Source organism: Maniola jurtina, chromosome 22 (assembly GCF_905333055.1).
Source record: "Maniola jurtina chromosome 22, ilManJurt1.1, whole genome shotgun sequence".
In the NCBI taxonomy this organism is placed as follows: Eukaryota; Metazoa; Arthropoda; class Insecta; order Lepidoptera; family Nymphalidae; genus Maniola; species Maniola jurtina.
In genome coordinates, this window is record NC_060050.1 from 3,687,615 (window position 1) to 3,759,703 (window position 72,089).

Genomic DNA, 72,089 nt, shown 5'->3' on the forward strand with positions numbered 1-72,089 from the left:
GTGAGCTGCACACATTTTTCCCATCATGAGTTAGTTACATGATAGAATCCTAATAAAGACTGCCACGATTTTTTTGAAGGATGTCATTCAGTATCAGAGATGTAGTGGTTTTTCGCAACATTGCATTTACACCATAATATATTCTAAATGAGGTGCAAAGCGCGTCGAATGGCGACCATGGTGGCCGGTCCGAGCCATTTTAAGGCGTCACTTGGCACGATTTGGACTGCATTCATTTTAATTAAACTCTCATTGTCTTTTCGTCGAGGTGAAGGAATGCCTATTGACAATGAATTCTCTGTGTACAAGTGTTGTGCGGAAACGAAAATGCTTTACAATGTGAACTTTACAGAGATAATTGGCCTGTTTTTCCTTTCAACCAGTTCAATTCATGATTAAATATGGTCAAATAATCATACAGCTGAATTGAAATACCTACGAATTGAAATTGGACGGAAATTTTCCACAAATCCATCGATATTTTAGTGTGAAGTATGTCAAATCTTGTAAATTATTGTTGACCGAGGATAGAACTGATGCGTTTTTTTAGCAAATATCTTCCCATTTAAAACAAATGCAATCGTAGCGAGCACAACTTTACTTGTTAATATTAAACTGAATAGGTATGCGCAAAGTACATACTTTTACCTACAAGCGAAGCAAGTGCTTTTTCTCACCAGATTCCCCCATTTATAATCCGTACAAAATGACTTTTCACGCGCTATTTTAACTCAATGGGTCAATTTTTTAAACTAGACCCTTTCAGGTAAAGATTTTTATATAAAGCTGTGTGAATGATACACATGTAGTGATCACGCAGCTCAGACCCTGGGGCGGGAGTCCTGGCTTTATTCGCATTGACCACTCATGTCACTGGCCACAGCTGTCACTCAGGGTGAAATCTATATCACACTTTGACTTTGCTTAAACTTAAGACGCTGTTAAAACGAGACAGCGCTATACTGCTGACATAAAACCGTCTTATTTTAACTGAAGCTTAAGTCTGAGCAAAGTCAAAGTGCGCTCTATACAACTCAGGTTGAAATCTATAGAGTGCACTTAGACTTTGCTTAGACTTAAGTTTCAGTTAAAATGAGACAGGTTCATGCCAGCGGTATAACGCTGTCTCGTTTTAACAGTGACTTAAGTCTGAGCAAAGTCAAAGTGCACTCTATAGATCTCAGTCTCAGCCTCAGACAGCGCGTCACTGTTGTATTTTACACTCACCGGTAGTAGGGGAAGGGCTGCGGCACGTGCAAGTCCATGGGCACGGGCGCGGCGTGCGCGTAGTCGTGCGGCATCATACCGTGCATGCCGTGCATCATGGCCGCCCAGGGCGATGACGCAAACCCGCCTCCGTGCTCCATCGCACTGACCGCTTATGTCACTGACCTATCTTGTCACTGACCACAGCTGTCACTCAACCATCTCGTCACTTTTGGTTTATTTTGTCACTTTTGTTTTGTTACGTTTTACTCTAATAACTTCACATACCTACTCGTATTGTTTTTTGTTTTAACAACTTAACTTTTATCAGTTTGTGTACTTAAACGTATGTTGTTCTGTAGTATAAAAAGTTGTTTGTGATTAATACTTATTACCTACTAGGTACCTATTATTATAGTTACCAGTAGGTACTAACTGCTAACATATGCTTTGACTGGACCGCATAAAATCTGAAATGAGATCCTTGGATAGGAACTTTGCGCACTAGACTAGCTTTGTACACCTTTTCCATATAGGTATAACTAACCAACCAACCTACATACTGCTTTCATTAATTAAAAAAAGTTATAGCATGATCAGTAAACATTAACCAAGTAATTGTAATAATGCCTCTCTTACATACTATAAGTAGGCAAGTAGTTACCACTATGAAAATTTTCCTATCCTTATTTTACTTTTCAAAAAACTTAAGATAGGTCTGGCTGTGGCTATTCACCTACCTCATTCGTTCAAAAGATAGGAATTAGGAAGTATTATGCTGATTTATTCTGATCATATGCCTATGTTGAAATTAGCATATTTCTATTGGGTAAACATATACAAATGCCTAGATAAAGAAAAAAAATTAAGACATCTATGGAATGATGATTATGACCTTATATAACCACTAGACTATCACCGATATCTACATAATATACTTATTTATAACTATATATAGAAAATATTTGTTTAGTCTTTTTAACTTTCAGCGTGTCCTCTCGATATTCAAAAATTCTATATAACTAGCTGATGCCCGCGGCTTCGCCCGCGTGGATTTTGTTTTTTTTTTAAATCCTGTAGGAACTCTTTGATTTTCCGGGATTAAAAGTAGCCTATGTCCTGCCCCGGGATGTATCCCAAGGCTGTACCAAATTTCATTGAAATCGGTTTAGCGGTTGGGTCGTGAAAACGTAGCAGACAGACAGACAGACAGACAGACAGACAGACACACTTTCGCATTTATAATATTAGTATGGATGAATAAAATTCTAGATAAATATTTAGACTACCAGCAATAAAGGCCTAATAATAATAATAATAGAAGATATACTTAGTGGTATATCTACATATTAAGGTCTACGTTCTAATGATATTGGTACTTCGAAGCCCACATTTGATATATTTACTCAGCGGTTTACGTAAGGCGATTGTTTTAGTCTTATTTATCGGCACCTATTAGTAAAGCCGATGTGGTGTTTGCTCGAAGCTAAAGTATTTATTGCGTTAATGTTTTGTTAACCTCATGCGATTACGGGTTTTTGTATTTGTTGAGCAATAACATCTGTTTGAGTTTGCTCCAAAGCGCGGGAGGCGGCCGTTTGTAAGACTCACTAAAATGACTAAAACGGTGTTTGCACACTTCAATTCTTTGATGGACCTACTTGCGGTAATATTTTGCTAGACCCTTAAAATGCCTAAACAAAAAAAAACCGGTCAAGTGCGAGTCAGACTCGTGCACCGAGGGTTCCGTACTCGGATAATTTTTCCGACATTTTGCACGATAAATAAAAAACTATTATGCGTAAAAATAAATAAAAACCTGTTTTAGAATGTATAGGTAAAGCCCTTTTATATGATACTCCACTTGGTATATTAATCTTACTTTGAAAGCTGAAAATACTAACTATTTGTTCATGAACACATTTTTTTTTTCAGGGCACGGGACCCTAAAATTAAATCAAAAAAGGCCTTTAAAATAAAAGCTTAGTTCTTCTTTATCTGCCTCTGAGTTACTGAAGCTAAGCAGTCAATTTTCTAACCAGTTTGCAGTTTCTGTCCTTGGCTAGGCGGAATAGTTCTCGGACTGTTTTTATTCCAGTCCCTTATGCTTCGTTGCCTGTAGTCATGGCATAATATGGCATCTTTCTTCTTGCCATCCCTCTTTTGCCCATCTTTATTATATGCAGCTGGTGGTATCAATCGTCTCTTTCATGTCGCAAGATTAATTATTTTGATGTAGTACAAAGTTAGCCTTTTTCAGGGTTTCGTACCTCGAAAGGAAAAACGGAATAACCTGCTTTGACTGTAAAGAAAATCATCGAGAGGAAACCTGCATACATGAGAGCACCTACTGCATGATGTTCTCAAACGTGAAAGGTGAAAGGAATCTGCCAACCCGCGCTTGCCCAATTTGGTGGATTATGGTCTAAAAACCTTTTCATTATAAGAAGAGACACATACTCGAAGACGGTTAGAAATGGGCTACTAAACAGATTGATACTAATTTGATTTCTACCATCGATACCTTAGTAGGTATACCTAAATAGGCCTATTCCATTTTGAAGGCATCGACGAAAATGCACGTAAATATTGAGATAAATCCGTCTTTTGTGAAATGTAAGTAAGTATAATATAATGTATATTAGGTATACAATTTAAACTGTGTAATCTAGTTAATCTATATAGTATTTTTTATTATTCACATACAAGTTAGCCCTTGACTGCAATCTCAACTGGTGGTAAGTGATGATGCAGTCTAAGACGGAATTGTGCTCACCTGGAAGGGTATGACAGTTTTTATTAAACCCATACCCCTTTGCACTTTGATTCGCACTTGGCCGGTTTTATTTATATGTTTTGTATGTCTTTGTTTAGGTACCATACTAAACGTAATGTTTTTCGCAGATCTGCTGCTTTTTACCTTTTCTAGGGTTCCGTACCTCAAAAAAAAAACGGAACCCTTATCGGATCACTTTGTTGTCTGTCTGTCTGTCTGTCTGTCTGTCAAGAAACCTATAGGGTACTTCCCATTGTCCTAGAATCATGAAATTTGGCAGGTAGGTAAAGGTCTTATAGCACAGATACAGGAATAAATCTGAAAACCGCGAATTTGTGGTTAGGTACATCAATAAAAATAAAAATAAAATGTGTTTCAATTTTCAAAGTAAGATAACTATACCAAGTGCGGTATCATATGAAAGGGCTTTACTTGTACTTCATTTTTATGTAGGTATAATAGTTTTTGATTTATCGTGCAAAATTTTGGAAAAAATACCCGAGTACGGAACCCTCAGTGCGTGAGTCTGACTCGCACTTGGCCGGTTTTTGCTAATTTTTTGGTATGAAACTTAAAAAAAAAAAAGATTAAAAGTGGACTATTGCATGTGCAATTATAGTCCACACTTTTCAGCAAGTTTTGTAGGTTACGCGCTGTCCTATTTCTTTTTTATTTCTTAATTATTTTTATTAACATGAACAATTGAATGAGTACCCAATTTAAATAGATAGAAACCATTTAAATGTCTACCACTATTAGCAGGAAGTTTCTAAGCAAGTTTTAAAATGCATGAAAAGTAGATAGGAAACTGTAGAACCGGCGGTATTTGAACCGGCATTATTCTTCTTGTGTCTGTAGGTTTAGGGAAAGATGCATATTTCACATTTGAAAATAAGAAATTAAATTAAATTTAATGAAATTAAATGATGTAAACCGATTGTGGTTGTATAATTTAATAAATGTCTGCTAATCCGCACTTAACCAGCGTGGTGGACGACGGGCAAACCCTTCTCATTCTGAGAGGAGACCTGTGCTCAGTAGTGAGCCGGCAATGGGTTCATCATGATGATGATGATGAATTTAATAAAGTCTACTTACTTAATCGACTACCATTAAACTTTTAAATAGTAGAGCCTATTACTACAAGACATTCCTCATTGAAACTACGCTCGCTACATCTTAGCACTATCGGGCTGCCATTATAAGATCACTTTCTTTAGTGATAAGGCTGCCTTTGTACCCTAGCGGCTAGCACAATACTACCTTATTGTTTTTCTTCTTGTTTCTATGTAGGTATAATAATATGGTAAGTACTATGTATAATAAGCTTTATACTACTACTTTATATAAATTATTATAAAACATAAGTAGGTAAGTACATAGTAATTTATCAAATAAGAATCTTTTTGTAAATCTTGAAGAATATTTTATTTTATTTTAGTGCGCAACTTTAGCATAAGAATAATCAGTTTCATACAACATACGAGTAGGTAGAGCTGTCAAAGCTATAACCACTACTATTATTTACATCACTTGAAAATCACACAAAATATCTTTAATAAAATACACTTGCTCCGATCGCGACACAATAAGAACCTAACCCGAATTTTAAAGGAAAATTCACAGTTTATCCCGACCGCTACACGAAAATAACTTGGGTAATCCAGTAAATTCACAATCGCGACACAATAAGAACCTAATCCGAATTTGGAAAAATTCACAATTCGTCCCGATCGCGACACAAACAAGAACCTATTGCGATTTAGAAAAAATGAAAACGTCAAACGTGTTTGGCATTTCGGAGGTTTTCCCGCGCGCGCTGCGATACGTTCTGAAACGCGCGCGCGTGCATGTGTTCACAGTATTTACATGCATTTTGGTCGGCAGCGGCGAACACGTGTGCCGAGTCTGTCGGTCCAGCGGTCATTGAGAGGATCTGGTATCAAAACTATACGGCGTGCGGTGGATGTGTGCGCCGAACCGGCCGGGCGTGCGGCAGGCATACCAAACCAGCCCCGAGCACAGAGCACGTTACGGCGCGGCTCTAGAGCGTGCTGGCGAATTTCTGCGACAGGAGCTAGTGGCAAGTTTTGGCAGGGAACTTGATTAAAATTGAACGCTTTTTATATCATTTGTATTTCATATTAAGGTTTTTGAATGGTTGCTAATTACGGGCCTCATAATAAAACTCTAGGGTCACTCAGCGGGCGATGGAGAGAACTATGCTTAGAGTTTCTATACGTATCAGAAATCCGTAAGAGAATCATAGTAACCGATATAGCTCAACGGGTTGAGAAGCTGAGGTGGCTATGCGCAGGGCACATAGTAAGCGTATTAGAATAAACTAAGGACAGTTATTGGACTATAAATTAAATTTAGAAATTATTCATAAGTAGAAGTTTAAGCTAGAATAATATTACCTACTTAGTAGCCTTACGTAGTAGGCTAGATGGTAGTAGCAATAAAGCTGCCATGGTATAATGGAGCTTTATGGTAAGGAAAAAAAAATGTTTCACACAAGTTTTGTAAAAATAATATTAAAACATTATAGTACTTTTTTAAGCAACTGTATTTTTGTGGATATATAAGGGAACCATATTGTAAACTGTCAGTTCATAATATGGATACCTTTAAAAGGCGCGCGGGAGTGGAACGGTGTTGCACCCTCACGCGACATCAGGGGTGTGTTCTAATTAATACTTTCGCTAATCTTTGTGAAGTTATGGTGGATTTAGCTCTTTTTCATTTTATCAAGCACCTCCACAATATATGCCGTCAGCTCCCCGTGTACCCTGAGCGTCACGTCTGCTGTAATTGGGTTACCTTTACGTGACGCGCGGGAGTGGCACGTCGCACGCTCACGCGACGTCGGGGGTGTGTTCTAATTATGACTTTCGCTAATCTTTTTCGTGTCTGCGAAAATATGTGGGATTCGTTTGAGTGTGTTTGGGCCTTTTTGCGAAATTTAACTTAAAAATAAGTATTTTTTGGTTTTAATGTAGCTACCTACCTTTCTCTATCATTTTGTATTCATAATACATTTTTGAAAAACAATAAATATCGAAGACCCCATACCTGAATGATAGTAAATAAGGTACTCAGGTAAGTACCTGATAAAAAAAGTTGAAAATAAATTAATGACCTACAAGCAATTAATTTACAAAATACAAAGTAGGTACAGCATTGTAAAGAACTTAAGTATTTTACAAATATTTTTTTTTCAGGATTTTTTCAAGTTAATAATAAAATGTAGATTCGTGCTAAATTTTGAGATATTATTTGTTAATAAAAAATCTAATTTTGTTAATTTCCTAGAAATTAACTAAGCAGGTAGGTGAGTAGGCACATACCTAAGTATACCTACCCAACTCAACTCTACCACTAAATAGGTAAGTACTTTATTTATATTCATAATCTCACACAATAATGAAGTCTTTTAGGAAGCAAAGATCTCGAGATTTCACGATTCAATTTAAAATTAGTTCTACGTGACAATCCAAGAATACCGTACCTACCTCGTACCTACTGATAAAGAACCTAATTTACGAATACGACAAACTTAAAATACGCAATTACATTTAAAATGCCTTGGCAATAAATGTGATAAGAACTTTTCTCACGACATTACACCTATGACCTAACCTCCCTAACCTCGAATACGCATTTGTTCCTAACTGTCAAAGCAATTTCGAAGTGAACGAACCACCAATATTTCTTGACCCATTTCCCCCTTGGCCTATCATACAAGAAACGACCAAATAGGGGATTATATTCCTCAAGGGATAGGTCTAGTTATACTGGACACGTCGTCAGTAATTGCTTGTAGAAATGATACAGTATGACGAACAGCTAACGGTGTTTGGATTATATGCGAATAAAGTATGTGAAAAAGGCAATTAGGTGTGGTGGTAATTCAAAATAATTATTAAGATTACAATCACTTCCGGGGTTTTACCGCATGAACGAATACTTCTTCTTGGTAATTATCAGCTTCTTTTTGGTAATTATCATAAGATACCCGACATCCTAGGAAAGTCATCGGGATATGTAGGATTTTTACCTACTAAAACCCCCTCAGTGGCCACCCTCAGCGCATATTGGGAGGCTCCGAGATCTCTAAAGGTCAAATCGGTATCCCCCTTTGGGCTAGTTCCAAAGAAACCCAAAGGCCCCTGTCTGCATGCAGCTCGGTATGGGAGCTTGTGTCACAGCAAGTTGCTATCTTCCCAAGGTCGCTTATGAGATGGTAGCGTGAACGCCTTTAGCTCCCACTCCAGCCACTAGCGACCCTGAGGTCCCTTCCTCCGAGACTATAGAATGGACGGATCGAACGAATGGACCCTGTGTGTGTGGATGGATGCTGCGGGCCGTGCTGCCCCAGCATCTCCATATACTTACCTATACCTGCTGTACGAAGATTTTCTAACATCGCCGCTGGAAGGGCTGGCATGGCAATCTATGGTGACTTCCATAGTGTCTTAGCATTTGTTATGTCAATAGATTTTGTGAATAAAAGTAAAAAAAAAAAGTTTAAGTAGTTTTGTCTGGTGAGAGGCTTTGGCCGTGGCTAGATACCACCCTACCGGCAAAGCCGTGCCGCCAAGCGATTTAGCGTTCGGTACGATGCCGTGTAAAAACCAAAGGGATATGGGTTTAATAAAAAAAAAACTTCCAGGTAAGTCCGCTTGCATATATTTAGACTGCATCATAACTTACCCCTGACTCTTCGGAGTTGTGTGCATTTAAAATATCACTTTCTTGAACGCAGACATTAACTCCGAAGAGTTAGAAGTGTATCCAGGAATCAGGATAAAACACGAGGCCTAAGACCTATTTAACCACAAGCCTATGACCTTATACCTACTCTTTTAAATTGCTAGGTCTAGACCTACCAAATAAGTATATAAAATAGATATCTATCTGTCTATATAGGTAAATTACTATCAAGTTCATTGTCCGTTTGTTTAACCAGCTGAAGCGTTTGTTATTTAAACCACTACTTCTATCCAACAACTATTTAAGGCTTTTACGCCGTTAGTTCATCGGGGATGTAGCTCAGTGGTAGAGCGTTCGCTTTGCATGTGAAAGGCCCCGGGTTCGATCCCCGGCATCTCCAGTTTTTTTTGTCTTTATTTTTTACTTAAATAAAATGAAAAAAAACCGGCCAAGTGCGAGTCAGACTCGCGCACTGAGGGTTACGTTCTCGGGTATTTTTCCAAAATTTTGCACGATAAATCAAAAACTATCACACTAATATTATAAAGGAGAAAGTTTGTATGTGTGTGTGTGTGTGTGTATGTGTGTGTGTATGTTTGTTACTCCTTCACGCAAAAACCACTGGACGGATTGGGCTGAAATTTAGAATGGAGATAGATTATACCCTGGATTAGCACATAGGCTACTTTTTATCCCGGAAAATCAAAGAGTTCCCACGGGAATTTTAAAAAACTACATCCACGCGAACGAAGTCGCGGGCATCAGCTAGTTATGCATAAAAATAAATAAAAATCTGTTTTGGATGTACTTACGGGTAAAGCCCTTTCATAACAGGTTTCTTGACAGACACGACGGACAGACAGACAGACAGACACACAGACAAAAAGACAGACAACAAAGTGATCCTATAAGGGTTCCGTTTTTCCTTTTGAGGTACGGAAGCATTTTTCACCCCAAAATGGTCCTACTGCATTATGACTCTGCATAAGTTTTGCGACTTAAGTTAACTTATCATGGTAAAACTGCGTTAAATTAAACTGTTTTGTAGAAAAAACTTTTGATTCATTTTCCTATTCTTCAAAGCTGCTCTTTAAAGGATTGTGCCCAAATTTTTTTTATTTAATCTTTTTTTTTACAACTCCTCCCCCCCCCCATCCTCTTATCCATTGAGGAGTTCATGTGACATTTTTTGGAGTCGGTGCCAATGAGCTGCCAATGTGGAGTCACAAACAAGACCTATGAAGAGTGAACGGTTTGGTTGTTTTTTTTTTGTACAACCCACGTCCCAAAGTGGCGACCTCGCAGCGAAAAGCGCAGCGAGCGTTGGCAGACAACCACTAGGGGGACAGACGATCAAACAAGTCACAGGAAGCTGCTAAATTCTGATTTCAAGTGTCGTCGCAAGATTGCGGTGTTACCTAGTTAGGAAGTCCCTACAAGAGCCCAATGTCCAACATTGGACGTTTATTGTTTGATGATGATGATTCAATGTCCAGTAGGTTCTTATAAGACGTTTTATTGCTTGATGAAGATGATTTATTATTTTTAAAATCAACGCTACTTCATTGTCACTCTACTTCCAAAAAATCAGGGGGCACGGTGGTGCTAGTCCACTCTGCAAGTGCCTCCGCCAAGATTGTCTAGCTTTAAGGCTTCATTTACACGAGAGCTTTTTTAATGTCCGTTAAAAAAACGTCCAAATAGAACAAATGTACCTATTCCCAAGCAGATATAGTAAGTACCTAAGTAGGTATCTCAACGCTTTTTATACACGTCAACTTTGTTTAGGGTTCCGTACCTCAAAAGGAAAAACGGAACCCTTATAGGATCACTTTGTTGTCCGTCTGTCTGTCTGTCAAGAAACCTATAGGGTACTTCCCGTTGATCTACAATCATGTTTGGCAGGTAGGTAGGTCTTATAGCACAAGTACAGGAATAAATCTGAAAACCCCAAATGTGGTTACATCATTTAAAAAAAAAGTGTTTTAATTTTCAAAGTTGGTAAGATAACTAAGTACCTACTACTATACCAAGTGGGATATCATATGAATAGGGCTTTACCTGTACATTCTAAAACACATTTTTATTTATTTTTGTAAAAGTATACCCAATAGTTTTAAATTTATCGCGCAAAATGTTGGAAAAAATACCCGAGTACGGATCCCTCAGTGCGCGAGTCTGACTCGCACTTGGCCGGTTTTTTACATCTGAAGTCTGAACTGTGAACTTGGGAATACATATCTAAGTACCTATTTTGTTCTATTTGGACGCTTTTAAGCAGACGTTAAAAAGCTGTCGTGTAAATGATGCCTTATGGTTTCAGATTTATTGACATTCTATTTTAGCCTAATAACTGCACAGAAATAGCACGAAATAGCGCCTCACGTTAAAATCAACGCTATTCTGTCAACCGATCGCAACGGAACGAGCGAAACGGCTATATCGAACGAGCGTCGATTTGAAATTCAAATGTCGGGCGCTCATTGGCGGCGGAACGCGTCGGGAAGGCGTGGGGATGCTGCGAGTTGGGCGTGGTGTTCACGTGCGAATTCTGGCGCGCGATAATAAATTGGTTTACAGAATAAGCCCGTTATAATATGAGCTACGCTACGGTGCTACGGCGTAGTTTTTTTTTAATATGCATTTTTCTTCTTTTTTTTGGTGGTGGTGTTTTTTTGGTTGGTTGTTTGTTTCGAATTAAGGGCGGAAAGTGTAAGACCCTAGACCCTAGCTAGGTACGACTTGACACCTAAATTAAGAAAAAATGTCATAAAGTCTGTGTAACCTAGCTGTAGCTAACTAGCTAGGTACTTAAAAACGTAGGTATCATTTTATTTACACGGTCTAGCTTTGCTCCGTATGGAATTGCATTGCATTTGCATGGAATTTTTAAAATCTTCAATAATAACGAAGTCTGTCTAACCTCTTAGCTGTAGGTAAGTAGGTACCTACTTACTATAATAGGTATTACGTATGTACTTAGGTTATATATTTATATTTAACTTATATATTTATAATTATTATTATCTATACTAATAAATAAAATTGAAGTGTTTGAATGTTTGAACGGGTTAACTTCGGAATGGCTAAACCCATTTTAACGGGACTTTCACAGACGAGTAGAGGATTAACCAAGGAGTAACATAGGCTACTTTTTTAACCAACTTTGAAAAATGGAGGAGTTGTGTTTTACTACCTAACACTGATATCTCCGAGATTTCTGAACCGTTTGTGTATTTTTTTAATCGATTAATGAACTGCTACATTGTTCCATAAAATGCTGCCCTGATGCTGCAAGGGATCTGACCAATCCACGCGGGCGAAGCTGCGGGCATCATCTAGTAAGTAGTAAGTAGGTAAGTAAGTATACCTACATACCTAATAGGACTTAGATTAGGTAACTTGTATTAAAAAGTACCTACTTATTGTGATTGAATTCAAGACTTTCCACAGCCAACATTCCTGAAGCACTATAGGCTGACCTTCTACAAAACCAATCATCTTCAAATAAACATACAAATCTAATCTTTATATCTTACATCATAGAGTCCACATCAACCGCAAGTGTAAGTATGCAAGGTCTCACATTAGGTATTCGAGGAGCGTAGGCGGGCAATCGATAAGGCTCAGAAGCTCCGCCGAAATTCAGCCGCCTTGGCTGAAAATTTTTCAAATAAACTAGCCTTTTTTTAAAATCATAAATCATGAGAGGGTAAAAAAGCGGTAAGAAAGTACCTATAGACTATAGAGCCTAGTGGTTAAGACATCGGGGTCCTATCCGAAGGGTCCGAGGTTGGATCCCGTAGGTACTTACTGTACCTACCTCTAAGTTTTCGATGTGCGTTTTAGGAAATTAAATTACCTATCACTTACTTTAACGGTAAAGGAAAACCTCGTGAGGAAACCTTATACGTACGTTACCTAAATTGCATGCCTAAGAATTTACCATGTTCTTAAAAGTGACTGAAGTCTGCCAATCCGCACTTGGCCAGCGTGGTGGACGGTGGCGTAAACCCTTCTCTTTCTAAGAGGAGTCTCGTGCTTAGTAGTAGGGCTTTCTACGAAAAAATTTTATATCACTCAGAGCAATCTACAACCAATCAATGTCAAATGAGCTATGATGGCTATCAGTCAGTGTTAGACACTGAGCGAATAACCCCGCTGGAGTGGAGTCCACCATAGCCAATTTAGTAAAACTTACCTAACTTTTCCAAAACTGGCCTAGAAATGGTATCGAATCAAAGTAGGTATCAGAGATCTCAATATTCGCTGTTGATAACAAAAAATACTAGTTAAAGTTTCAAATCGTACCACGAAAGTCCATTAAAAAGCAAAAACACCTTCCTAAGGACTCGTTAGAAACTGAGTAGTTAAGCGCTAACGTGCAGATTACACTTTTTATGAAATTTTCTTCCCTGTACACTCTGCCTTGATCCCAGAACTTTATAGCATAACCATCCTTATTTGAATTGCAAACAGAGACGATATTGGTGTGTATTGATACTGGTGTTGCCGTATGTCAGATCCTAAGAGTTGGAACTCAAGTCACGTACTTGTATTGATCTGTATGTAGACGGTACCAGAAGGCAGTTTTGGGTGATACTAGGGTAAAATGAAAATAGAAAAAAAATTTGAAATTAATATAATTGAGCCTCGATAGCTCAACAGTTGAGGAGCGGACTGAATTCCGAAAGGTCGGCGGTTCAAACCCCATCCCGTTGCACTATTGTCTTACCCACTCCTGGCGCAAGCTTTACGCTTAATTGGAGGGGGAAGGGGAATATTAGTCATGATTAGCATGGCTAATACTCCCCGTATTAGTCATGATTTTAAAAAAAATGTTCTGGAGTCTTTTGGACCAATGCATTCAATGATAAATAGGCTCATTAAGTAGGTAGGTAGGTAAGTATAGGTATTGTATCTATTGAGATCGTACATCCAAGCAGTGATAGCCTAGTGGTTACTTTAAGATATTGGCCTCCTGTTACGGGCGTTCAGGATTCGATTCTGGTCCCAATGAGACCCGTCCTCGTAGTGGCTCAGCGCAACCCTGAGTCACTACTGGATACTTAGGTCTTCTCTGAAAATGAAGCTCTTCTCTGAAAATGAGAAGGGCCATAGCCCATAGTCCACGCTGGTCAAAATATGGATTGGTAGTTTAGACACAATAATTTCAAGATTGAGTTAAAAACTTGCAATACTTTTACAACCCCTATGGTTCAATAGTGTGATGTTAGTTCAATTCCAAATTCTAACATTTAAGTTATCAAAAAACATAAAAAACTGGAGATGCCGGGGATCGAACCCGGGGCCTTTCACATGCAAAGCGAACGCTCTACCACTGAGCTACATCCCCGATGAAATATAGATGGAAAATTCTCCAACTTAACAATTGGAGATATATGACTTGGTATTTTGGAAACTGCACTACAATCTAAATAATTATATGATAAAGTATATTAAAATTTTCAGCTGTCTAAATAACACAAGCTTATTATTTAACAAAAGACTTTAATTAAAATTACATCATAACTCATAGTATTATAACCATAAGCGTGTGTGGTTTATTTTTGATATTGCGGCTTATTCTGTTGTACTTGACAGGGCTCTCTCCGTCACTTACTCCATACAATCGTAGTTCCAATTTCATTTGAATATTAAGCAACCAAATTCCATGAAATTTTGCAGACATATTCTAGAAACTAATATCTATGCCTGTGGTGTTTTAGATTTTTCTAAAAATATGTAGTTTTAAAATTACAGGGGCTCAAAGATTTGTATGTGAATTTTTAAGACCGCGTAACTTTGAAACCGGTATTTTAACAGAACTCGGGAAAACCACAGGCATAGATTAGAATAATATCTCTGCAAAATTTCATGGACTTTGGTTGCTTAATATTCAAATGAAATTGGAACTACGTTTGTATGGAGCGAGTGATGGAGAGACCCCTCTTAAGTACTTAGGTACCAGAGTAGATAATAATTTCATAGAATTCATTGACTAATTATTCTGAAAATGTATTTTTAGCTTATCTAAGCTTTCGTTTACTGTTCAAAAGTTTTATTCAGGTTTATTTAAGACGTTGACTAAGTAAAAATGATTTGATTTTTTAAAATTTGAATTTAAAAATGAGTTGAATAAATAAAATATAGGTAGGTACCTACTATTATCATGATAGTACTGACGCTTTAGATAACAATGAAGATATCACACAGTGTCGCAGTCAGCTGAGCAGTGACTCTCGCGCAAACAGAAAAACGCGCCACACTCTATTGATGTGACATTGACGGATTCGGACACGCTGCAGGGTTGACGAAAGTTTACTTAGTATTTATTTACACTGTAGTAAAAGCAAAAGTCTTTTTTACCACAAAAAACTGGTCAAGTGCGAGTTGGGCTCGCAAACGAAGAGTCCCGTACCATCGTACAAAAATAACACTTTTTAATTTTTTAGGGTTCCGTACCTCAAAAGGAAAAACGGAACCCTTATAGGGTCACTTTGTTGTCCATCTGTCGTGTCTGTCAAGAAAACCTATAGGGTAGGTACGTCCCGTTGACCTAGAATTATGACATTTGGTAGATAGGTAGGTCTTATACTTAGCTCAAGTAATTTTCCGGATTTCATCAAGAATAGATCAGCAGCTAAGCCGCCGTGAAAAGGTAATGAACATACAGACATATTACTAGCACTTTTATGCGAAAGCGTGATATTATGGATGCATTGGGCGCTTATAGATACAAAAGAGATGGGGCAAGATTAAAACAAGCTTCTGCCAACCCTAGAGAAACATACATGGCAGAGACGCCGCCCTGACATGTTTACGGGCCAATTATTTGTATGGATTCCGTAGTAATAATGATTTCTTGCGGCCGTCCGTCCGTCCGTCTGCGCCGCACCGCACCGCTTCATACATTCGATCTTTTTACGATTTCGCGTATTTTGTTATATCAGATGATACTTGGCTCTGACCATTGATATATAAAATCCTAGATAATGAAAACTAAGAATCACTTACAACTTGAAAGGTTTTTTTGGCAAAAGTGGAAAGAAAAAGTGACTGCATTAAAATTTTATGAGATGTAAAAAATTAAAAAAAGTGGTCATTAAACTACTTCTGTCTGTCTGTCTATCGGTCTGTCTGTCTGTCTGTCTATCTGTCTGTCTGTTCGTCCGTCTGTCCGTCTGTCGTGTCTATCAAGAAAACTTATAGGCTATTGGGTACTTAGGTCAAGGGTACTTAGGGTGGAAAAATACCCGTGTCCGGAACCCTCGGGGTCATCAGGATATAAAAAATATTTGACCAAAATGTTACCTAACTAGAAAAATTGCTATTTGCATGGGATGATTTTAGCAGTCTATGTATGTATGTATATAATGTGTATGTATGTATGTTTGTATCCAAATTCTGTGTGTTCCGCCGTAATGCCTAAACTACTGGGCCGATTTTGATGAATGAGGTGTCAACGAACCGTTTCGATGTAAAGGCCCGGGTGACATAGGTTATATTTTATACGAAAAAACTTGACCCAACGGATGTTACATAAAAAAGTGGAGGTCTCCATAATGTCGAATGGGATCTCAAATGAAAGAAAAGAAAATTCTGAGCTCATGAATATAAATGTAGGTACGACAACATTACAACTCTAATATTTCAGCGTTTATTAAAACGATCGCAGTTTTCAACTTTATCTTGTATATTTTATGTTTGTATCTTTTAGAGTTGACAATCCTTTTTTACTTGTAGATAGATACCTACTTACCCACAAGAAAAAACAAGAATGTTCTGGTTGAATCGATTTAAGTAGTTGATTTCTAGAAGTGCAGTATCTTTGGCAGGTATTTTATATCAACAACTTTTCGCGAATATTTTTAAACTGCCGATTTACTGGGGTCTGGGTGCGAGATTTATCGATTATTTAAGTAAATTAATTTCGTATAAGGAAATTCCGTTTTTTGGACAGCCTTTGTATTTGCGATCGTAAAGATTGTAGTGGTTTCGGATCCAACCTACTTACCTAATATTATTTAAAATATACATATTTTTCCAAAATAAACTAAGTAAATAAAATCGGCCAAGTGCAAGTCAGACTCACTGACGAAGGGTTCCGTAGCATCGTACAAGAAATAACCTACCTAATAATGCTGACGGATGGACGGACGGACGGACAGTAGAAGCTTAGTAATAAGTAGAGTCCCGTTGGCACCCCTCGGGTAGGTACGGAACCCTACGAACTATGAAATGTGTAAAGTGAGAATCCACAATCAATAATTTCCAAGAAAAGAGATATAAATAGGTATATTTTCTTCAATGAAAAGAAATAACCCAAAATAAAAAGAAAAGTACGTAACAACCTACAGGCTATACTTACGAAGATTTATTATCACCAAATTACCTCTAAGCCCAATTAATTAATGAAAAACAAATCCACTATCGACATCCAGGAGACATGCACCTGCGTGTGTCTTTTTCCGACCATTCACATAGTGTGTCGCATAATTTTTTTTATCAATACAATAAAGGGTTCATATTTTCGATTGCTCTTACCATTAGCTTTTCTTCTGGGTTCCGTCTTCGGAATAATAAAACGGCTAAAAATTCATTGTTATATAATTATATAGTCTTATAATTCTACCGTAAATTTTTCATTTGAATTTAAAAAGTTAGTAGGTACCTACTTAAGTAGTTTTGAACGTTTATCATTACTATTATCACTAACCTTATCAATAATAGATAACACATTGCACAAGAAACAAATGCGGACAAGTGCTGGCATTTGGCTAGCGTGGTGGACTATGGCGTAAATCCTTCTCATTTTAAGAGGAGACAAGTTCTCCGTACTTATTGAGCCAGTTAATAGTTTGATAATGATGATGAACCTTTAAAAACAATATGGGGAACTCTCAGGTAAGTACACCGTTTCCTCACGATATTTTCCTTTGCCGTTAAGGCATTAGATACCTAGATAGATTTAATTAGGATTTAATAAGGATTTACTATTATTATTATTAATTAAGTATAGACTGAAAGTTTTTAAAAGACACTAGTTGAAAATTAGTGTCTAGAGCCCAACTCCCGCTTAGCCAGTTTTTGTTCCAAATACGAACGGATGCGCGGGCGCAACGCATTTCAGCGGCCGATCAATACACCGATCGATCGATCGTTAGTTCGGCATTCCGCCGACAGGTGGCGTCATTGTCCGCCGGTAATTATAATGTAATTAATGTACGGGCTAATTAAACTCATCAGATAAGTCGCCATTTTATTAATGCTCCAATTAAAGTAATTAAAGGACATCGTCGCGGTACGATAGGCTCAAATTATAATTACTCTTCTTCATAGAATTAACTACCTTACTAGCTATATAGGAACACTCACAATCAATCGCCTAGTGAAGCTAACAAAATATCTGCTCTGCTCTCAAAGTTATATATCAGTAACAGATAGTTGATACCTACCCGTGACAATTTAGGTTTTTTTTTAAAAAAGAAAAAGAATATTAGCCATGCTAATTATGACTAATACTCCCCTTTCCCCACCAATTAAGCGTAAAGCTTGTGCCAGGAATGGGTACGACAATAGTGCAACGGGTGGGGTTTAAACCGCCGACCTTTCGGAATTCAATCCGCTCCTCAACCGTTGGGCTATCGAGGCTCCTCAACCGTTGAGCTACCGAGGCTTTTAAAAATCCCGTTGCAAATCTAAAGTAAGATTCTAAAAGTATTCTATCTCATTTTACAGGTTTTTAAATACATGCAAAAAAATCACAATTCGGCTCGGTCCTTGGTTGCGGCGTGATTAAAGGACAAACCGACAAACAAACTCGATGTCGTATTTACCTTATAATAATGTGAGTAGACTGTGCTTGAACCATTGCTTGTAGGATGGTTCAAGGATTTTCTTTCAAATTATTATTTACGAAAATCTTAATTAAGTATCATATTTCAAAATTATATCAGCTATCCTTCGATTCCTTCGATGAAGAAATTAGCCTGGGTTGAATTAAGCCTAGAATGTGTCTGCAAAATTTCATAGACTTTGTTTACTATTCAAATGAGAATCAAATTACGATTGTATGTACTTAGTAGGTATGTGACGGAAGACCCCTGTTGACTAACAAACATAAGGAAATGTTATTTCGTAGAAGAAGAAGCTTGACAAAAATCTATCAAATAAATAAGTATATCTACTAATACCTATCCATAGTTTTCGCAAAATTTCCAGCTCCGATTTAAGGCCATACCTTTCATCGTCTACAAGGAACCTGTATACATACCTACCTATATCGTGCAGAAAATCTGCGCCCATACCGTTTTTTACTTGGTTTATGTTAAAATCGGAATCCTCAGTTTTTGCCGGCACGGTTTATGTCAGCCCCCCACTTGCAGCTTTTTCCCATTTATTTAAAGCTTTAATGAATAACAATGGCGCTGGAAAAAGCGGCGTCGTTTGATTTAATACTTATCTTCGCATCAGATAAAGTGCAAGATCGTCATCGCGGCTTCATCGAAATACTTGGAAATACTACCTGCATGTGGAAAGCCTTTCAGATCTTAACGCTCTCCCCACATTCCCATACAAACGTAGTTTGGTTCTCATATTTTGAATATTAGGTAACCAATCAAACCCAATGAAATTTTATAAACATGTTTTAGAAGCAAATATCTGTATTTGTAATATTCTAAGATTTCTGTAAAAATATGGGGTTTAAAAGTTAGATGGGCTTAAAGATTTACGTACAAATCTTTGAGCCACGAATATATTTCTTCAGAAATCATCCCATGCGCACTCTTTGGCACCTACTCTCTGAACGCGCACTCTTTGGTGGGTCTACCTAATTGCACATTTTTACGACGACTGTAATAAGTACACACTGAATTATTATTATCATCAAGATCGGATTTTTTTAATTTGCTTGGAGTCTTTCATCGTCTTTTTATCAGATACACGTAAGTGCTTCTCTGCAAATTCACTTCAGTTAGAACAGGGTATAATTAATTGATAATAATCTACTTCTAAACGGCATTTCCATTGACTCTTGGGTAGGTAGACTTATATAGGTACCTACTTATTGAGATGCAATTGCTAAGGATATTAAATCCAACCGGTAATATATCGGCATATTTCCAAAAACAAGTTTAAGCCTAAATGGTTTCAATGAAACATATCCTACCTCCGATACATTCACAATCGCCAATAAAATCGAAAAGCACCGGCCTTTGTCAAAGCGAATTCGCGTCTCGCAAAAAACACTGTAATTATTTCACTCAAAGGGTAATTTCGACTCATTGTTCTTGAGAAATACCAATTATATACAATTACTTGTATATGACAATGTTCCGCGGGATCGGGCGCGGATTCTTCGGTATCGATACAGAATCGATGTAGCGGATGACTCGAATACTCGGCGCGTTCGCTTCGGTGCCTTTGTTCTCGTAAAAAGCGGAACAATAAGGACCGAGGTATTATGTAACCCTGGCCGAGCGATGTGACGAGTAGGTGTGAAGAATTTAGGAGCATTTCTAATGTTTCATAGTTTTTAGAGCAAGGCAATCTTGATAATCGCTGCTTTTTTTGTTTGGAATGTGTTGACCCTACCTGGCCTTGATAGTGTCATTGGGATGTGTGATAGAACGTTCTTGAAATTCTGCATCAGGTGGATAACACACATAGCTACTTACTGTGATACCAGATCTTGACTTAGGTCATCGTCAGGATGGTTAACTATAAAATACACCTACGAGTGGAGAACTCTGGTCGTCATTTCCAAGAGTAATCGACGGTGAGCGATAGGAAAAGGTTACTGGATTTACTAGATTTTCAGAGATCTCTCTTTTCAGCTGTTCCTTCCTTGTTGAAGATCGTGGTCCTGGTGAAATCCTACCCTCAACAGTTTAATTGTTCCCACCAGCTCCTGTTGCTGGCCAGTTTTTGATGCTATTTTGCACGTGACTCCCTCACTAGTGATCACCAATCAGACCACCTCATTGATGGGTGTCCTCTTGCTGCCTTGCCTTCATTGTTACCCGTGACAATAATCTTCTCCTCTAGACTGTCGTCCTTACGCCGCGCCGCATGATTTGGCCAAAATACGAGAGCGGCCGTTGGTAACATACCTAAGTAATATGGAGGAAAGTCAAGCAGTAGTTTCGAATTGCGAAAGAACAGACCAACACATAGGTATTTAGTGTGCTTGGCAGTCTACAGACTCTGCAGAATCCTCAGCATTCGCCTTCAGCTGCATATACATTCTAAAACCGTCTATTCTTTGCCTTTCTCTTGATTGAAAATATTATCTCATCAGATAATAAGTGGTCAGATCATCGCAACTATCCACATTATATTTTTTAAATACATAGGCCCCTCTTTTTGAACCAAGTAGGTAAGTAAGTAATATAGAAATAGCATCTCGTTACAAAAAGGTTAATTGCTTTACTAAGACTTGTTCAACGAGAATTGTAACGTTAAACCTACGTTCTTCCGTTCCATAAAAAACATGTATTTTATATAGATACCTACTTACCGTGTCGATCCTTGGGGGATCATCCACCATAAATAGATAGAACATACTTCAGGCATTTTATTTTACAAAAAAACAGCATTCTTGTTATAGTTATGCTAGTGACTAAAAAATAAATGTTACACTGGAGTTATGTAATAAAAGTAATTTTTTGCTAAAATTAAAAGAAAAACTTAATTAATTGTTCTTCAAAATTATCTTTTTATGTAAAATTACAGTTGTTTTAGTTAGGTCATAAAAAAGTCGTATTATTATAGTAGGTAGGTACCAGTACCTTATGTAGGTAAGTAGTAAGTACACGATATAATTTGAAGAATGTAAAATATAAATTTTCTTTGCCTTATTTTTGAAAAAAATATTAGGGAGATCGCACACCGCCACCGACACATGATGGAAAACATCATAGACCAGAAGCGATACAGGCGCAAAAAGGTCGCGATGCACTAGCAATGCATGTTGACCGTTGCAGTGTGCTTCTTGCCCGAATCTTCAGAATCGTGTTCAAAAATAGTCGCCGTGGACGATGTCCCTTTGCTAGATATTTATCACCACTAAAAGTAGCAAAGAGAGCCACTGACACTGGATTTAGACTGTCCAAGACCGTGGTGACCCAAGAATAACTTTCAAAATCAATGGTGGTGACCGTGGCGTGTAGAAGTCCCTATAAGAGACCTATATCCAAGAATGAACGTCTACTTATTGGTTGACGATGATAATAACTAGTTACTAATAACTAGTAACCAGCCAAGAAGGTTAAAAAGAATGATATTTTTAACAAATTGAAATGAGTCGTGACTGTGATAAAATCAAATCAAAATTGTGAACTAAAATTATTTAAAAAGCATTAAATTATTATAGTAATTATCTCACTAGAGGATAGATTATATAAAATACCCAATGGGTTGCCAATGAATACACACATTAATATAAATCGTCGCTAAAATATGTAACTATTTTATGATAGGCGCAAAAAGCTCGGCGTTGGAACAATGGCGAATATAAAGGACACCTATAAAGTGTAAAGTGAGAATGTTGCGACTCGGAGCTAAATCTACGACTGTAAGGGATAGTTTACACTTTACGCGAACCTAGTGCTGGGCCGAGATAGTGCACTTGTTCGAATTGCTTGAATCATCATCATCATCATCAGCCTGTGGATGCCACTGTTGGACATAGATATAGAGCGCCACCACACCCGGCCTTCCTTATCCAGCCGCTTATAATATTGTCGGTCCATCGTGCTGGAGGGTGTCCCACACTACGCTTGCTTAAACGCGGTCTCCACTTAGGGACTTTCCGGCTCAAACGGCCATCGCCTCTACGACAGGCATGGCACTGCAACTTCAGCCTGCTAATAGTGTTTGAATAGTGTATAATAATAGTTACATTTCTTATGTAGGCATAGCAATTTTTACTTGCATAATATTGTAACCTTTATTCTTGTTTTTTTAAAAGAGTAACTGCTGAGTTTCTTGCTGAGGATCTTCGAGGTAGAATCTGCTTTCCAGACACGTGAAATAAATTCAAACTCATTTTTTTTTCATTACTGGGCTGAGCTAACATAGAAGAATTGAAAATTACCCCAATATCAACTCTTGCGTGAAATATTTCAGTTCTTCATTTCAATTGGGCCTGAAGACCTAGATTTACATAGAAAAAAATCATAAATGAAATAAGCATTGTTTAGTCCAAGATCTATAGTCTGTAGTGTTAAACTTGATTAGGTACCTATAATATAGCTGGCGAACTGGGTATTTATTGCTCTCGAGTTCACTTGATCAATACCTAATCCGGTTTTTGCCAAGATACAATATTTGTAGGTAGAAAGTAAAAGCAAGACACCTAGATTATGTCCCCACGAGATTTTTTACGATTTTGTGGCCCTGTGGGCATCATTTAGTATTTCATATTTTTATAAATAAATAAAAAGTGTTAGGTATACATGTACAACTTTTCACAAAAGATTGGAAATTGGAATCCTTTAAAAGATTTTTCTTTCCAAAAAAGGTTTTTTTTAAATAGTCAATTAACGCTTGGTGTATATCAAGCCTTTACAATCATTATCGATCTCCAGGTAATTATAATAAATCCAAGGTGGGGGACACTTTTTGTGTTTCGGTCGATCATTGTCTGCTCATATAAGGCGACAGATAGGACCAGCTGATTCACATTGAGACTCCGATTTGTTGGCTTAATCGGTCGAGGGATGGTGTACTAATTGATATTTTTCTTGTAGCATTAGGCACCTTATTTGTAAGTGATTATGGTAATGTTGTCCCATAAGTAAGTTAAGATTCCTAACATTGTGAACAGCTGTTTCGTTGCCATGCCTTTGATTAGGTCTCTACCTATACTTCTCTTGTCAATCTTGAATAAATACTTGCTGCCAAATGTTCCAGTAGGATTCTCGTTATGAGTCATCGTCGTCCTTTCAAAAAATATGCGTCCAGTGATGGACACAGGTTTTTAAAAAAGATTTCACCAAAAATGTGGTAGAGCTCTCCTTCTGTGTCATACATTGACGAAGCTCGTGACACTGAGCCATTATTCTAACAAAAAGTTCAAAGAAAAGTGCTAAATAAAAACTTTTTTAAGTTGAACTGTTTTATTTTATCCATAACATTCATGCTCACGGTGTAGGTATGTGAATATTACTGCTGCAGCATCAGGATTGAGGAAAGAACTAGGTACTTAATCTGTAGGTACGTCTACCTACTTATCTTTGTTTTTATAGACTAGCGCTTGGCTGCAATCAGTCTTCTTGGCAAGTCCGATTGCAACTGGCTGGCTGGATGATGCAAGTCTAAGATGAAAAGCGCTTGTCTAGAAGATGCCTATTCACTCTCGATTTGAAGGTACGCATCCATATTAAAATTAAACCTATTGCAATGGGGAAGAAATTTGTGTACGCAGTTTAGTAGAAAAATCTTTAAAATCGTTAAAGAATCTAAGCTGATGTACCGTGGAAAAATTCGTCTCAAGATTTGGATCAAATATTATACGAAAGGAGAGGGAGGTTGTTTCAAAATGCTTCCATATTTTTTTATTTCATAGTAGACTTTCTTGTAAAATTATTTAAGGACTAATTGGTTCAGTAGGCACTTTAATAAAGTCACAGCATGGGCCTGCCGCGTAAGGTAACTAATAAGGTTCATTATATAGGTAGGACATTTTTATAGTCTCTTTGATGTTATCAAACTCATGCTGAGACGAAACAATTGAGAGCCAAAAGATATTGGATCCTGTTCCATACAAATTAAGGTTCGTAATTCTAATTTCTTCCTAATTGTGTGTTTTGTACACAGATAAGATATAATTATTTATTTATTTCCATACGTCGTATAGGTAGGTTATTAAATTAAAGTTTGATACTTGTATAGTTTAACTTGTTACAAATAACTACAAACTTGACATTGGCTAATCTTTGTAAAGCCAGACGAGAGACAAAAAAAAAAAGATAAATTAAAGTTTCGCATGGAGCTTTTTTTCTTAACTCTATATTTTTCTCTTAACTCTATATATATAGTTCTCTATATTTTTTCGGATATAAGTACCTACCTAGGTATGTATTATGTTCCTTAATCTTAATGATACTTAGAATTCGAATTAGTCGCTGAAATTTCATAACTTCGCAAGACTATTCACTCCTAAAAATAAAAAATAAAATTACATTTTTAGAAGGCAGTAAAATTTACCTACTTTGTTAAAAGATTTTTTTTAAAAGAATATTATTAATTTAAATCATGACTAACATTCCCCTTTCCCCTCCAACTAAGCGTTAAGCTTGTGCTAGGAGTGGGTACGACAATAGTGCAACGGGTGGGGTTTGAACCTCCGACCTTTCGGTTTTCAGTCCGCTCCTATAACCGTTGAGCTATTGAGGCTATATTAAGTTATTTACCTACACTGAAAGTCTTTTCCTAATTTTCTTTAACGAAATCATGAAAATATATGGATTGTTATGGACCTAGATATGCTTGCAAAGAAATCAGCAATGAGCATAAAGTTCTAAGCCGTGATAGGTAGGTACTTATGGTGTAAGTTTTTTTAGGATTTATTTCTTATAATTATTTAACTATTTTACTGATTGATCTTTAATTAAGCTCTAAGCTTTGAGCTTTAGAAGCTTATTAGATATATTTAGGTAATTTGTAAAGTGGCCAATCTGAAAAATCATACTTACCTTTTACGTAGCTAACCGATAATTCATCACATAAGTACATATTATAGTGTTAGGAGGTAGGTAATAGATAAACAAAGTACCTACCTTAGTGAGTTTAAATACACAAAAAAAGTCTAAGTACTAAGCCACTTTACTAACTTTTTAAATTCCGAAAAGTTAATAATTTGGAATGTTTCAAGGAAATTATGGTTTTAAATGTATTTGTAATAAAGTGCATTTCTGCATGCAGTGTTCGATATAAACTAAAGCATGGGAAACTGATAAAAACCATGGTGATGGAGAAGTAAGCAGAATCGTATTGACGAAAATGCCATTTTAGTGGTTTTCTTGTTATTGAGTCGGGAATTTGTGTGGTTTGCGGAGTTTTGATCGTTTTCCGAATTCACTTCGAATTGAGTTTTTTGTGGGCATGAATCAGGAATTGCTAAATAAGGGCATCGTCAAAATTACACATATGTATGTACTTACGCGCACATACTTCTAGCTTCAAGATAATAATTATAAAGGAATAGGTCTATACCTATGTCTTTATAATTATTATCTTGAAGCTTCGATCTTAGACAAAGTTATATGTATTTTAATTTATTTTTCGCTCTTCAATGAATCGGTAATTTTGCTTTCGGATTTCTTAAATAGATAAAAATCAAATATACAGATATATAACAATCAAAGTAGAAAATAAAATTAATGATGTCTACCAACGTTTAATGTAGGTAGGTAAGTATAATTTTTTGGATAGGCAAATCAAGTTGCTATAATAAATCTTGCAGACAATTAATGATCTACTATAATTCTAGCTAAGTGGTTACCTAATTTAATTATTACAAAGGCATCTCTGCACTTGTCTGACAACTTGTCTGCTTCACAACTAGAAATTGCCAAAAATACTAATCCGCATCAACTTGTATGATCCTCCGCACCACTATCAATTTTCGTCATTCTGGTACACTTATTCGTCATTTCTCCGGAAACGCCGCTGCTGCTCTAAGTCAAATGTCATTTGCCTTAAGCTTCTTAAATCCTGGCGAATTATCAAGAACGATCCGAGCAGTCTTGGTCATCGATCTGAGATCACTCGTCCTGTATTCATTAATAAATCACACATATGACTATAAGTCTAGCTATAAAAATGTCAACTCGTCTGCTTTACAATCGCATCTATAAATTGCCAAAAAAGACTAACTTATCCGCATCAATTTTTGTGATTCTCCGCAGCGCGATCAGTATTCGTCACTCGGGTATATTCGTCATTTCTCCGGCTTAGCGATGATTTACGACGCCGCTCTTACGCCGAATGTCCTCGTGCCATTATTTCCCCCTGGCTTCTTGCCGACGCGATTCGGCCATTAGTTGAGGCCACGAAATTTCTGCCGTCCAACTTCTTATGGTTTATTTCAAAAATTGATTTATCACTGAAAACGTGGAAATTTTCAAAAACTGATGTTTCTAATATTTTTTTATTTCTAAAATAATGTTACGTAGGACAAAGGTTTTCATTTTTAGTTTGTTCCTAGGTATTCAATATGTCCAAATATGTCCAAAAAGCAACATATTCTTAAGCTGAAAATTTTCCACAAATTGTATGAAATTAAATGAAAAAAATCTTGTATTGTAGATAAATAAAAAACCGGTATTAGCATCTTTTCTGATCTCTCTATTATAATAGAGTCAGTTAAGTTAAAGTTGCTCTCAACTTTAGCACAACTGACAAGTTCAAAGTTCTAGAAGAATATAAGTTAGCCTCATTCCGTTTCATCATGGTTTCAATATCTAAGTACTTATAGCACGAGATTGTTTCATATAAAATTATGTATTGATCGAAGGGTGGAGTTACGAGTTACGACTAAACTACATATAAGAATTTTTTATCAATTTAACTTTTCTAAGTAAGAAACGTTTACCCAACTCCTTATTCTGGTCAAAAGAAGTCATCGGTGCTAGAAATGTTAGCTGTACCTAAATAATACCTAGATAAAAATGCCCCCAATTCATACTCTAACACTGAGATCAGTCTTTGACTTTGCTCAGATTTAAGTTTTAATAACAACGAGACAAAATGCGATATAACGCTGTCTGATGTCTGGTTAAACAATAGGTATGTAATCCACCCGCTCCCTGTTTGACGTGCCTTAAACTCCGCTTATTTAGTAGCCAAGCAGTAGTGTCCACGCACATGCGGTCGTATAGTAATCGTATAACACTTACTTGGGGACAGTTTTTTAATAAAACAACAACAACTGGTCAAGAGGAGCGCAAAAACTAATCTAACGCCGAGTCACGGTGGACTCTTTTTATACGAGGATCATTGTTTGGAAATTTCCCCAGATTGCGGCGAGATTGAGATAAATGGAACAGATTGGAGAGGAGACGGCTTGAATTGAAAAATGATTATTCTATAGTCTAATATAGATATCAATTGGCACAATTAGAAAAAAACAGAATAGGTAATTAAATCTCTCTAACTTCATTTCATTAAGAAACTAGCCGATGCCCGTGACTTCGCCCGCGTGGATTTAGGTTTTTTGAAATCCCGTGGGAACTCTTTGATTATCCGGGATAAAAAGTAGCCTATGTGCTAATCCAGGGTATAATCTATCTCCATTCTAAATTTCAGCCCAATCCGTCCAGTAGTTTTTGCGTGAAGAAGTAACAAACATACACACACACGCACACACACACACACACACACACGCACACACACACATACAAACTTTCTCCTTTATAATATTAGTGTGATAGTGTGATTACAAAACTTCCAAACTCAAGACATAATTTTGTATGAAACTTTGTAACACCGATTAGATGAAGTTTCTAGAACTGAAAATTATTGTTGTTTTACTGGTTTAACACTATTTTATTACATAAAATGAAACTAGGTAGGTAAATCCCTGAGTGTGAGACTCTCCTGAATTTGAGTCCCTAATTGAAATTAGAGAGAGAATTCGACCTTCATGATTTGGTTTGCTTCATGGTAAAGGAAACAAATCTAGGGGTTGAAATATCTACCCCATTAGACAAAAACGCGTTTGTAGTACAAGCGATTATTTCGAATTTCTTACGGTCGAGGTGCCACCCAAGTCGTTTATTGACTTTTTAGGTATTTGTGCAGAGAGATTTAATATCATATTTTTTCCTAAAATTACAAAAAAAGTAAAATTTCATAATATTGTTCGTAAAATAAGAATTCCAGAAAAATACAGGCAATTTTACACCCCCTTAAAATAGGCTGTTATGTACCCCTATAGATAGGTACGTTAGGTAGGGATGTACGCTGAACTTTTTGATAGCTAATCACCCCCTACCGCGGTGCCCGTAATACGGGAAACATACATTCACCTCACGTAGTCTACGTATACCATCACCTCGCCATGTAGGGCTGCTACGACACCACAAAATTGTTAGAAAATCTTAGTATTGGGTTGTTTTGTTTTTCTAATCGAAAATGTGTATTTTAAACAACAACAGCTAGCGAATACGCAAACGCACAAGCAAAAAAATACTATGGAAGATACTTTATAGCATTAAGTACCATTTTTAATTTATCTTTTTAATAAAATCGTTGGTAACATACCCCCTGTGCCGGCAATCGACCAGCTAATTTACAAAATACTCTATTTATCTAAATACTACCTATATACGTTTAGATACAAAAAAAAACGATAGGTTTTCAGTAATACTTTAAATTGATTGTAAAGTAGGTAGGTAATGTAAATTACGACTCAGAATTCCTAAATAATCCGTAGGCAGATCCGTATGTACCTGTATGTCTGTTACCTTTTCACAACTCATCCATAAATGTAAACCGTTGACCTATTTTAACTGGTACAGAGATAGCTTGCGGAGACTGATATAGGCTGGTTACTTTTTTAGGAGTCCCGCTAGATTTTTTAAAACATTATTCACGCGGACAATGTCACAGGCATCACCTAGAAAACTAGAATTTATTAGCTGGTTGGTAACCCTGGCAGGTAGCATCGTTTGCTAATACGCTTGGCGCGAAGCTTTTGTGAGCTTTCACCACGCGGTACTGTGTATATTCTGCTTAGTTTAGATTTATGTATATTTTTTTTAATTGAAAATGTTATAATTAAACTTAAATCTAGCCATATCTAATTACTGTAGGTAAATTAATTATGTTTACGAGGAATAGTACCAAGAATACTGGCTGTATTGATTTATCTTGTTTTAATTCTTTTAGATCATAGGTACTCTTAATTTACTTAAATAGGTATTTTATGTTAATATCTACTTATTTTATTACACATTTTATGTATAGGTAAGTCTGAAAGAAATAAATATTTTCATAAAAAATACATTTTGTTACAAAGATATATCTTGCATCTGGACACGGGTAAACGCTAATTTTTATGCTGGAAAATCTGAGCTTCCACGGGATTTTTAAAACCCTAAGTCCACGTGGACGAAGTCACGGGCATCATCTAGTAAGCCACAAGTGTCTTCTAGTTCATGCCACAGCAATAGATCGTTGATATAAAACATTCAGTGAAATGGTTTGCAACTACGTATGTATGGCGCCATTACCGCAATGGATGGCATCCCAGCGCTGATGTATCGGCTAATCCGCTGATTGCAGCCCGGAATAGCCGATAACTGACTATTTATGGCACTAGGCATACTGCACTAGTAATAGATATATTACCTAAGTAGTCGAGTCAAAAATAAAAGTCAAATGTAAAAGTAAGTATATATTATATTATTCTATCTACCTTAGAGCCTCGATAGCTCAACGGTTGAGGAGCGGACTGAATTCCGAAAGGTTGGCGGTTCAAACCCCACCCGTTGCATTACTATTGTGGCACCCATCCCCTGGCACAAGCTTTACGCTTAATTGGAGGGGAAAGGGGAGTAATTAGTATTAATAAACAAAAAAAGGTACTTATTTGTTGTTTTCACTTTTCATGTAAGTAACCAAATGATGCATGCATGAGATTTCTCCATACAATGTTCTAAAAGGTGAGTGAAATCTGTCAATCCTCACTGGCCTCGGGTATACTACGGTCAAACCCTACGCATTCTGAGAGGAGACCCGTATTGTATACTTAATGAGTCGGTGATTGGTTGATCATGACCGAAAGATTGTTTTTTTTTTTACAAACTAGCGCTTGGCTGCAATCAGACCTGCTAGCAAGTGATGATGCAGCCTAAGATGGAGCGCGCTTGCCTAGGAGTTGCCTATTCACTCTTGACTTCAAGGTAGCCATATTAAAAGTGAAGGGAAACTGATGCCGAAAGGGCGTTTCATAACCTAGCGGTTTAGATTAGAAACGAAGAAGCAAATCGCTTCGTACGTGTTCGAGGAATTACAACTAAGTACTAAGATTCTATTGAAGCGCTTGGCTGCAATCAGATCTGCCAGCAAGTGATGATGCAGCCTAAGATGGAGCGCGCTTGCCTAGAAGTTGCCTATTCACTCTTGACTTAAAGGTACCCATATTAAAAGTAAAGCGAAAACTGATGCCGGAACTGATTCCATAACCTAGCGGTTCGGATTAGAAACGAGGAAGCAAATCGCTTCGTACGTGTTCGAGGAATTTAAACTACTAAGATTCTATTGAAGCACCAACAAGCTGGCACAGTATCGATTGAGCAGCCTATATTCCTGATATATACACCTCTACACCCGGCAGCGACCCGGCACGTCCGCGCACGTGACTGGCAAGCCCGATGCCGGGTACCTACGCCTGAAACGAACAACAACATGGAAATTCGGAAAATTATTTCGGAAATAAAATTTTCTTTTTTCAACCGGAACTTAGGATTGGGATGCAGTGTATAAAGGAATTTAAATAAGTAGCTATCTTCGGATATAATAATTATTTATTTAATTTTACAAGAAAAATTTACATCTTCCAGGAAAAGTAAATAAATAAGAAAAGAAGAAAATTAAAAAGAACAAAAAGTTTTCAGAAATAGATTTTACATAAGAAAAACAAAAAACTCGATTTCGGAAAAAACCTTTTTTGAACTAATCAAAGCTGAATGGTTGTCAGACTGACCTTTTTAAGTAAGAAGTAAGATGTTATATCTTTGTTGGTGGTAAGTAAGTACTTACAACAAAGATATTATTAAGATAATCTCATACCTCTAGGGACTATTTGCTGGGTATTATAGAATTATCACAGTTTTTGCTGTTTATGTGTGCATCAGGCAAAAACTACTGGACCGATTGAGACTGAGATTTTTTTATTGCGTGATAGACTTGTGCTTGACGACAAAAGACAATGTTGAGGTCTAGGTTGGAGCACACTTGCCTGAAAGCCTATTCACTCTTGCTTTGCATAGGTACCACATAACCAACCTAGATACCTAGGTACCTACTATATTCTGCTTTATTCTTTTTAGAGGTATTCTTTGCTTTTCTCTATTTTTAACCCCCGACCCAAAAAGAGGGGTGTTGTAAGTTTGACGTGTGTATCTGTGTGTCTGTGTATCTGTGTATCTGTCTGTGACATCGTAGCTCCTAAACTAATGAACCGATTTTAATTTAGTTTTTTTTGTTTGAAAGGTGGCTTGATCGAGAGTGTTCTTAGCTATCATTCAAGAAATTCGGTTCAGACGTTTGAAAGTTATCAGCTCTTTTCTAGTTACTGTAACCTTCACTTGTCGGGGGTTTATACATTTTTAATTTACACTTGTTGATTGCTTTATAAGTCAAATTAGATTATCCTTTATCAGTTATCACTCATCCAAGGGGTTGAGATAAGAGCCGCTATAGACTTTGCATTGTTTAATTTAATGACTACTGACAACGTTACGAAGACGAATGTAGGTTATTGGATTTACTTGGTAGATACGTAATACGTTATGTCAACAATCTACATAATTCATCATACATGTGTGCACACGTTAATGAATATATTCACAAGTAAAGGTTTAAACATCCATTAAGTAAACAGATTGGTGGGTACGTAGTTAAAATGTTTACTTCCCCAGTTGTTTTAAATTTCTTTATAGGTACCGTACCAAACTACATATTCGAACTAATTAGTCGAGAAAGCTGCCACTGCTGGGCTGGATATACCTAAGTAGGTCTCTTATCAGGACTTCTATACACCACCAACTTGCGCTGCCTGAAGCCACCGGCTCTCATGTGACTTGTTTAATGTCATCTGATCACCTTGGGGGTTCGAACGCTGCACTTTCCAGTGCAAGGTCGTCATTCTAGCATTTTAAGACCCCAACGTCTATAGTTTTTTCGAACTATGTGCCCTGCTCTTGGCCACTTCAGCTTAGCAACCCGATTAGCTATATCGGTTAGTCTGGTTCTTCTACAGATCTCCTCATTTCTAATTTGATCACGTAGAGGAACTCTAAGCTCTCTCATAGGCCAATGAGTGACTCTGACCTTTCTTAATAGGCCCAGATAGTTAGCAGCCATGTCTCGAATCCATATGAAATTACTGGGTGGATACTAGACTTTGGTCTTCAAGCACTAAGGTATTTTGGACGGGAAGGCATCTCGAAGCTGCCTTAAACCTGCCCAGCCGAGTTGGACTTGGCGGCTTATCTCTTTCTTGATATTGGACCTATGTACCTAGCTAGATTGAGTATCCCAGGTCCAACTTGTCTACAATTTTTTTTGATTACCTACTGGGTTTTCTTCTACCTACATAATATGTAATAGATAATTGAGTAATCATGCTCTTACCTAATGCAAAATTCCTGTAATAAGTAGGTAAGTATTTAACAAACATCCTAAATTGTAATATTATCAAATAGTAGGAGAGCGCTAAATCATAAAGTTGTCATGGGGTGGGGCAAGGGTGCCTCTCGCCTTTCTTTGATGAGATTCCGAGGCGCCCATAAAAATATCTTCACGTACTAAATGAAGGATTAAACCCTATTAAATGAGCTTTCGGCGATTATAGTTATTCGAAAATTATTGATGATTAAACGAACTTACCTGAAGTGAAGTTCTATCCCAATTATACGAGTTGCTTCGTCCGAAGAGATTAGGTATACATTGTAGTAATACGTCAAAGTATTGCCTTTCTACCACTTGTTTGAAAGCAGAAAATCTGCACTTCTATTTTTTGTATTTTTTGTTGGTACCACTGGAGCGTTCCCATCTCATTTAGTTGAAAGCCTGCCTGGAACATTAATATTTCACTTATCAGGGGTCCTAGGGCTGGGAGGGACCTAATCTCTTCGGACGAAGCAACTCGTATAATTGGGATAGAACTTCACTTCAGGTAAGTTCGTTTAATCATCAATTATACCTCATTGCTTCGTCCTTTGAGATTAGGTATACATTGTAGATTTTGAAAGATAGTGAAATATTAAAACACTTCTAGGTTTAATAATATTGTATTTATATTATCAATTTTGACAAGCAAAATAAAGCCAAAAATAAATAAAAGATATTATCATAATTACGGTTACTTCATCCGTATTTAAGTAGATACTTAGTGATTTTTATAATCACTGTATTATAAGTAAAAATAAAATACTTTTAAAGCTGCTGATTCAAATTTATTTTACTTAAAATAAATTTTAATCAGCTGCTCAGTGTTCCAGATTGATTTATGAATAATAAATAATAATAAATAATAGGAGTGATAGAGCAATCTGATTAGATTGATCACATTGAATACCTCTACGATAAACTCTGGCACACAGCATAGAGTTGCCCACGCTAAGGCCGCTGTATTTCGTATTAGGTATATCAATATTGATACCTTTACTGTGAGCTGCGGAGGTAGCTGCATGCCTGACGGAATAAGCGAAAAAAATAATATAGAAGTATTATATTTTTATCCACTGACTGATACTGTTCGTAGATACCGATTTATGCGGACTCTTAAATCTTACTATTGTAATGGGGCATTTTTTTTTTTTTTTTTTTTTTTTTTTCCGTAGGGGTTACATTCTATCGATGTATTCTAACAATGTTTCTGCTGGATAAAGTTATCTTCGGTGAATGTTTATTAGAAAGGAACATTTAGGCAAGGTTGAGCTGAATCTGGGTATGACGATCTTGTTAGGTCATGTATTTCGACTGATGTTTGTTAAATTAATATTATTATTAACAATTACACTACGTATCTAAATTAATTTTCAAAATATGGTTTGCACCTTATGTGTAATTATACCAGCATGAGTAATGTGACGTTAATCAAATATTCTAAATTCAAATTGTTATTTGGATTCCAATTAACAAAAATTCTAAAACTATGGACAGATCTCATGGTATAACAACATCAAATCTTGAGAGTGGAGGACGATGAAAAAACAGACGTTACTCTCGAACCTAGGATCAACGATAGAGCTGAGCCATGGCTGTGTTTTATGAACCCATCAAGCTTATAGCCTGACCGGCTAATTCAGATAGACATTTTCATCGGAGTTGACGCTTCATAATATACAATATACCTTTATTTCAGGACACAGAGTTCGTTCTGTCGTGTGCACCTATTTTTTTTTTTTTTTTTACAAAAAACTAACCCAACACCATCTTGCGAAGTTGATCATAATATATACAAAGATGACGGTGCTACGCTCCTCTCTACCTAGTAGTACCGTCTTGATAACTTCCATGCAACCAACATAATATGCAATCAACAGGGTGGCTGAAACAGATAATGCATTATCATTATGTCTAAATTGAATTTAGAACCGAACAGAGAAGGCTCTGAAATGGTGGAAACCAGGGTTTTTTTTCCTTTTTGCCAAAACCAACATGTGGTTGCCCTAAGGCTGGTACTATTTATTTAAATACATGTTCTTCTAGTTCCCGTTTCCCTTGATAAGATCTTCGTGACTCCGCATTTCGTTGTTTTTTAAACTAATGTATGAAGCGAACACAAATCTCCTGTGAGCTTCACAGCATAATTATAGATTTTGATATTCTCGTAAGAAGTGGACATCTAACTCCATCTATATAGTTAAATAGGAAAGAGAGCACTTTATTGTCTTACGCAATAAAATGCCTTTTTTTTTTTTTTTTTTTTATAGATTCCATTTTCTGAAAACCTGAAAGTCCAAAAAAAAACAGTCAGTAATTTTAGCTACTTCATATGTTTGACAGATTCAAAACTAAACTCAGAATCCACTGGCCATCGGTGGTCTTCTCACAACGTGTCGCCCCTACCCTATATCGTTAGCATCCGAAAAAAAAATAATAATTCTAGACAGTCTATTTTGTCAAATAGGATTGACTGTCACTTCGATAGATTTTTACCATTATGTAAATAATCCTGCAAAGACTGTGCTGAATGCTGATGTGTCAATGCTGAGCTATCTTAGTGATTTGCATTACACAACAAGATATTTAAAACATCTTTCTGTCCGTTTTTGTAGGTGTACCGTATCTACTTACTAAATCGCGGGTAAGTCGCAGTAAGTCATTAACAACGAGTTTTGTATGTAAATTTAGCTCTTGATTGATTAAATATCATTTTTCTTCAGACGGGTCAACGTATTTTTTTTTTTTTTTTTTAATCAGGTAATTGCAATATTTGCGCACAGTAGGTACTCGGGCTGTACAGCTCTTTTTTACATTGATGATAAATCTTAAGAACTCTAAAGTATTTATTGTTTGTAAAATAATTTTAGATAACCCTGATAACTTTTAAAAATCAACTATATCTTGTAAATATATGTTATGTATATACCTAGTTGACAAGTAACCCAAAAATCTGAGTAAATACATAAATCACCGGCTTTAGTACTCGTAGTTTTGTAAAGACGAGAGGCGGAAAGTATATTCAGACCAAAATAGTAAACCATTAAATTGGAATAATTCTCGTTCATTTTAAATCGTAGATACTTTCTATAGATAGGTAGTAAAATCTTTTATAACTCCTAAGAAATAAATCTAACGTGGCCATCCAACTATTCATTGATGTAGCTGTAATTGACCTTAATGTTGTTATGTAAGCACCCACTTTAAGAATTTTTCGTTTAAGAATTTTAGACTTATTATAAGTCTGTTATTTCCATTGGATTTATAATAAAAAATGAAAAGAAGGAAACGATCCTTCACACGAATCACATTGTGATAAGTATAACTTCACTAAACATAAAGTCTATGATATTATATTCAGATGATAGGAGACATGCTGGGTCGTGAGATTAAGATACTGGTTTTAGAAATGGAATCCCGTATCCTCTTACCCACAATAGTATGACTGGGTCATAAATTAATTGCCATTAGTCCTAAAAGTAGAATGAACGTTCCTGCGGAACGTACCGGGTGCAGCGACGAGGGTCCCCGGTGACACTGCCAGAGCCAGCGGCGCGGCGACTGTCACAGCTGCCGTGAGCGCGGTGACTTCGTGGGTTCGTACTTCGTATATAATCGTTGCTCCCGCTTGTTGTATTGCCGGGAGCGGATGCTCCTGGTTTAAAGTCTGGATAGGAGCCGGTGTCGGCTTCTGCGTTGCAGGAGGTTTTCTTGCGGGTGGGATTATTCATATCTTGGCACCGGATCATAATATTACAAGCCCGAATGTATCGGCTAGCTTCACGCTGTATAAGACACAGTCTATTTCTGTATGAGCTGATCTTTAATATTTTTCTTTATTAAAAAAGAATATGAAGTTTTTTCTTGTCATAGATTCGTTGTGCTGGGTATATAATAATTAATAATAATTAATTTACGTACTGATCACTTTATTCTAAAGAGAAAAAATGAGTGAGAGCTTCCTCATGAGCATATCCGATAAAGCGAAGCGAAGACTAGTTTTTTCTTGACGATGGCTTAATTTTATGGTTGACGTGCTTGGCTGCGTTTCGACAACAATCATTGGCACTAACTCAGGTTCGAGTTGTAATCCGTCTGTACAATGGTATTTTAAACCATCTACCCTTAACTTTTCTATCAGTAGCGAAAGGGTACATCCTTATTAGAAGACCGCAACATAAATGTATAAACTATATGAAGGTATGAAGAAGGTATTTAATATGTGTAAATCTCAAATGATCTCATTTTTACTCGATAATAGCACTTGATATCTCATGATTCATGTAGACACATTTCATTCACAAATAATAATCAAAGTAAAGGTAATAATATTCCTTTTTAAATGTATTCCATCACGATAATATTTTCAAAGCTTTCGGAATTCCAAATGATGTGAAGGTAACATCCCCATGAGATGTACACAACACCGATTGGAAATTGATATCATTCCATTAGTCTGATACGGAAATAGTCCTAATAACTATTCACAATATCATTAGTAATAGGTAATGTTTTACTGTAAATACCTTCATGGTCTGGGCTTCCAAATGACGTGAAGGTTACATCCCCATGAGATGTACACAGCACTATTGGAAAGTGATGTCATATCATCACCAGTGTGATACGGAAATATCAGCATTTCACTGTTAAATACCTTCATGTTCCGGGATTCCAATTAACGTGAAGGTCACATCCCCACAAGATGTACACAACACAATAGGAAAGTGATGTCATATTCTCAGTGTGATACGGAAATAGTCCTTGCAACTATTCACAATATCCTAAGAAATAAATAACATTTCACTGTAAACACCTTCATGTTCCGGGATTCTAATTGATGTGAAGGTCACATCCCCACAAGATGTACACAACACAATAGGAAAGTAATGTCGTATTTCATTAGTGTGATATGGAAATAATCCTAGCAAATTTTTACAATATCCTTAGAAGTAGGCAACATTTCACTGTAAATACCTTTTTATTTCGGGATTCCAAGTGACGTATCATATATATCATATCACTAGTTTGATTCGTAAACAGTCCCAGAAGCTATTCATAATATGTTTAGAATTAGGTAACACGTCTTCACTGAAATACCTTATGGTCCGGAATTCCAAATCACGTGAAAGTAACATCGCCATGTTGTCATATGTCAAGGTAACATCGCAATGCACAAAACATTAATTGCATAGTGATATCATATCACCAGACACTATTATAATAAAACCTTATAACATAAAAATATGTAACAAATAAATAAATCACTATCGTTTTGGTGACTACGCTTTTGTAACGTTTTTTAAAACTTGAATAACGTGGTGATCGGCGAGGCACTAAAACGCGAATGAGATGGGAACGCTCCAGTGGTACCAACAAAAAATACAAAAAATAGAAGTGCAGATTTTCTGCTTTCAAACAAGTGGTAGAAAGGCAATACTTTGACGTATTACTACAATGTATACCTAATCTCAAAGGACGAAGCAATGAGGTATAATTTGCTGTATTGCACCTAATATGAATAAAGGTCGAAGAAAATTGATTTTCACTGTAATTGCTCTCCTTCCAATAACTAAAAGTGTCTAGGTTTCCTTTTTGTTGTGTTTGTAATTATTACGACAAGGTATATATGAAAGATTTTTTTTTGGAAAATCCAGGGGAAAAGAGTTCCCGTGGAACGCAGACGAAGTTGCGGCTTACAGCTAGTATTCGATATTTATGACTACAATGGATTATGAACTTTCATTTGGCTTTCTGCCGTTCCTTTATCAAAACCAGTTAACTGCAAAAAGTAGGTAGGTAGTTAATACTTAGTGTTCATCGATGTTAGTGTTTAAGTTATTGCCAAAAAAGGTAGGAATTTAGCAAAACTGATATTTGTGAATAATAATAAGTTCTACAAATAAAACCCTTGGTCCGTAGCACTCTTTTTTGAAAAAGTTTATGAAAACCCCATGCGTTTATTAGCGATATCTCAAAAACTAATTTTTGCAGTTAGCCGCTTTTTAGAAAAAGGACGGCAAGCTTTGCAAAATTAAAAAAAAAAACTGGAGATGCCGGGGATCGAACCCGGGGCCTTTCACATGCAAAGCGAACGCTCTACCACTGAGCTACATCCCCTGTTACACTTGCAAGCGTAAATCGTTACTTCGACCGATCCAAATGTGAAAGCCTTCAAATTATTCCACGTAATTTAGATATGTGCAATGCGTATGATCAGCATTGAACAAACAAGTGTAAATTAAAAATTTATAACACCCCCGACGATCCAAAGTATTTGAGTTTTCCAAAACATCATTTTCAAATAAATAATTATGTATTTAGGCAACGTCCATCTTGACAGCTTGACATTTGTCAATTGACATAATATTATGAACCTAACGGTTATCTAACCTTCTTTTCTACAAGAAAACTAGAAAAGAGCTGATAACTCTTAAACGGCTGAACCAATTTTTTTGGATTATAGCTAAGAACACTCTCGATCAAGCCACCTTTCAAACAAAAAAAAGTAAATTAAAATCGGTTCATTCGTTTAGGCGCTACGATGCCACAGACAGATACATAGATACACAGATACACAGACACACAGATACACACGTCAAACTTATAACACCCCTCTTTTTGGGTCGGGGGTTAAAAATATACCTAAATTCTTATAAGAATTCTAGTAACTTCAGACGCGGAAATGTTTTGCTGAGTATCTAATCATTACCATCTTCTTCAACTGATGGACCTCCACAGCTGGACAATGTCTCATGTAAGGATTTCCATCACGCTTTGGTCTTGCGCCGCCTGAACCCAGTGGCTCCCTGCAACTCTGATGTAGTCTGTCATCCTAATGATCTTTCAACCCAACATTCTATCGGTTTTTCGAGCTATGTGCCCTGTCCATTCCTACTTCAGCTTCGCAACTCTATGACCTGCGTCGGTTACATCTGCTCATTTCTAATTTGATCACTGCAAGACTTTATGTACTTAGATATTAGATAAGTATCTTTTTTTAAATCATTTAGGTAGTTTCGGCTGTGGTTTGGGGTGTCATAAAATATCAAGAACCCCTGCTGGAAACTACTGCCTGTGGATCCATACCTACTTAATATTATTATAACATACACGGACGGACATAGGCTAGATATTCTTATAGTGGTGAAGATAAGTAGATACTAAAGTACCTGGTAAATCCTATTTTTATTATATCTAAAAAGTACTTACCTAACTAATAATTTCCTCAAAATCCAAATAAATATAAAATCCTATCGTAAACCAGCTCTGAATTGCAGTAGGTACAATCGTAATTAAAGCGAGTGCCCAAATAATTAAAGCGAGTGCTCAAATAATTAAAGCGAGTGCCCAAATTTTTCTCAATTTCTCCGCGATCCAATAAAGAAATGCAAATGAGGTGCTACCAAGAATTATTGCATCACGGTTCTAGAGATGTTCCTCCATCAACGGCCTTACATCGATAGTGATGCACAAATTAAAATTATCGAATTTTGTAATGTAACGATTTTCAGCATATGGTGAAATATTGGAGATGTAAAAGTATAAGTTAGCAATATACCTACTGGTAAGCATCTCTGGAAATTCGTATAGGTACTACCTAGTAGGTAGGTATCTGTTACATTTTGGTAAGTATTCTAAATAAAAATTGTCTTGTCTAAAAGTTCTAGTTAGATAAGTATATATTAAAGTTAGATAGGTATACTATAATACTATAGGTAATTCTAGTTAAAATACCTATTTAATAAAGATCTGAAGTAACATATAAAAAATTTGAGTTGTAGGTCGATATCGATCTATTGCAAATAGGGTCAATGGTTTTTGCCTTCGTTAAGTTTTTCCATGAGTAGATAGGGATCACATTAATAAATAATTACATAAGTTTTGGATATATATAGGTAAGTATATCTATTGTCTTTTGAACTAAATGTCTAATAGTATCTCTAACCAAGAAAGACGACATGCATCAGTGGCTTAGTAGGTTATTTAATTTATAAGTTTAGATTATTAAGATCAAACTACTGCCTAATTAAACAAAAATTAGGCTAGATAGCACTTCAATTGAGTAGCTTATTATGGCACTCAGTAATAAAATCTATTTTTTTCTTCAATATGCACAAGAGCTGGTTCCAATTATCGATAAAATCTGTAAGTCCCTAGGTACAACACTCAAGTCACCTAGCACCCCTGTGGATTGTAAAAAAAAGTTTTTATTGCTAATTCCCACGTCACAGGATCACAGGATACTGAACTCGGCACTGACCTCTTCTAATTCAAGTAAGTACGCTGGACCTGCGAATTGCGGTTATTGAAGCAACTTGATTTTCGCCATAGCAGCAGTGAGCGTCATGTGAGCATACTCGGAACTAAATGTTAGTGCTAAGACATCTATCAACATAGGGTCAAAAACAACATGAAGACTATTTGGTAATATAAAGAATATAATTTTATATAAGTAGATAAGTACAAAACGCTCGGTGAGGCGCTTCGAATCGCCACAAAAAATAGCTGTAATTTTGTAAGACACATCTATCTCTTCCAGCGTTCTTGTATAGGTCCATCCCAGTGGAACTCGGTCATTTCGCTGAGTCGACGCAATTGTTTGGCTGCAAATGAACTTCAGATGAGTTCGACATCACTTTTACTGCCTATCGCTCGTTCCAAGTTTATACTTTGCGGTTACCTTTGTTTTTATGAGTTATTTCATTGTTTGTTGTTTGTTTAATTTGAATCAGCTGTTTTATGAAGCCCTTGATAAAGCATTCACTATAACTTATTTAAAAAACCCCCGACACAAAAACCTCTATAAGAAAACTAGAAAAGAGCTGATAACTTTCAAACGGCTGAACTGATTTTCTTGGATTATAGCTAAGAACACTCTCGATCAATCCACCTTTCAAACAAAAGAAACTAAATTAAAATCGGTTCATTCGTTTAGGAGCTACAATGCCACAGACAGATACACAGATACACACCTCAAACTTATAACACCCCTCTTTTTGGGTCGGGGGTTAAAATACAAGCTATAATAATATAAGTATTAAGCATCATCATCATGATCAACCCATCGACAGCTCAATACCTAAGCTGACTTTCAGCTCGGGTCACCTCTCAGAATAAGAAGGCTTTGACTATAGTCCACCACACTGGCCAAATGCGGAAAGGCAGACTTTATACACCTTTGAGAAAATTATGGAGAACTTGCAGGTATACAGGTTTCCTAACGATGTTTTCCTTCACCGTTAAAGCAAAGGATATTATTTTTACTTACAGCATAATATATTTAGGTACAAAAAACAATAAAATGGTTCGTCCGAGACCTCCTGAAAAATGATTGAAATAAATTGCTACACAAAAATGTATTGCTCAATACAAACCGAAAAAAAGGTAAAATGCACAATTTTTCAAACCAACAAAATTTATAGCCGCTCAATTGAATTTCACAGTTGATTTGCGATCGCTTGAAAAATCCTTCCGGTCGCCACATTCCTAACGCATCTGTCAAATAGACGCGGAGAAACATTGATATGGAAAAGTAAAAGACACGCAGTTCTTTAGCAATAACCTAACACCACTTAAATGAACATACGTATAGGTATACTAGCTTATTCCCACGACTTCGTCGGCATAGACTAAGTACACAAATTTCAAACCTTTCTTTTACCTCCACCGCGGTTAAATTTTCGAATCAAATCAAATTTCTTTATCGCGATAAAATTAACATTAAATTACAAAAATCCTTTCTTAACGGATGTCTACGTTAGGGATGTTATGGATATATAATTTCGGATCCGGATATGGATATGGATATTGGTAAAAAATAATATCGGTTTCGGTTACGGTTATGGATATTAAATTATTTCGGATTATCCGATAGTTTCGGTTACGGATATTAATTTTTTAATAAACTGTAAAATGTGAACTGATGAAGGTGTCGCATTCCAGGGGAGTGCACAGTTAATTCGTACGAGTGTAGTATTTAGTTAGACTCCGCCCTGACCGAAACTATCCAAAACTTTTATTACGGATTCAGTTACGGTTACGGATATTTTTTTATTTCGGATATCCGATAGTTTCGGTTACGGATATGGATATCCATAACAACACTAGTCTACGTTAATATAGCTAACTGAATGCCAAATATTCGTCCGGTAGTTTGAGCCGTGCGTTGATAGATCAATCAGTCAATCACCTTTTCTTTTTTATTAGGTATACGCGCACGCTGACCAGACCAGAGACTTAGAAATTATAAAATTCCAAACCCCTGCCGGGAATCGAACCCGGGGCATCCTACTAATAAGACCACAACGCTCACCACTGCGCCAAGGGAGTCGTCAAATTTTTGTAAATGTGTGTAAAAAGGGTTTGTTGATGTGATGTATTTCTAGGTTTAAATAGATCTCAAAATTCAAAATTCAAAATTCAAAATGTTTTTATTCAATTAGACTTTTACAAGTTCTTTCGAATCGTCAAAAGCATCTACCACTGGTTCGGAATGCCTTTCCTACCGAGAAGAACCAGCAAGAAACTCGGCGGTTGCTCTTTTCAAAGATTTGATATACAATATTATGCCATGTATAAAAGCAATTGAAGTCCTGCGCATTGCTGGAGCGAATCGAAGTTCAAATCCACGCTTTTTTATCATTTACATAATCTTCGATAGTATAATATGCTTTTCTCAAGAGCATATTTTTAATAGATTTTTTGAACCTGTGTAAAGGCAAGTCCAAAATTGACTGAGGAATTTTGTTATAGAAGATTATACCCATTCCCACAAATGACTTTTGGACCTTCCTGAGACGGAGTGTAGGAGTCGCAAGCCTGTTACGGTGTCTAGTCAGCCTGTTGTGTAGATCGCCAACCTTCTTGTAACTAAGAATATTTTGTCTTACAAAAATTATGTTGTTGTAAATATATTGAGAGGCTACGGTAAGGATACCTATTTCCTTAAATTTTTCTCGAAGTGAATCGCGTGGTTTTAAGTTATAAATTGCGCGTATTGCCCTTTTTTGTAATACAAAAATTCTCCCAATATCTGCCGCTCTACCCCATATTAAGATTCCATAAGACATAATACTATGAAAATAAGCAAAATATACTATCTTTGCGGTCTCCACGTCAGTTAATTGTCGAATCTTTCTAACCGCGTAAGCAGCAGAGCTTAGTTTGCCAGCAAGAGTTGATATATGGGTGCCCCATTGCAGCTTCGCATCTAAGGTTATCCCCAAAAATGTAGTAGTCTCTTCTATTTTCAAAATATCATTATTTATCATTAAATTAATGTTACTTGTGTTCTTGGTATTGGGCAGTGCGAATTCAATACACTTAGTTTTTTTTGCATTTAAAAGTAGATTATTTACAGTAAACCAGTGAGTTACCTGAGATATGGCACCATTTATATCGTCAAAATTGTCCTTATTTCTATCGACTTTAAAAATCAAAGACGTATCGTCAGCAAATAGTACGATATCGCAAATATTTTGGACTACATATGGTAAATCGTTTATGTATACTAAGAACATGAAAGGACCTAGAATAGAGCCTTGAGGAACACCCATTAGTGAGGCTGATCCGGATGACTTCACATCATTCACACATACTGTTTGAATACGATCACTAAGATAGGACGCAATGAGACCAAGCGCAGTGTCTTTGATTCCATAGTGGCTCAATTTAACTAAAAGAGTCTCGTGCTCAACGCAATCAAATGCCTTGGATAAATCACAGAAAATACCAATGGCATTCTGTGACCCCTCCCACGCATTGAATATATGCTTTAACAGCATTGCGGCCGCGTCGGTTGTTGATCGACCTTTAGTGAAGCCATACTGTTCAGAATGGAGTAGCTTATTTAAATTGAAATGCTGAAGCAGTTGGTTGAGCATGATTTTCTCAAATATCTTGCTCAGTGTTGGCAAAATTGAAATTGGCCTGTAATTGTTTGGGTCACTTTTGCTACCCGATTTAAAAAGAGGTATCAATTTACTACATTTCATGAGATCTGGAAAAGCGCCTGTATCCACAGACTCATTAAAAATTAAGGCTAGATATGGCGCAATAATATCAATAATATTGTTAATTATTTTTACTGATATTCCCCACAGATCTCCGGTTTTTTTGCTTTGTAAAGATTTGAACACTTTAACAATGTCATATGGAGTAACGTATTCAAACCTAAACAACACACCGCATTCAGTGACATTGGCCCTGAGAAGATCATAGGCTTCTGTTGGTGAAGAGCTAAGGGAACTAGTAGTGATGACTGGAATGTTCTGGAAAAAATTCTCAAATGTATTTGCAATTTCAATATTGGAGTCAATAATACGGTTATTAATTTTTAGCTCCAATTTATTGTTATGCACTTTTTGTTTCCCAGTTTCATCCGTGATGATATCCCAAGCTGCTTTAATTTTATTATCAGAATTAATAATTTTTTGCTTTATGCAGAGTGACTTTCTTCTGATCTTTGTGGAGAACATAGTGTAGCCCGCTTAAACCGAAGGGTCGCCATGCGTCAAACGGGAAATAGTTATTTATGGGCCCCATTCACAAATTGCATTCGTGGCCGAATTGATATATCGCTATGTTTTATATGTAAATGTGATCTTAGACGAATGTCTTGCCCCACAAACGGATATCGAATGATTTAGATGCTAGTTATTATGATTTCGTATTTCATGACAATATTTTGTAGGTGTGTTGTGGTGACTGATTGGTTTAGAGCACATGGACACATATATGAATGACTTTTTAGGGTTCCGTACCACAAAAGGAAAAAGGAACCCTTATAGGATCACTTTGTTGTCTGTCTTTCTGTCTGTCGTGTCTGTCAAGAAACCTATAGGGTACTTCCTGTTGAACTGGCAGGTAGGTAGGCCTTATAAGCACAAGTAATATAGTAAATCTTTATTAAGTATCTTGAGATAATCTACCACACCGTACCTACATTCCGAACCAGTGCTAGCAGTTCAAAACAATGACATTTAATAAAATAATAAAAAGGTAAAAATTAAATATAAATATTTTTTATTCAATTAAACTTTTACAAACTCCTACTTAGGTACGTTTGAATCGTCAAATACATCTCCCACTGGTTCGGAATACCTTTCCTACCGAGAAGAACCAGCAAGAAACTAGGCGGTACTAAATACGGTACGGTTACTGAAATTTAAAAACGCTTGCAAAAGTTTATATTAATTTAAATTTTTTTTTTCTATTTCTATTATAGACCTTACTTGCTTGCTTGGCTGCAATCACACTTGCAAGTTGCAAGCGATGAATGATGATACAGCTAAGGTAGAGCCTAATATAGATATATCCTATCCTATCAAAGCTGCTGTATTGAGCTTTTCTTGACGCATATACCTAATGGCTACTAGAGAAGCTATACGCTCGCTTGGGCGATAGTATGTTCGTCCAACTTTAATAATATTATGTTTATAACAAGTTCAAAGCATAAACGATACGACGCAGTCACGACTATCCGATAAATCATATTTAGTTTCAGTAAATCACAGCTGTTGCCGCCGACTGCCGAGTCGCAGGTCAATTCCGTGAGCAAACAAAACTAAAGCATAGATTAGTATGTATATTATGTAGCTAACTAAAGTAATGCATTTCCAGCATACCCACTTCCATACTAATATTATTACGCTACACGGAATTTTTAAGTGTCTTAATTCTTATACCACGCGGGTGAAGTCGCGGGCAAAAGTACACACGTTATATCCTATCCAACTAATATTATAAGCGCGAAAATTTGTATGTATGGATGTATGGATGAATTGATGTTTGTTACTCTTTCACGAAAAAACTACCGGACAGATTTGGCTGAAATTTGGAGTGGAGATAGATTATACCCTTTTTTTTTTTTTTTTTTTTATCGTGGGGAAATCCTCATGGATACCACCGCGCCCGGGGAGGCACGGAGGTTATGTCGGACTTTTACCGACTAAAACCCCACGGCGTTCCACGCATCGCCTGATGGTCAGGTTACGGGGCCAAACACGTTCGCGCAACCTGGCCAGCGGCGCCTACTAAGGACTCTCCTCGGGGGACCAATATAGTCCCTACCCACCGTCTGAGGCACACTAGGAACACAATAGTGCGCCTCCCGACTCGGGGACTGGTTTCTTTTCGGGCGATAGACTCCGTGTCCATCGCCCGAGAGCCCCTCTCAAGGGGGTAGGCGGCGGTCGTGGGCGACTCGCCTACGCCCAACCCTCCTACGACGGATGGCATGAGAGCTCAAATCATCTTCTCTCATGCGCTCCGCCGCCTCCTTCTGCGACATTACCTCCTCGCAGAAGGACTCTACCGCTTTCCAAGACCTATCGCTGTTCGCCATGGCTCTGACTACGGCTGGCAGGGAGAGGTCTTGCCCCACTGCTGTCACGAGCGTCTCTCGCGACTCATCCCATGCTGGGCACTCTGCCAAAGTGTGCTGCGCCGTATCCATGGCACTGCCACACTCATGGCACTCCTCAGTAGGCTCTCTACCAGCGATCCTGCACAGGTACCTTCCGAAGCAGCCGTGCCCCGAAAGGACCTGCACAAGATGAAAGGTGAGTACTCCATGCCCTCTCTCCACCCACCGTTGTAGAACGGGCTGGATCGCCGCCACTGTCTTATGACCTGCGCTGGGTGATTCGAGCCTTGCCGACCATTGGTGGAGGAGCTCGACCTGCGCATTTCGCCGCCACCCAGCGATTTCAGTGGAGGTAGGGTACTCGCCCCTCAATCGGGCATCCACCCTTCGCTGGTGCATGTCTGCCAGCATCTCCGCATCCAGGTCCCATGGAGGAGTCCCTGCCAAAGCACAGGCTGCCTCACAGGAAATGGTGCGGTAACCTCTGATGACTCTGACCGCCATGACTCGCTGCGGCTTTCGCAGCAGGGTCCGAATGCAGGAGTTCAGAGCATCCGCCCAGATAGGTGCCCCGTAGAGAGCCATCGACCGCACTACTCCCGTATACAGGCGGCGGCAACTGGCACTTGGCCCACCCACGTTTGGAAGAAGCCGTCCCAGCGCCCCGGCAGCCCCAATTAGTTTGGGGGCCAGGCGCCGAAAATGCTCCTCAAATTTCCATCGACTGTCGAGAACGAGTCCTAGGTACTTCATCGTCGACTCGACAGCGATGGAAACTCCGCCCACTACCAGATATTCGCCCGCTGGAAGTGCTCTCCTTGGCCCATGAAAGCACAGAGCCTCAGACTTATTGAGGGCTACTTGAAGTCCCAGCCGCCGGATACGCGCTACAACTTGGGCCACTCCAGCCGTCGCCAAGACGCGCGCTTCCCTGAAATTGCTGCCTCGAGCTGTCACGAGAGTGTCATCTGCGTAGCACGTCACATCGACACCCCGCATGTTGGTCCCCCGCAGTACCCAATCATAGCCGATGTTCCACAGGAGAGGCCCAAGAACCGAACCCTGTGGAACACCGCACGACACTTCTCGGCGTACCCATTCTCCACCGTGTGCCGGATAGACAATAGCCCGGCCCGAGAGATAGGCCTCCACGATTTGTCTGAGATATGCCGGCATCGCATGGTATCTCAGCGCCTCCCTGATGCTGTTCCAAGGCAAGGTGTTAAAAGCGTTAGCGATGTCAAGAGACACCGCTAAGACTACCTCACCCCGAGAAACTGCGTCATCCGTTAGGGCCTTCACCCGTGCGACTGCGTCAATGGTGGAACGGCCCCGGCGGAAGCCGAACTGATGGTCGCTGAGACCCGGTCCTGTCTCCTCCAGGTGTTGAACAATACGCGCGGCAACCACACGTTCGAAGAGCTTGCCTACCTCATCAAGTAGCACGATAGGCCTATATGCTGATGGAGAACTGGCTGGGCGACCCTCTTTGCGTAGCAGGACCAGTTTCCCTGTCTTCCAAGGACCTGGAAACTGTCCCTTCTCCAAGCATGCGCTGAAAAGCCCTCTTAGTCGAGGCTCTAGTGGGCCCAAAACCAGTGCTAATGCACGGCCGTGCACTCCATCAGGACCCGGAGCGGTGTTTTTGGATCGGAGCCGCAGCACCGCTGCCTTTAGTTCACCCTCGGTGACTTCGGGCGCGTGAGAAACAGTCTCGTCCTCTCCAGCTGTAGGCGGCGCCATATCAGGTGACTCCTGAATGACCCTTTGTGGGAACAACGAATCCACGACCATCTCCAGCTGTTGAGGCTGAAGAGTTTGTGTGAGGGGTGGTGCCCAGGGGCGCAGCTTTCGTCGGACCATTTTATATGGTCGCCCCCACGGATCAGCGTTGAGGCTCTCAAGCATCTCCTCTTCCGCCAGCTCCTTTGCCGTTTTAATGGCCACCTGTAGGGCAACGACAGCCTCCCTGTACAGCGCGTAGAGGCGCGCCTCCTCTGGCTCATTCCGATTTCGACGGCGGCGGCTCCTTTGGTACTGGCGTCTCACTGCTACGCAGGATCTACGCAGCTGCGCTATCTCCATTGACCACCAGTACACTGCATTTTTTGGCGGGCAGGGACCGACTCGTGGCATAGCCGCATCGCAAACCTGCATCATGGCTTTGCTGAATGACTCGGCCTCCCGTTCCACCTCCACTGGATTTTCAGAACCCGTTACCCATGCTTGAACCAATGCCGCCTCGTACAAGACCTCCTTGTTTAAGCGCTTCAATGACCAGCGAGGACAGTTGCCTCGTGAGATCTGACTTGTACCGCTTGCAGATGCTGCAGATGAGGCTACTGTGAACCGAATATATCGGTGATCGGAGAGTGTCTCCTCACCTTCCAACACTTCCCAACCATGGACACTGCATGCCAGAGCAGCATCAACAAAAGTGATATCTACAATGGAGCCACCCTGTTGCCGCACACACGTGTAAGCCGTCCCCCGGTTCGCCACCGACAGCCCCATTGAGAGCGCCCACTCCTCGAGCTCCCTACCACGCGCGTCAGTCACCGAAGATCCCCACGCCATAGACTTGGCGTTGAAATCACCGGCGACGAGCATCCGGTCTGAGCGATTCCGATCGATTTGGGCTCCGAGGTCCACCAGAAATGACTCAAATTCCGCCAGAGTTCTATTCGGTGAGAAGTAGACGCCAATTACTGTGACGTCACCCACTTGTGCTGAGACATAACCCCGCCCCCTCACAACTCTTTCGAAGTTCGGAGATCCAGCAGCGGTCCGGGTTGTGATGGCTACCAAGCCGTCAAGGTCCCCTGCCCAATCGTCACCCGATGGGACGTAGTACGGTTCAGCGACCACGGCAACGTGTATCGACCACTCCGCTATACTCTGGAACAGGAGGTCCTGAGCTCTAGCAGAGTGGTTGATATTCCCTTGAAGAAATCTGAGAGCCATTTATTATCCTACGGCCATCTCAACCTCCTCAGCCCGATTGTTCATGGATGGGCCGGCAGACTGCGAGGAGACCCGGGGGCCATCGTCAGCTTTACCACTCTTCATTCTGGACTTTCTGGGCTGATTGCATGCGCCGCTGCCCCCCCGATGATCCGCTGGTCTACCAGCTGCCGCACACACACTACAATGTGGCGCGGCCGAACACCCCTTCGCTTTATGGCCAATCTGCCCGCAGCGGTAACAAGTGTCACTGCGGTCAGTCTCAGCGATGCACTGAGCCCTCAAATGACCCCTTTCTAAGCAGCGGTAGCACCGCTGGGGTCGCTCGTCGAGCAGATTAACGCGGGCCGAAACCCAGCCCACTAATAGTCTTCCTCCTTCGACCACCTTTTTTGCAGCCATGACTGGGCAACGCAGCCAAATCGTCCCAAGGCCCGAGGAATTGCGGACTACCTCCCCGGCACGCACCTGATCAACAGAACAACCTCCTATACGTGCCACGGTGGTCACCACGTCATTGCTGGTGACGGAGTCATCCAGGCCCGAAACACGTATATCGACGCATTTGGTGGGCCTAGAGACTCGCACAAATTCTTCACCTACTACGTCTTCCCTGATCTTATGGGCCAGAGCATCCGCCTTCTCTCCACCAGAAGCCGCTGGGAGCTCCAAAATCCGCGCTCCGGTCGCAGCCACTTTAAACCGTACCGCGGCAACGCCAAAATCAGACAGTGAGATATTTTCCTTAGCCTTTTGTATCACTTTACTATAGGAAGCTCCTTTCTCCTCAGCCCCTGGCTGCAGCGTTATAACTATCGCAGCAGAACGAGGCGGTCGGAGCTTTCGAGCCTTGTTCAAGGGTTGAGGCCGTTGCTGAGACTGTGGCTGTGATTTTGACTGGCCTTGTGGCCGCAAGGGCGGTCCATCGCCATGTGCGCCAGTTTTCGACCTCTTCTTATTCTTTTTCTTCTTCTTCCCCTTTTTCCCCTTCTTCCTCCCTCCAACCCTCTCCCAAAGACCCTCTTTGGGAGGGGGTTGGAAGGATGATGCAGAAGGTGGTGTTTGGTGTAACTCTTCTCCGGAGAGCGTCCTCTCTGTGGGACGCAACTCCTTCACAGGTAGGCTGGGGCCTGCTTGCTTTGCTGCCTTTTCTTTTTTATCTGCCGCCAATGGGGGGCGGAGTCTCTTTTCCGGGAGGAGCCTGTCCTCGAAGGAGGCCAGGCGGGCATTTAACATTTCTCCGACCTGGACCATCACCGAGCGACAGATTTCCTCTATCGGGGACGCAGCCGAGATGGCTTCAGAGCGTCGACCCTTCTTCCCCCTTTGAGAAGGCTGCGACACAGGGGGCAGCTCTTCAGCCATATCCGAGGGAGAGGGCACGGAACCCTGTTTCCGCGCACTCTCCATGTCCCTTTTTATGTCAGCGATCTCCTTACGGAGGCTGGCCATTTCAGCCTGCAAGCGCGTGTTTTCGGCCTGCAGTTTCTTGGTCTCCTCTGACATTGTGCGCGAGCTGAGGACTTCTACAGCCTCTTTAATGGAGACCACAGCGTCCTTCAGGACACGCACAAATGTCCCTTTGAGATGGCCAGACTTTGTGGCGACCGTCGTGATCGCCGCCAGACTGTCCTGCACTCGCATTTGGATCTGAGCCACAGTCTTCTCTTCTGCTGGCCCAGACTCCAACGATCCGGCTGCCGACGAATCGGAAAGCCCCTGCTCCTTCCTGAATTGAGAGACGACAGAGGCTCTCAACAGTTCCTCCTCTGCCTTCTCAGAGACATCTTGGCGCCTCTTCCTGGCCAGCTCCGCCTTGGCTTTGGCCGACCCCATAGATTTGCCAGCAGCAGGAGGCCGTCCCCTTCTTCTCGGCTTCCTTGCCTCCGACATCTCATCATCGGTTTCTGTTGACACCGAAGCATCCTCCCCAAGACGTGGCCTTTTAACGCCTTGTAATTGCCACAGGCGGCCCGGACCCGACACGATTATAGAGGCATCCGAATCTGACCTGGGTCCGCACTCCACGATCATGTCGGATCCCGGCAACGAAAGCGCCACCTCACTCAGTCCCACGGACTCCGTCAGCCCTGCCTCCCTCGGTCCCACGGACTCTATTTCTCCTATCTCCATTACTACCTCCTCCTTCTTTTCTTCTTCTCTCCTCTTCTCCTCCTTCTCTGTTTCCCCCAGCACATTTCCTTCTTCCTTATCCCCCATTCGTGCACCTACCCCCATTAAACGTCGGTTGGCCCCCCCGTATACGATGGGGCCGATGCTCCGGCTTTCCGAAGCACCAAGGGATTCCCCGCTAGCGGGACCCTCCCGGGTAGAATTTTTATACGACGCTTTATCCATGATTTTTTTTTTTTAAACCCCAGTTCCCCCCCCAATGTGACGCCCTAACGACTGATCCCCCATCAGCCACTCATCCCATCGGCAGGCGTCAAACCTTGAGATTAGGTGGGCGTTCCCGCCCGCTTCGGTTATTTTTAAAGAGGTTTTCTTCCTCTCGATAGGCTTCACAGCTCTCCACCCCTTGGGGTGTTTACCCCTGGTTTCTTCCACTGTGCCCTCTGCTAATCAGAGGGGCACGCGGAGAAACCTCCCCCCCCCACCAGGTTATTAGCCATGGCTAACAATATCCCTTGTAAGAAATTGTTACCATGTTACCGGGGTGCACCGACCCAAGCGCAGCTCTTTCCCCCGGACGTATCCGAAAGGGACCCGCAGCACTCGGGCACGCGTGGAGGTTACCTGGCTGGCACCCCGAGATAGATTATACCCTGGATTAACACATAGGCTACTTTTTATCCCGATCCCGGAAAATCAATGAGTTACCATGGGAATTTTTTAACTATGCACGGGAACCTTGCCTGCATCAGCTAGTTCTTAATGTTTTGACTACCACTCTGGGTTCTGCAGAGCGTAGCAGGTGTAGGTGGGTAGGTGAGAAGATAATATAGTGTATAGTAATGTAGTGAGCATTTTTTTTTCAAATTCGGTGATAGGCAGATTATATTATATTTTAGTTGGTATTCTACAACAGTTTGGTATACCTACCATTGCATTGAAACTAGATAATACGTCTTGGTCGGTACCTAGTTACGAAACTGGCCACCATTACCATTTTTTGAAGAAAGTCGAATACTTTCGAAATCATTTTCACATAGGTACCTCGAGCTTTTGCTATCTGTTGTAAACCTACATAAATCAATATAACAAAACTTCGTAAAGTTTAAACCGCGCTCACGTGGACGTTTGGTAATAAATACGTGTAGACTGTTATAGATACTAATCTATTAATAAATTTATTATTCTATCGTGTAATGTATTTAAAAATATCTACGTAATTGAACTTCTACTTTTGAAAATCGCGCCATAACGCTCACTTCCGATCACGTGAAATTGACGTTACGTTTGACGCTTTACGATTAATGTTGCCTACCTTTTGCCGAATCTACTATAGTGGTAGTAAATATATTATTTGTCAACCACATTATTATTAAAAAGTAAGGCAAACCTTGGTTAATTATTAAAAGTCGCATTCCCTAACAAGATTAACTAACTTTCCCTGAGTCAATCAAATAATGCAACGTAGTTTTCGCATTACCGCAGCTTCTTTTTAAGTAACAAAAATTAGTAAGTATCTAGGTACCCATAAAGAATTATTTGCCCATATAAATGTGAAAGTGTGTTTGTTCGTTGGTTTATCGTTCAATCGCGTCGCAACTCGCAAGAGAGCCAGGGATCGACGTGATTTCTTGCTTGGGTATGCGGAGCAAAAAAAACAAGAATGCAGACAAAGAGTGTATAATCGTTATGTTTTAAAAGGTGAGGCTTCCATACAAAAAGAAAAATTATGAAAATGAACGATGTGGATTGCATGCTTTAAAACCAACATTATAACACTCACACTAACAGAAAGACAGTACTGCCAACATAACCAAACAAGCAGCTCTGCTAGGGTTCTTACTAACTTTTTTTCAAATTGAATAGGTTTAAAATAAAAGAACAGGAACACAGAAAATTGTTTATATTTATAAGACTTCATTCAATAGTTAAAGATAATAGGTATTTATCACCTATACAATAAGTTATAAATACAAATTTAAAAAAAAACATCATTTAGAATAATAAATGTAGTGTAGGTACCTATGTATTTATAATGTACTACAACAATTCATATGAAGCTAAATTAATTTAACTAGTAAGACCAATCCAAATACCACAAACTGGCATAGCTGAGCTTTAAGCCCGATTCATGTTGTTACACCAGGGTCCAGGAAAAAAAATCTCCAGTCTCCATACCAGGATGTATACAATATTTCCCCGTCACTCTTATTCATTGTGTACAATTACTGTAAAGTTAAAATGGTATAATTTAATTTAATAAAAAATAAAGAAAAAGTAAAGGATCTGGCAACCCACCGCATTACCATCCCAAGAAAACTGCTATGATTAATGGAAAGGGGGCACGAGCACAATTATACGACTATAAAGATAGGTAAAGATCTGAAGTGGCTGGGCTACTTATCATCCCGGAAAATCAAAGATCTCCCACGAGATTTTTAAAAACCTAAATCCACGCAGACAAAGACGCGGACATCAGCTAGTTGTAATATACACTGGTCCTACAATATTAGAATGGTAGAAATAATTCATCCACGGTCTAGTAACACTGATTGCTCATCATTTGTTTTGTTTTGTTTTTCTTCCAGTATCCTTCAATTATTATTAGCAAATAGCACCACCAAAATAAAACCTCTGTTTTAACTTTAGTTTAACAAGCAGTTATTTGAAAATGGATTTCAATGACAAAGTGGTTTTAATCACCGGCGCCAGTTCAGGGATAGGAGCAGCCACGGCGATTCACTTCTCCAAACTATCTGCGAGTTTAGCACTCGTCGGTCGAAAGGAAAACAACCTGAAAAGAATTGCTCTATATTGCGAAAAGGCTAAAGGTATTAAACCACTGATTATAGTAGCCGATGTAACGGACGATTCTAGTCTTGGAAGGATTGTGAATGAAACAATAGATCACTTCACGAAGATAGATGTTTTGATCAACAATGCCGGAATTATTGCTGTGGGAGGATTAAAAAGCTCTGATATTGATACTTACGATAAAATCATGGCGGTAAATATGAGAGCCGTGTTTCAGTTGACAAAGTTATTCACACCACACCTTATTGATAGTAAGGGATGTATTGTTAACGTATCCAGCATTCTTAGTACTAAAGTTAGTACCCAGTCGCTAGCTTATAGCTTGTCTAAAGCTGCATTGGATCAGTTTACTAGATGTGTTGCTTTGGAACTTGCTCCTGATGGTGTAAGGGTCAACTCGGTGAATCCAAGTTATGTGAAAACTAACTTATTAAAAGATATCGGGTTGACAGAAGATCAGTTGGATATGTACACACAGAATTGTATTAGCAAGACACCACTGAAAAAGTTGGTGGAAGGAGATGAAGTAGCAAGTTTTATTGCCTTTCTGGCGAGTGATAAAGCTAAAAGCATAACTGGTACTTGTGCTGCCATTGATGCTGGTAAATCATTAAGCTAAAATTATATTGCGTGACCCATGCCCTATATCGTTTATCAAAAGAAACATCAGAAGTGTCTCAGTGAAAATCTGGCTAGAAAGTCGTGAAAAAGGTGCATTCACCAAGTCGTTATTCCAAACCATAGTGAGAGCAAATGTGCAAAATACAGCTGACACCAATCCTAGTGCAAGTATTTAGTGGGCATGACAGGTTTTCAGAGTACCTGCACAGGTTCAAGTGCAAAGATAGTCCTGTGTCTATCTATATAGATAGTGTCTACAATCAAAGTGTTGTTGAGTCGATCTTCCATCTACTCATCAATTGCCTTCAGCACAGCCAAATTCGGGAGGACCTACACCAAGAGATCAAAATAAAACTGTGCAGGGGCTCTATTCTCATTGCAAGCTGAGACTTATTCCTGAGATTTTGTTTAAAAATAGCAGGAATAGGAAGTTAGCATAAATTTTTGTCCCATAGTGTCCTTTGAGCATCCTCCTGCCGCCACTTAGCCATGATTGTTAAAGTGGTTAGATATAGATTTCCTTGAGATTAGATATTTTTTTCTGTTATTGTATTATTACCTCATTATTTAAACTAAGTATTTATTGTAAAAGTATTTTGTAGCTGTACAAAAATCGCATTTTTCCTAGTATTACTTTTTAAATAGGTTCTGTGGCTGTATATAATTGTGATTGCAGTACTTACAGTATTTAATCCTGTAATCTAAGTTATAAGAAATTATTTGAGGCAATTATGGAAATATTGGTTGAGTGATACAACACAAGATGAAAGATGATATTATAAATACCTACCTCATTATAGGTTATAAAGGTGGAATTAGATAGAGCAAACAAGCGAATGCTCACTTTATCCTCATTTTGTCAAATTCTCTTTGGGTTAACAGACATAGTATTGCTTTGTCTATCCAAAAGAAATTGATAAAGAGGATAGAGCGTTTGCTGTTTATCCAAACATATAAAAAATGAGTTGACACTTGACAGATTGGGAATATAGCAAGCATTTGCTTGTTTGGTCTAAATCCATCTTAAAAACTGAACATATCAAATTAAAATGGTGGATTTTTAGAAGTAAGCATATCTACTTGTAGTAGGTACAAGTAGGTACTCGTATTATTTGCGCAATCTCGCATCCGACGCTCTTAAAAGTTATGTAAAAAATATTTTGTTATACTTACTTTATTCTATATTTTAATTAACTTATTGTTTAAGTTTACTTAGATAAATCTAATTTATCAAATATAATCATTGTTGAAATTTGTTAATTCTTTTACTCATACCTCCATAATATTATATAAATTATACGACATAATCCACTTTGAAGGACCATTAAAAATTCTAAAAACTGATTCCTAGGGAAAGATTTTAAATAGGTAAAATAACCCTATTAATACTTTCAAAGTTTTGAACTCCTAAGTTTCTGATTTAATTATTTACTTATGTAAAAATTTGCAACTCCTGAATTTTTACCATTTATTACTTGAAATAAGTTCAAACTATTATTATAAACGCTAAGTTTAGTTCTCGGGCCAGTTTTGAGGCACTTATTACAAAATCCTGTAGATATTGCGAGTGGACACACTACCCACCTGCAGAGTAATATTATGGCCGGAAATATATTATTTTTTAGTAGGTTATATATATCGTCCTCGACAGAGATACTTAACAATCTAAATCCTAAATAAAAATTTCGCCTCTTCAACCTATGGGGATGTAGCTCAGTGGTAGAGCGTTCGCTTTGCATGTGAAAGGCCCCGGGTTCGATCCCCGGCATCTCCAGTTTTTTGTCTTCCAAACAAATTCTTATGGATAATAGGAAGGACGATTTTAGCCCACTTTATAGACATTTTTAAATATGTGTGCAAAATGGAAAGTTATTTCATAACTTAGGAATTTTTGAAATCGGAAGTTTCGGAGATTACGTCCTACGTCGAAACTTTCATCAACATCGACCGATAGTCGTCCACTGCTGGACATAGAACTCTTGTATTGACGACTTCCACACGCCAAGATCTTATGTGATCAACCCATTTCCGCCCCACTACTGAGCACGGGTCTCTTCTCAGAATGAGAAGAGTTTAGGCCAGTCTGCCACGCTGGCCCAATGCGGATTGGCAGACTTCACACACCTTTGAGAACATGGAGAACTCTCAGGCATACAGGTTTCCTCACGATGTTTTCCTGCACCGTTAAAGCAAGTGATATTTAATTGCTTAAAACGCACAAAACTGAAAAGTTAGTGGTGGCCCGGGATCGAACCCCCGACCTCCGATTAGAAGGCGGACGTTCTAACCACTAGGCTATCACAGCCAAGATCTTGCGCCGCCTGAATCCAGCGGCTCCCTGCGACTCGTTTGATGTCGTCTGCCCACCTAGTGGAGGGGTCTTCCAAAGCTGCGTTTCCCGGTGCGAGGTCGCCATTCCAGTACCTTGGGATCCAAACTTTACCTTTTTATAATATCAGTATGGATAGCTGACTCACATGGGTAAAACAGTATGCACCTATCCAGACGACTATAAGGCCTCGTTCGTACGCGAGCTTTTTTAACGTCCGTCCGTTAAAAAAGCGTTCAAATAGAACAAATGCATTGCCAAGTATCTGTTCACACGTCAACGCTTTTTTATCGCGCTCTGTTGTATTTCCAGCACGCCGGGTTTTAACGCAACGCTCTTTTAAGAGGGCTCTCTCCGTCACTCGTTTCCACTCGTTTCATACAATCGTAGTTCCAATTTCATTTGAATATTAAGCAACCAAAGTCCATGAAATTTTGCACATATATTCTAGAAACTAATATCTATGTCTGTGGTTTTCCAGATTTCTGTTAAAATATTCGGTTTCAAAGTTACGCGGTCTTAAAATTTTCATACAAATGTTTGAGCCCCTGTAATTTTAAAACTACATATTTTTAGAAAAATCTAAAACACCACAGACACAGGTATTAGTTTCTAGAATATGTCTGCAAAATTTCATGGACTTTGGTTGCTTAGCATTCAAATGAAATTGGAACTACGATTGTATGAAACGAGTGGAAACGAGTGACGGAGAGAGCCCTGTTAACGCTAGTGTGAATTAGGGCTAGCGGCTGAAATTGATAAATCAATCTACGAGTATCTGTAATCTGTCTATAAGTTACTTAGCAACGACTAGGAAGTTACTTGTCAAAAAATACCATACAAATCTTGATAAACAATTTGGCTATCCTTAGATTACGGATAGATTGGTAACGATCTTGAGCGCACCTAAATACAGTATTTGCATCGTCTTCTTGTTACTAATGTATTTGAAAAGGGCAAACACAGTTTGACAGTTTTAAATATAATTGAGAGCTGTGACTTTAGCTGCCAGCCGCGAGCCTTGCACTATTTAGAGTTAAAATGTAAAATTCATGTTCCGTCCTTGTCTAGCAATATTAAAACGAAAAAGATGCAGATACTCTAAATTTGGTTTAAAGAAAGACAACAGAATCGACGCCATTGATTTTATTATTATTTAATTGCGGCCCTTAGTTTTCTAATTTAAAACATAATAAATATGGAATAATAAAACACAATTCATCAAATGCATACATTTATTATAATTGTTCAGATTGGATAAAGATTTCGTTGAGAAATAGTCAAAGATAGTCAGCCCGGTACATCTCTTTGGTTGGTACCTATAATTTTTCTACTGTTTTGAAAAAAAAAATTGCAATTGTAAATTATTATAATTAAAATGACTATGATGATTAAAAACTGAAGAATATTGCAAATTAGTCTTTATAAAAACATATATAATACTTTACGTGATTTCAGTACTGATTTAAAAACAATTTAATCAAGTCTTTATTTAACACACAACAGTAAAATTTTTACAATACCTATTTAGTCAGCAAAAATGCAATTTACTTGAATTTTAAAATGAATTTTCACCATTATATTCCCAAAAAAAAATCGATAGCATCGACAATAATAATTAATCAATAGTAAATGCTATAGCCTAGTTTTATCTAGTTTCGATTTAAAGATGTTATAATCTAGCTAAACTAAAAAATAAAACTACTTGTTCGTCATGTTCAGATATTACAAAGTTATTCAGATTTAATGATTAAGTATTTTTAAAAAACCTGATCATAATCACATATATAACATCTTGACTTTTCTAGTTTTCCTTTCGAATCTTATCAAAAACAGGACTGTAGCTTTTACTTTATAAATTTTAAAAAGTTTGTCAATACTGTTTAAAAATACAGTATTGTACTGACAAATATAAAATACCTATAGAATAATTCTACCGAATCATTACAAATAAATACGCAAAACTTATTCAAAACTTACCAAGACTTACATTCATAAAACATGCAGTTTTAGTCTCAAAAAGGAATGAACACAATTTGACACCAAATTCAAACCGATTTTTTTCATCTCCAAGATATATACACATTGAATTTAAATCGATTCCAATCTATCCATCAGTTTTGAACACGATTCGATGACTTCAAACCATGAATCACTAATCTAGCAACACTAGATAAATACAATGAACACATTGTAATTTAGTTAAAACTAGCAACACCTGACATTCCTTTTACGGTTCCTAATTAAAACGAAAATAATTTTCAAGTATAAGGCAACACTTACATTTAATTTAATTTTACATCAATATATTTTGTCTTTTCCGATCAATGCTTTAAGGGGCATGAGACGGGCCTGCGCGCGAAATTCAAATTTAATTTGGCTTTTCGCAATTTGTAAACTAATACGACAACGTAGGCTTATGGTATTTTAATTGCGACAATGGCAGTATCATCCTCACAGGTTTATATAAAAATCTTTACTTGAAAGGGTCCAGTTTAAGAAATTAATTCTAGTATCGACTAATTTGTGAGAATTCGCAATTAAAATACCATAAGCCTACGTTGTCGTATTAGTTTACAAATTGCGAAAAACCAAATTAAATTTGAATTTCGCGGGCAGGCCCGTCGCTTCCACCTTAAGGATAATTTTACGAAGAAGCAAAACAGAGTCACATTGCGGCATGCGATGCGACAGGGCCGCATGCTAAAATTAAAAATGTCGTACATTGTATCAAGAATTAAATCCATAAAATCTATATGTGCATCTGAACCCGATGATTGTAGTATTTAATATGCCAATTCATCTCCAAAATAGTTGTTTGGTTGTTTCGTAAAATTGTAGATTGGCTATAACCGATCAAGTACGGTCAAAATATTGTAATCGCATACCAACATTGCTGCGGCGTAATAATAAACAGGCCACAAATATAGCCATTTGTAGCAAACATAGATTTATCATAGTAGGCAGATGATAGGTCACTAACGAAATGTCATAGCTCAAGTGGCCTGGTTTGCACACATATACACATATTATATGTTTCTTACCACGAAATTAAGAGAAAAGTTTTATAATATCAACAACTTCAGTTTATTGTAAACCTTAACACATGAACATAAAGTTTAATAATGATTGCAAAATATTTTTATCAAGACCTCTAGTCATCGACAATAAATTTGAAAATTTAAAAAAAAATAATTATAAAATAAGAACAAAAATAAAGCGTAGTCTAAAATTTGAGTAATTTGAAATAAGGATCTCCTATTTTCAGGCCGCATTTGAAGCACTTATCTCAATTCTTGAGCATTGTATTTCTATAGTAGCTATAAGCATAACACCTGTTGCTTCTCCATAAAACAAACCTTACAATTGAAACCTAGGAATGTCAAAAAGATTCAAAACGCAGTGGAGAACTGAGTGATTCAGAATATTCAATATTAATCATAAACATACTTTTTACCACAGATATACTATTAAACTATTGTAATACACTAGGATGTAAGCTCCTGACTAATCTTAAGAACTGGAGCACACAAGGCGCATCGCATATTTTAGGTACTCAAATTTTTATCAGCGATTCGCGTCGTGTGATCTAGTTAAGGTACACCATACAGTTCGTATGTTTTAGTCACTCCTAAATTTACTTTCCTTAAAACTTAAAAAACAATTTTACTCAACGTCTTAGACAGTTTAAGTGTTCTGGGATCACTTGCACTAAATCGCTGAATCTGGTTTACTTAAATTTCGTAATGCTGTCACTTTTAAACACATTATTTCCGCGGTTGGTAAGAAAAGGACCGATAAAACAAATAGATTTAGCGGACTCGTGCAAGTGTATTTGTATAATTGCTGCGAATTTCGCAAAATCCTATACGATTTAAAATACTCGTAAGATTTCGTTTCACGTAAGGGTTCAAACGCACAAACGCGCGACGCGGCAGCGCCTTGCTCTATACAAACTCATATATACTACTACCTGATGCCCGCGATTTCGTTCGCATGTATACCTACCTTATAGGCTTTCAAAAATCCCGTGGGAACTCTTTGATTTTCTGGGATAAAAAGTAGCCAATGTGTTAGGTATAATCTACCTCCATTCTAAATTTCAGCCAAATCCGTACTTTTTACATGAAAGAGTAACAAACATAAACACAAACTTTCGCCATTATAATATTAGTGTGATATTTACCGCATCGCGTCACTCGAGTGCGTTTGGCTCCATACAATTTCATATAAACTAGCATGACATGCCGCGTCGCGCAGCGCAGCGTAAGTGCGTTTGGACGTCAAATGTCGAGTACGCAGCATCAACTCTCTAAAGTAAATAAATGCTCTAAATTGAATTCAGTGTGTGACATAGAACGAGTGCATTATTTAATTGTTATTGATCGACACATTTTTAAACGACAGAGACAACGCTCCACGAAATCGTTATCTCTTTCTAAAGTTCAGTATGCAATATTTCCTGCCGGGTACTGTTTATGTATCAACAATGGTGTCAAAATATAAGAACTCTTTGGCCGATGAACCTTTCTCCTAAGTGGCGCCAAATAGCTTACTTTTACCCAAATAGTAGAGCTGATAATTTTTTTTTATAAGTATTTTACAGGTTTTTATAAAGCTCCTGTCACAAGTTGTTTTTGCTTGTGTACTAAAAATGGCAATAATGCATAACATAAGTAGAATATGCGTTTTAGACCTTAGCAGTGATCATAATGAGCTTTAAAAGTAGATTTATTAGTCTTTAGAGAAGTAACACTGATATAGGTACTGATTCTGAGCACAACTAAATTTTAGAGTGTTCGCATCCTCTTTTTACTACTGTAATATGATAAGGACAGAGACAGTTTGACAGTTTCAAATTTTATTTAGAGCTTTCAAACCTCGTGACTTTAGCTGCCAGTCGCGAGGTAGCGTGCACTAAAATATAGTCTTCAAATTTAAAATTCACGTTCCGTCCTTCTTTAGCAATGTTAAAAAGAAAAAGATGCAGATACTCTAAATTTATATTAAAGAAAGACAACAGGATTGGCGCCATAGTCTATAAATTCAACACAAGTCCGGTTTGTCGCACTCGTTCATGTTGAGGTCGGTGGCGCTAGGCGCGCGGCTGCAGCGCGGGGGCGGCGAGGGGCGGCGCGCGGGGCACGGCGTCTGCGCAGCCGCGGGGCCCGGCTGTGGGAGGCCCACGACTCGCGAGCGAGACGGCAGAGGCACGCTCCGACGCGAGCGAGGGCACGGAAGGCCTCTCCGAGGCGGGCGGCGACGGCGCGTCCACGTCATTCTGCAACGATCCAACTGCTGAGCCGCCGCGCGCTACAACACCGGGGGACGGGGAGAACGCGGGACGGGGGCGGGGGAGGGGGGACACCGTTACTCACTCGCTAGTATACCGCCTCACCACCATCACTGTCTTTTTATTCTACAAAAATTTAAAGGCCCATCTTTTTTCTTTATTCAAATTTGTTATTATTCAAATACAAAACTATAAATAAACTACATTAAGTAGAGAATAGTAATTCATTTGAATAGGTTAAAAAAATTGACAGGTGACGGCATGTAAAGCGGCATATTTCATACGTTTACTACGTTTTGTGCTGACGTAATAGTTGCTATTGAAATATTTTAAATGTCTATGGAAAATAAAATTCGGACTGCAAAATGAATATTTACGTATTTTGCATAGTAAAATCTTATCATTAGTTGAAAGGACTAAAGCGGTATGACCGTGTCGTAGGAATATACATAATGATAAGCGGTATGGCCGTGTCGTATGAATATTATGATGAGCAGTATGGCCGTGTCAATAAATATAATGATGGCGAGAGAAAGCATTATTGTGTTTTTTTTTGAATAAGCATAAAGTTTTAAAATTATACGATTTTTAGAACCCAACATGGTAAATATTAATCATATTCACCTATGAAGAGTAATTCCACAGATGTAACATTGACTATTAGATATCAACCCACTTACACTTTACAGAAGAGATCAATATTTTTCTTTTACTTTCTCAGTAATGAAGATCTCATTGATTTTAGTCATTACAGCAGCGAGTATATAATTAATTAAAAATTAGTATCAACTAATCATGTGAAAATAAAATCAAAAGTTGGTAATAAAATGAGGCAAGAAAATAATTTCACTTTATGTCTCAATTTTATTTAGTGATAATTAAAGAATTACATAGATTAAGCGTGTAGGTAAATGGTAATGAAAAACAGCACATTGCGCGAGTTGATTGGTGCATTTCATTTCTAATCTAAGCATGCAATGTTCTAGATTTTGGATGAACTAATGAAATAAACTTGGACTAAAATTTTATTTGGAGACTAGGTATGTTAACTAGCAAAGTTAACTAGACTAAACGGCAGAGCAAAAATATGAATACGTGAGTGAGTTTTGACAATAAAAAAATTAAAAAACCTAAGCCTAGAAAAAAAATTAAGCAACTGCGTTACAAAAAATAAAAAAATAATAAAAAATATTGTCAGAAACTCACGAAATGCTTAAAGTATGAAAAAGGGGGTAATGCGAAAGCGTGGAGTCAAGATATATAAATGACAAAACAATAATGAAAATAGCATCATATACTAATAAATATTTATAAAATATAAACACAAATACACCACATTATCGTATGAAAAATTATCTATATATACCTAAAAAAATATATAACGATTACTCCTTAAGACTAACGATTAAAAATTCACCTAAGGTATAAAAAATTGTAATAAATAGCCTAAAACGCTCGCTTACACATCTATAATAAAAACAACTGCACATAATTGTTATTCTGTCGTTCCGGCAGCGGTGGCGGTCTCTAAGGCTTCATTCACATGAGAGCTTTTTTTAACGTCCGTTAAAAAAACGTTCAAATAGAATAAAAGCATTCCCAAGTATCTGTTCACACGTTAACGCTTGTTTAACGCGCACTTTGTATTTTCAGCGCAACGCCGGGGTTTAACGCAACGCTTTTTTAACGCTCGTGCGAATTAATTCTTTTTTTTTTGTCCCTTTCGGGTTTACGCATCTGACAAATCCCCCTTGATTTTTTGTCTGAGCTGGGTAAGCATTCGGTTTTACATATACCGCGCCGCTGCCGCACGCACAAATCAAGAAACGGCCTAAGTACAAAAAAAATACGGACCACAACACATTTTATTAGCGTTCAAACAGAAAATTTGTATTACCTGTTACAACGACGATGAAGATAATAAAACTGTTAGGTCATATACATTTCCTAACTCCCGATACGTAGCTGACTAAAAAACAATACATTACAAATATTACATAATAACTACATACTCCAAAATACTCTCAAAAATATAGCACCAACATTTACCTTCCTAGAATAATTACTCTATGATTCAAAAAGTGTCAAAGTAGCAATGATCTATTCAACGTTGCTCTATGGTTCAACAAATGTCAAAGTTACGTTAATATAATACAGAAGTACGAGCAAATTACTACAATAATTCATTATATCATCTATAGCGAAATTACAGTACTTTTTAATTTTCAAAATATTACTTTATACAATCTATGAAAAAATCTACTCTCATATAAAAACTGATTTCTAATAATAATAATTGTTATAAAAATAACAAATATTTGGAACACCTCTGTGATATTGGGGTTCACACCAACCAATCATGCAATGCTATCCAATACTTGGATTAACTTCGGGGCAAATAGGATTGTAGCGATAAAAACATAATAATTAACAATTAGGTACATTTCAAAATACCCGAATCTAATTACGTTAATAAAAATTAGTTGTCTTGAAGTACGATCTAGCGCTATACAAAAAAACATTTGATTCACTAGCTTTCGTTCTATATTTGAATTGTCTATGGCATCCCTAGTGGTTCCATTTAGCTTGTACAGATTAAAAATACTAAAAAGGTCGCGCGAGAGGGCTCTGGTAGGTGTCTCTGGGCCGCCTCCTATCTACGCACTTACTGTGAGCGACGTGTTTACAACCCAAGTAGGCTCGCCTGAGAGCATTTGTGACTTTGCCCTGACAGCCACAGACAAAAAGGTCTCAATAAACACGCCACAGATACAAAATTTTGAAGAAAAAAAATTAGAATATTGAAAAATCTGTACAATTTTTAATGTCCAGGACGGATTAAAGATTTTTACAAAATAAATCGAATGCGCAAATGATTTTTGTTTTCTAACGATTCTTCCTATTATTGTCTGCAAAAATTGAAGTGAACTAACACATGCGGAGTAATGTCCGCGTGCACGTGTGTGTGTAACGTGCACACACGTTTTTACAGGCTAGATATACCTCCTGTAAATTTCACTCAAGTGTAATTAGCCCGTTATGCGAATTTTACACGCCTGAACTATTTTTTTAACAATATAGGCGTACGCTTGACTGCAATCACACCAAGCAGATAATGCAGCCTAAGGTGGAGACAGAGTTTTCAGTAAGTATTTACTTTATATTAAGTTATTCGAATTAACTTAAGCCACTAAACCAATAACTTTTGAACTATTATTTTCGGAATTCAGAAAGTTTACTTCACTAATTAATTACGGTTTTTTTAAAATTTCATTTACGCATTCACAGATAAAAAAGAAAGAAAGTAATGAAACCATGCTTTAACACAAAATGCCTCACCACACTAACTCCGGTTTTGCCCTGCAATTATAAGTTGTTATAACTTATAACATATAATCGTTTCACACAAGTGTACCTCTATAACCATGAATTTATATATACCTATAAATAGAACATTCCTAGCCTACTTGAAACAAGTGTCTAGTTATCGCTATCCCACTTCGACTGCCGAGCGAGAGCGAGACAACTGGGCAGAATTGCGGGCCCGAGCAAGAGGTAGGACACCAATGGGAGACCTTTCGCTCAAATGTGTAAGTTACAGTGGGATAGCGATAAGTAGGTATTAAGAGCGCCTGATCCAACTTTGTTATACATTCATAGCCCTAACTTTTTAACCTTACCTAGACATGGCAGTGAATTTTATCTAGGGCCTATTAAATTATTATTTCTTAGGTCTATAACCAACATACATAAAATAATATTTTAAAATTATAATGGATACGTAAAAAATATAATCGTAATCTGCCATTTTCAATCTTCACACTTAAATTTACTTTGACAGACATATTATCTGTATATATTTCAAAATTTTAAAGTTAGTCAATCAGTCAGTCAGGCAGACGTACAGACAGAGATGGTCTCTATAATTTGTTATTCTAAAATCTTTAATACAATATTTTTTCTTCTACTATATAATAGGTTTCATTAACTGTGGTTCTTATCCATATTTATTTCTATAATGTCAATAAGATAATATGATATTGATGATGCATTGCGTTTATTAATGATAATAACAAATATATATCCAGTGAAGATTGTAAATGATACATATAAGGTAACCACAGTACAGCAAACGTACAGTTGGGTTAAGAATGTGCAAGTTCAAGTACAAAGATACAAAATCAAGTATCTTTGACACATTACAAGTTACAACATGGCATGGCGATGGCCAACTGTAAGATAACTAAACTGTGAAATAAATGATACCAAACACCAATACAATACAAATACATATTATATGCGAATAAAACATACAAAAGGGAAAATCAGCTCCACACTGGTGTTATTTTTTATGAAAAACTGTTATTTATAATAGTGTCGTTATGTCGAAATTTATACCTAGAACAATTTAGATTGTCTACTTTGAAAATATATTTTGCCTAAAACAGTAATTTATACAATTTTTTACGAAAATTTATCGGCAAATCACGGACAAAGGCGATCTGTTTAGGCGAGCGAAATAATAATGTCACTATTTGTATTTTATCATAATGATAGTAGATTGAATTAATTAAAATCTTAGTTATTTTAGAGTAAAGTTTTAGGAGAAATAGAAACAATGAATTAACACAAGTCATATAAAATCTTGTATTTCGAAATAGTCACGAATAACACCAGAGCAGAACTGGGAATAAATCATAATTGCCATAACCACAGCTTAGCGAATATACAGTTCAGAAACGAACGCATGCGTAGGTAACGTTGGTGTTGTGTGAAGTAAGAGTAAGAGCATAATATAGTCGTGCGTGAGTTTGTGCTATTTCAATCAACATTTACGGGCGGGACGCACTCAAGAGAAAGATGTACGATGTTTTGACCGCAAAGTCAGTCAGTACTAATCAAAAATTTTTAAACATACACAGTCATTTGATATTAATTTTAAGTATGCCTCTACAGTATTAGTTTTGCAATGCTGTATTTTTTATATAGTTTATTAACACACGAAGTTGTCTCAAAGTGCTAAAATAGAGATCTTTCGTGGGTCATAATAAAAAAAAAATTACTTTGTTGTTTGTTGTCGGATCTAGATGATGGAATGATAAATAAATATCTGGCATAGTTTTAATAAGATCAGAAAAAAAAACATCCCGTAACACGATTTGGAGAAGCTTCAAAGAAGTTAACCTTAAGCTTTGTCTACACCAATTGGGATGATGCCTAGGTCAAAAATAAATTATTTCTTAGGAATTATTAAATAGTGGGTCTTCCAAAACTCGTAAGATCTACGTCCGCTGTTAGTTTTAAGTTTGCTAACCATTTTAAATTATCGATTGAACTAAAAAAGTACGTCAAATTATGTCAAATGTCTATGACGTCATTTCTGTGAATTTCATACAAGCTCCCTTACTAAGCGAGCGTTTTGACGTTTGATAAAGTCACTAATTTGACTAGTAGTCATCATCTCTATTATACCAGTTTACGTAAACAGCATGAGGCGTAACTACTTTCGCTATAAACTCAAATATTTTTCCGCGACTGATATTACCGCTAAGCTGTGATTACAACGGGTGTCCTAACCAGCAGTAGTGCGGGGTGAGAGGGTGAGCGGAGAGAGCGAGACAGAGAACAAAGCCAGCAGCAGTAGTATGGCGCGCTGTAGTACAGAGGGGAAAGTTACCTTGAGCGGGACGGGCGGCACCTCCAAGTGGTACCCGATGTCACACAGGTTCCGTAGTAGCTCCACTCCTGGAAAGTGGGGGATATATCTATAGTCACTCACACTAATATTATAAAGGCGAAAGTTTGTGTGTATATTATGTGTATACCTATTTTCTGTTCTTTTCCTATGTACCTTCTTATACCCGGCTATTGTGTGTTTTAATTTTGTGATAACTTTTCGTTGGAGACTGTTGTGGTGTGTGTGCTTTGTATTTGTGTTACCTTTTGTTTATTGTTAATACTGTGGGTCTCCATAAAAAAAAAGTGTGTGTGTATGTTTGTATGTTTTTTACTCCTTCACGCAAAACCACTGGACGGATTTGGCTGAAATTCGGAACGGAGATAGATAACATCCTGGATTAGCACATAGGCTACTTTTTATCCCGTAATTCCCGTTTTAATCAAAGAGTTCCCACAGGATTTCGAAAAACCTAAATCCACGTGGACGAAACCGCGGGCGTCTGCTAATAACTCATACTTCAAAAGTATTGTATTATATTTTACAATATGGTATTTGCCTGTGTCAAAAATAAATTATTTGTCAGTGATTATTAAATAGAGGGTCTTCCAAAATATGTAAAATCCACGTCTTTTGTTAGTTTCAACCATTTTAAATTATCGATTAAACTAAAAAAAGTACCTCAACTCATGGTGATGTCACATGCCAGTATTTCATAGAAGCTCGCATACTAAGCGCGTGTTTTGACGTTTGATAAAAAGATACTGATTTGACTAGTTATCAAGCACCGGATTATGTAAAAAATAATTCTTTTCTTTCCTTCTAATCTCAAAGATAATATAATGTCAAGGCTAACCGTATGTTGACACGCAGGCGATGTAGTGTAGCAGGGCGGAGCAGATTTTGTCAGGAATTAACATAATGAGAGCTGCGTACGACGACATGCGTCTGTTGCCGGCAAAGATTTCTGCGCGGCGCGTGTGAGGGATGTACTTAGTGTCATAGAATTCTTCTGCTTTGGGGCTATGCAGGTTCTTGTATACCCTGTACCACTTCGACCGTCTCCGATCCATTGTGATCGCCTCCAAAATAGTCATGACTCACCCGGCTCTCTGTTGGCGCAGTAGCGCGTCTCCCAGGCGTCGAACAGCCGGTTATAGTACCGCGGGCCCGCGAGATAGCCCAGATACTTGTGCGAGTGCTCTGTGGGAAACACCCGCTCCATGGGCCCCATCTGAGTCAGCTCGTCCTCCGCTTGGATGAGGTGACGGACGTCGTCTGGTGTGAGCGTTGAGAGGATGTCTCGGAGATACTAAAAAATAAACACTCAGGTACAATTAAGAGCTGCAATTTTTCGGTCTAGAAACTTTTTAGTCCTGAAGAAATAGACTTAACGCGCGATTGCTACACCTACATCTATTTTTAGTTTACGAAACTTCAGGCAACATTAAACTGTAGAATTAGTAAAAAGATACCTGCTGTGAACAACAAAATTAGAGATCGGTATCGTGTACGCCATCCCGCCGGTAGTATCTCTTATCTTCTTCTTCCTGTCATTTATCCCACGCTATGTAGGATCGGCACAATATATCTTTTTCTTCCACTCACTTCTGTCATACGTCAACGCATTTTCCACCCCTTTTACTCACATATCTTCTTTAACGCAATCTATCTTTTTCTTTGATCTTCCTCTCCTCTTTCCTTTCACATGAATATTCAACATTCTTCTAGTGGCATGATTTTCTTCCTTCCGCATTACATGCCCATACCATGCCAATCTATTACCCCTCATCCTTTCTACCACTGGCACCTACTTTCAAACTTTCCCTTATATATTCATTCCTTATCTTATCCATCTTGCCAGTAGTATCTCCCGAAATTCAGCATAACTTTGCAACTGAGATACAATAGACTATAATACTCTTTATTCCAAGTTGCTTTCTTAGGCCAAGTACTCCAAATAATCCAAGTACAAGAAACAGAAAAATATGTTTTTTTATAATCTAAAACTTACCATATCTCTGTCTTCCATGTTAGTGTAAATAATATGTTTATCTCTTTCTTCTTTTGACAGGTACACTGTATACAATCTACTGTCATAAGGCAAACCGGTCTGAAATTAAATTGTGCAAGAATAAATAAAAAAATTGTGTGAATTCAGAAATGTTAGATGTTTTAATACAGATATCGATTATGAAAGAATTCGCAAAAAAAAAAAAAAAAAACAAAATACCATCAACTTTTTAAAAAATTACCTATTTTGTATAAGGTAAGTATATCGATTTATTGAAAAAAATCGCCACCAGAGGTCAGTAATAAATAAAAAACACTGCAAAAAATCGCATTAGTGCAATCAAATTTTTGAGCCATGTTTAACTCGGCATTTGGTCTTGAGGCACTAGAAAAAATAGGGCACCTGAGGTCCATAAAGAAATTTAAAAAAAAATCGCACTAGTGCTGTAAGTTTAATTTGTTTCAAGCAATGTTTACTACCACTGTAAGTGCATTTTTTGAGCAAGTGTATTGAAAAGGATGTTACCAGCTTGGTGGGCTTCTCTTTGGATAATACGTCGAGGTTAGTCTTGCTGGGAACTTGGAACTGTGCGATGTTAAGCACCGCGCTCACCAGCGGCCCTTTCACGTGAATATCCAGCGGCGATGCGCTATGCAAGCTTGGCGAGATGTTTACCTACAAAACAGATAGTTACTGTTAACAGTGTCTAACCGTACTTTAGGCTGCAGTTTCGGCATCTGCTACCTTTAGCCAAACCTTTAGGCTTCAATCAA

The 72,089-nt window shown here is 38.1% G+C and overlaps 3 protein-coding genes and 4 non-coding genes across 10 annotated transcripts in view; 3 read left to right on the plus strand and 4 right to left on the minus strand.

The window, feature by feature from the left end:
* Positions 1-9,026: 9,026 nt before the first annotated feature.
* On the plus strand, positions 9,027-9,098 carry Trnaa-ugc. The gene has a single exon. It is a non-coding gene; the product is annotated as a tRNA-Ala (tRNA).
* Positions 9,099-13,982: 4,884 nt separating this feature from the next.
* Positions 13,983-14,054, minus strand: Trnaa-ugc. The gene has a single exon. It is a non-coding gene; the product is annotated as a tRNA-Ala (tRNA).
* A 25,097-nt stretch (positions 14,055-39,151) lies between these two features.
* On the minus strand, positions 39,152-39,223 carry Trnaa-ugc. Its single transcript has one exon. It is a non-coding gene; the product is annotated as a tRNA-Ala (tRNA).
* Positions 39,224-50,438: 11,215 nt separating this feature from the next.
* Positions 50,439-53,124, minus strand: LOC123877098. Its single transcript, XM_045923606.1, has one exon. The coding sequence runs from the start codon at positions 52,791-52,793 to the stop codon at positions 50,439-50,441; it is 2,355 nt and encodes a 784-aa protein (XP_045779562.1). The 5' UTR covers positions 52,794-53,124.
* A 2,027-nt stretch (positions 53,125-55,151) lies between these two features.
* On the plus strand, positions 55,152-57,257 carry LOC123876872 (3-oxoacyl-[acyl-carrier-protein] reductase FabG-like). Its single transcript, XM_045923266.1, has 2 exons — positions 55,152-56,002; positions 56,439-57,257. Exon 1 carries the CDS (start codon positions 55,240-55,242, stop codon positions 55,999-56,001), a length of 762 nt encoding a protein of 253 aa, XP_045779222.1. The 5' UTR covers positions 55,152-55,239; the 3' UTR covers position 56,002; positions 56,439-57,257.
* A 448-nt stretch (positions 57,258-57,705) lies between these two features.
* Trnaa-ugc lies at positions 57,706-57,777 on the plus strand. Its single transcript has one exon. It is a non-coding gene; the product is annotated as a tRNA-Ala (tRNA).
* Positions 57,778-61,890: 4,113 nt separating this feature from the next.
* Positions 61,891-72,089, minus strand: part of LOC123876870 (tubulin polyglutamylase ttll-4-like) — a 30,973-nt gene continuing 20,774 nt past the window's right edge. The window contains exons 12-17 of one of the 4 annotated variants that reach the window (XM_045923263.1): positions 71,842-71,991; positions 71,317-71,415; positions 70,407-70,614; positions 69,303-69,370; positions 66,295-66,352; positions 63,496-63,613 (exon numbers count right to left, since the gene is read on the minus strand). In XM_045923263.1, the coding sequence (XP_045779219.1) occupies positions 63,609-63,613; positions 66,295-66,352; positions 69,303-69,370; positions 70,407-70,614; positions 71,317-71,415; positions 71,842-71,991 (588 nt within the window). In that variant the 3' untranslated portion in view covers positions 63,496-63,608. Of the gene's footprint in view, positions 63,646-64,332; positions 66,353-69,302; positions 69,371-70,406; positions 70,615-71,316; positions 71,416-71,841; positions 71,992-72,089 lie in introns of those variants that run through there. The other 3 variants (XM_045923261.1, XM_045923260.1, XM_045923262.1) reach the window with 3 other exon arrangements.

Bases quoted from the DNA above. Each gene is read 5' to 3' on its own strand.
- LOC123877098 (XM_045923606.1), bottom strand. From the start codon at position 52,793: ATGGATAAAGCGTCGTATAAAAATTCTACCCGGGAGGGTCCCGCTAGC.
- LOC123876872 (XM_045923266.1), top strand. From the start codon at position 55,240: ATGGATTTCAATGACAAAGTGGTTTTAATCACCGGCGCCAGTTCAGGG.